The following is a 50976-nucleotide window of genomic DNA, read 5'->3' as shown; positions in this document are numbered from 1 at the left end:
TATACCCCAGACAGAGGAGGAGCTAGGGAGGATGCCAGTAGGGCTGTTCACTCCCTGGGCTCCCTATGTGTTCTCCACTACTGGGCCTCTCCCAGGGGTATAGCCCCTTCTCCATGCCCCTGTAGACCTTCCCTCTTATGATTGACACATCCTCCACAACCAGCCCCTCCTCTCCTGCTCTCAGTGACCTAGGCACCAACCTCCTTCCACCCTCCAGGGAGTCCCCAGTTCAGTTCACTTTATGAACGTTTACTGAACGTTTATGATACTCCAGGCTGGGGACTGTGTCATCTGGGCCCTCCAGGAAGCAGACACAGATGGAGATAGGAGTGCAAGAGGTTTATTGTGAGGAGGGTGGGGGAGGAAGCAGGACCAGGCCGGGAGAGCCTTAGACTGTGTTGCAGAGCTGACAAAGTCTTGGCCAACCCAGTGTGGACATCTGGGAAAAGAATGTTCATTCAGAGGTTGTCAGCTAACTGCCCTCCTTGCAGGAGAACAGCAAGCCCTTTCTTGAAGGGAGATAGGACCAGTTCACATCCATGGCTGCCACTGGAACTCTGAGATATGGAGGAAAGTAAACATCTCCTCTTGTTCTTAGGAGCTTAGGGTCCACTCTAGCCAACAAGACAAACACTCATGAAACTCTTATCCATGCACTCAGCTTCCGGAAGGTCTTGGAACTTTGGGAAGTTACACAGCTTGTGGGTAGCCTGGCTGGGAGTGGGAGAGAGGCCTGGGGGCTGTTCAGGGAGGGTACAGTGTAGGTTAAAGGACAAGGGAAGAAGGGAGCGGGAGAGGGGCGTGGTCAGGCAGGTACATAACCTGGCAGGGCTCTGCCACCAGCCCCTGAGTGACCTTGGGCAGGTGCCTCCCCTTTCTGTGTCTCCATATCACCATTTTCATCATGAAGTTATCGGACCAGATCTGAGCTGGTTAACCTTTTGAGAATCTGATGAAAGCTAGGAAACTTCTCCCCAGAAATGCACATTTGATTTTTTTTAATTGTGGTAAAATACATGTTACATAAAATTCACCATTTTAATGAACACAATTCAGTGTCACTTAGTACAGTCACGATGTCATGTAACCATCACCATTTTCTAATTCCAGAACTTTTTCCTCATCCCAAAAGAAACCCTGTATCCAGTCACTCCCCATTCCTCCCCACCCCTCAGCCCCTGGCAGCCACTTACTTACTTTTCTGTCTTTTTTGATTTGCCTGTTCTGGATATAGTTCCTATAAATGGAATGGTACAATATTTGGCCTTTTGTGTCTGACTACTTTTACTAGGTATAATGTAAAGGTTCATCAGTGTTGTGGCACATGTCAGTACTTCATTCCCTTTTATGGTTGGACAACATTTCATTGCACAGGTATACCGTACTTTGTTCATTCATTCATCTGCACGTTTGGTTTTGCATATGATTTTGCACTCAGTTCCAGGGATTCCTGAAGTTCACTCGCGTGGCCCTGGCGTGGGGTGGGCTGAGTTCAGGGTGCCTTAGAAAAAGAGTTGGGGCATCTGAAGGTGGGTTTCCAACTCTAATGTATGTGCTCATGGGCTAGGGATTAATCACAGTTTGGGAAAGGCAGGATGTAAGTGCTAGGCGAGCCTTCTTAGGGGAGTAGCATTTGAGGTGGGCCGCTGAAGACAAGAGTTCAACAGGCAGGTCGGGTGGCAGGCACTCCACATGAGGACACAGCAGGAGCCAATCCCAGAGGGGATAAAGCACAAGTTCAGGGGACAGTGTCATTTAGCCACTGCAGTCTCCTCCTAGCACGGCAGCTCTGAGCAACCTCCTCAAGCCCGGAGAGGAGGAGGTGGCTGGTTTGATAGAGGACATGACGTCAATTATTGCTTCCTGTCTCTGTTTATTTCCACGCAGCCAGGTGCCAGGCCTGTGGGCAGCTACTCTTTGCAGAGGCTAAACGGCCTCCCTAAATAGAAAGTGTGTTTCTTCCACAGGCTGCATCATCCCTTTCCAGGGACAGCCGCCCTCCCAAAGCCTGAGGCTGCAGCAGTCTGTCTGAAGACCCTTGCATCTCGCTCACCCCCTAGTGCCTCCTAGTCCATCCTAAAGCTTCTGTCTTACCTCCACACACACGCCTGTCCCTGTCCCCTATCATCTGCATCGCCTCCCTCCTTACATCTGGCCTTCCCCACACACAGCTGGTTCACTCTCCACATCCGTCTCATTCCCCTTAAAATCTGGCTGCCCCCTTGAACGACTCATCACACCACTCCCCTTCTTACTAGAAACTTGCTCAGCTAACATGCAGCAGGAATCTCACATACTTCTTGGCCCTGAAGCCAGGCCACAGCTGGACACTTCCCAGGATGAACCGACTTCAGCTTCAGGAATGATGCTCAGACTCCGGGCACCACCTCCAGGCTCAAATTGCTCTTCCTCCCTTCTGGAGAAGGACACGGGAAATGTTTTGGAGGCCACATAGAATAGGGGTTAGGAGCAAGGAGTCTTTTGAGTAAAACATGGGTTTGCATCTCAACATTGCCCCGTCCTAGGCCATCCGTCTCCTCTTCCGGGTGGGACAGTGCTGGTCTCACAGGGTTGCTGTCACCCTCTAATGTCTCATCCTGTTTTGCTATCCTTAGAATCTTTATCCCAATTTCTGTATGGTCTGTCTGTCTGCCCCCACTAAAGCGTAAGGTCCAAGGGAGCAGCAGCCTTGCCTGGCAGATTCAGGGATGTATCCCAGTTCCTGGAGTGGTGTCTGGTACATGCAGGCCATCAGTAGAGGATAGGGATGGGGGAAACCTAGAGAAACGTCAGTGGGTTCATGGTAGCTGCCTTCCAATACCTGAGGGACAGGAAGAGAGCCTAGCTCCTCCAGAGCAGCAGCGCTCAAAGGCAAAACCGTAAACCACAGTGACACATCCCTGGGAGGTTTGCAGCACGACTTGCCTAAGAATCAGAGCTCCCTCCTCGTGCGGGAGTCTCATCGCAGGCCCTGGGACCATCTGCTTGGGCTGCTGTTAAGGACGTGTCTGAGATGGATGGACATCGAGTTCTGGGGCTCTGGGCTGAGGCTCTCCGCCAAAAGGAAGGTTCTCTGCCCCAGCCCCCATCCTTTCTCCTTGTCTTGATCAGGAGAAGGCTGCTTGCTAGGGACGGGATCCGGGCCCAGGGAATGGCTCACCTTGGGGCCTTCATCCTCTAGATTGTGGGGGTAGCTGCAGAATTGCCCCATTCCACCAGTGAGGACACTGTCCTAGTGGCCCATGGCCTAGAACTGGGGCTGCTGGAGGACGAGGTAGGAGGAGGCTGAATTAAAAGCCCTGGGCCCGAGTTTCTTTCAAGCTGTGCAACCCAGGCCCTATGCCTCCCCCTCTGAGTCTCATCTACTCCCTTGCAGAAGGGGCTCAACAATGTCTTCATTGACTTCCCAGGATCAATGCGAGAAAAAAAAAAAAGTGTGTAAGTACTCTGAAAACTGTACAGATGAAAGGGATTCTAGTTAAGGCCCAGAACCCTCAAACCCACTAGATAATTTCTCTCTTCGACGTTGCAGTAAGCAGGATAATGGCTCCCCAAAGATGTCCCCACCCTTATTGCCAGAAGCTGTGGATTTGTCACCTTACAAGGCAAAAAGGACTTTGCAGATGTGATTAAGGATTTTGCGATGGGGAGATTATCGTGAATTATCCAGATAGTCCCAATGGAATCACAAGGGTCCTTCTACGAGGGAGGCAGGAGGGTCAGAGTCAGAGAAGGAGATGTGATGATGGAAGCAGAGGTCGAAGTGACACGGCCATGAGCCAGGAAAGGCCGCAGCCTTTAGGAGCTGGAAAAGACAAGGAACAGATTCTGTCCTAGAGACCCCAGAGGAACACAGCTCTGCTCACACCTGATTTTAGCCATTTCAGACTTCTGACCTCCAGAACTACAATAAATTTATGTTGTTTTAAGCCACTAGGTTTGTGGTAATTTGTTATGGCAACAATAGGAAATTAATATAGACAGAGTCATATAAACACTTTCAAATCTGATACTCCAACTCTTTTTCAATACTCCTTCTCAGTCAATGAAAGCTTCTGTGGTTACCAAGTTAGCTCAGGACTCCCATGTTTTCATTAAGTAGAGCACCGCTTACCCTGAGTTCCATTTTAGCAGAGCATGCCAAACTTGACACACCCAAGTTAGAACCCCTGCTCAATAATTTTCCAGCTGGGTGACCTTGGGCCAGGTCACCTAACTTCTGGAGTTGTGAGAATTAAAGATGATTCCACTCAAAAACTCTTTCCTTTCACAGAAGTTAAGGGTTGTATCTAGGGTTGCCAGATAAAATACAAAATGCCTGATTAAATTTGAATTTCAGATAAAACAAATAGTTTTTTAGTATAACTATGTTCCATGCAATATTTCGTTGTTATGAACTTATTCATTGTTTTCTCTGAAATTCAAATATAACTGGGTGTATTTTTATTTGCTAAATCTGTCAACCTTAGTCTTGTTCCAGGTCACATAGCTTGTAAGCAACAGAGCTAAGCCTCAGTCTCAGACCTTTCAAGCCCAAGGTCAGTAAGCGCCCTGCTCCATCACAGGCCTGGCTTTGAGCAGATTAGCTTAGCCACATAGTAGCCTGGATTTTCAACCCAACTGAGGCTTCAAAAACAAAAAAGAAGTTTGAGCTTTGAAAATTCATTTCATATCTTAAAAATATATAAAGTGATTATGAAATAAAAATTTAAAACAACAAATAAATGCTTATATTTATTATATATGTACATATGTATAAAGTGTGTAAAATCAACACTGAGTATGAAAAATGAAAGAAGAAACTGCATGCCAAAATGCTTTAACGTATATTAAGAATGTGAATATATCTCTAACATGCCTTTCAGGACTTTTTTCCTTTTGTCTATGTGGACCAACCCATAAGACCTGTGGAGTTTAAATGGCAACTAACCTTACTGGGGGTTTATCATGGACTGGGCAGCCTTCTAAGCACTTTATGCGTACTGACCTCTGTTTTTAAAAATTGAGATATAATTCACATAAAATTTTATATAACATAAAATTTACCCTTTAAAGTGTACACTTCAGTGGTTTTTACTATATTCACAAGGTTGTGCCACCACCACCACTGTCTAGTTCCAGAACATTTCCATCACCCCCAAAAGAAACCTGTATCTATCAAGAGTCACTCCCCACTCCCTTCTGCCTTCAGCCCCTGGCAAATACTACCCTATTTTCTGTCTCTATGGATTTGCCTGTCCTGGACACTTCACAAACAGGAAATCATACAATATGTGGCCTTCCGTGGCTGCTTTCTTTCACGTAGCATAATGTTTTCAAGGTTAAATCCACATAGCACATATCGGTACTTCATCCCTTTTTATTGCTGTATTGTAATATTTCACTGTATTAATATACCATGCTTTATTTATCCATTTATCAGTTGATGGGCATCTGAGTTGTTTCCACATTGTGACTATTGTGAATAATGCTGCTATGAACATTTATTTGGATATAAGCTTTTGTGTGGACATATGTTTCTTAACTCTCTTGGGTACATATCTAGGAGTAGGATTGTTGGGTCACATAGTAATTCTATATTTAACTCTTTGAGGAACTGCCAGACTGTTTTCCACAGCAGCTGTATCATTTTGTATTCCCACCAGCAGCGTGTGAGGGTTCCAATTTTTCCATGTACTTGCCAACACTTCTTTTCCTTTTTTAAAATTATAACTACCTTTGTGGGTGTGAAGTGGTATCACACTGCGGTTTTGACTTGCAGTTCCTTAAGGGCTAATAATGTCAAGCAGCTTTTCATGTGCTTTTTGTCCATTTGTATATCTCCTTCGGAGAAACGTCTATTCAAATCCTTTGCCCATTTTTTAATTGGGTTGTTTGTCTTTTGGTTGTTGAGTTGTAGGAGGTCTTTATATATTCTGGATAGTAGACCCTTTTCAGATACAAAATTTGCAAATATTTTCTCCCATTCTGCGGTTTTCTTTTCACTTTCTTGATAGTGTCCTTTGACACAAGATTTTTTAATTTTGATGAAATCTAATTTATATATTTTCTCTGGTTGTTTTAGCTATGTGTCCTAAGTTCTTGAAAGTTTACAACAACCATGTGAGGTAGAGCACTCCCATTTTACAGTTGAGGAAATTGGGGTGTAGAGAGGTGAAGCACCTTGTTCAAGATTAAGCGGCAGGGCTGAACACGAGCACTCACACCCCGGGACCCGGGCGGGAATCATTCACCGCTCCTGCGCTCAAACTCAATTTAAGGAGTAGGATCCTTAACTTGTCCCTGGACCTTCAGACCTTATTCAAGATTAGGACAGCCTGGGCTTCCCTGGTGGCGCAGTGGTTGAGAGTCCGCCTGCCGATGCAGGGGACACGGGTTCGTGCCCCGGTCCGGGAAGATCCCACATGCCGCGGAGCGGCTGGGCCCGTGAGCCATGGCCGCTGAGCCTGCGCGTCCGGAGCCTGTGCTCCGCAACGGGAGAGGCCCGCTTACCACAAAAAATTTAAAAATAAATAAATAAATAAAATAAAGATTAGGACAGCCTGCCTGACAGTTTTCATAGCTCACCTTTTATTGTTCATGAATTCATCTGAAGGGTCAATACAGGGCTGTGGGGGGGGGGACACTGAGGGCAGGGGGAACAATGGCAGCTTCCCCAGTGATGTAAAGCAGCCTCTGCGAGCCAAGGCCCTGCCCGCCTTGTCTCCCATCATGGCTGCCAAGGCCTCAGACAGGGGATCTGGCCTCTCACTTCGGTCCTAATCAAAATAAGAAAGGTCGGCCAAGAAAGTGAGGCCTGTGTAAGCTGGTAAGGTTCAAGGGCAAGGGCAAGCCCCAAGCTGTGTCAGGGATAGCAGGAATGGAGGTAAGGAGGCCCAAGGTCTTGGAGAGGATGAGGTGCAATGGGCACCAGGAGAGACCTAATCCAGAGGCAGGGGCAAAGGAAAGGCACACTCTGGTGGGAGTGTCTCCCGGGTGTCAGGGTCTTGGAGGCAGGTAGGGGCAGCCCCACCTGCATAGGTCAGCCACCTGAGGAATGGGGCCATTCCAGTCTGACCTGCTGGGGGAGGGCAAGGAGCACTGGTCTGAGGAGTCACCTAGTGAGGGACATTCCTCCTACTATGGGCGCCACTGCCTGGAGGCTGTCCTGTTGCCCACACCCACCTGCAAGGTAGCAAGTTCTACACTGGGCCAGGGGGGGAATTTTCCAGAAGCCCAGGGCTACCTACTGACAAGTTTCAGCATCACAAAGAAATGACAGGTCTCTTTTTGTCTTGTCAGGAACCAGGAATTCTTGCTTGGAACCTCCTTCCTTAGGGCTAGCATGCCCAGGAAACTGTAAATCACGATGAAAACACTAATAGTAGTAACTACCACTTTGTCAAATGTGCACTTTGTGCCAGGAACTGCACTAGTCTCTTTCCATCCATCCATCCATCCATCCATCATCTCCAGCCCTACAAAAACCCTGAGGAAGGCATGGTGCCTGCTTTCAGAGGTGAGGAAATGGAGACACACAGGGTGAGTGACTTAAATAAGGCTACCAGCTAGTAATGATACTGGCCCCTCATGGAGGCATTGCTGTAGCAGCCCCTCAGGCCACACCCCAGGAGCCTGACCGCCACCTAACCTCACCCTCCACCCCCGAGGAAGTAGGAAGAAGGGGCTACTGCTCAGGCTGGATGTGAAATGGGGGCTGTGACCCAAGAGGAAGAGGCAGGGCCAAGGGGTTTCGACAGACACAGTGGCCAAGGGCTGCTGCCTTCTCTCATTCACTACTCAGAGAGCCCAGCACAGGAAGCAACTCTGACACTGGCTGGTCCAGAGTTTCTGAAATATGTCTGAGCATCAGGCTCACTGGAGAGCATTTAAAAATACAGATCCCTGGATACAGAGATTTGGATTCTATAGATGTTAGGGGGGCCCAGGAATGCACATTTCATGGAACCACTGGTACTTCTGATGCAGAGCCAGGTTTGAGAACCTGGGGCTGGTCCAACTCCTTCACTAAGCAGTCGAGAAAACCCCATCTCAGTTCAGGGAAGTCCTACAGGTGCGAAGCAGCAGCGTAGAGATTTGGTCCCAGGTGGACACAGCCGTCAACATTAGACTGCCTCTCCTGGGAGGAGAAAGCCAACTTGAAAGTTGACCATATTTCTGGAGCCCGGAACTGACAGAAAAAGTCACAGGGCAAAAGATAGACTCAAAATATAAATATCTGAAATTTCTAGAAAACTCACTTCCAAAAAAATAAAAATCTATGAAAGATAAAAAGGACAGCATACTGGAAGCAATACTTGCAGTGAATAAGACAAAGAGTTAATATACTTGTAATTATTTATCTATGTAAACAATTCATTCAACTCGATCAGGAAATCATTAAGGCTAAATAAGCAATTGGCTAAGTGAAGATAAGCAAAGAGCTTACCTGTGCACAGAACACAATAGTAGTAAACAAATATTTAATGCAGAACATTTGATTTGGTTGGTAAACTTTAAAATGTAAATTGAAACAAGGTACTGTTAACACATTAGATTATTTTTTAAACTATATTTTAATACATGTACCTGTATGTGTAAATTCATAGGAATGGATTGGGGGGGACTTCCCTGGCGGTCCAGTGGTTACAACTCCACACTCCCAATGAAGGGGGCTTGGGTTTGATCCCTGGTCAGGGAACTAAGATCCCGAATGCTGCACAGCGTGGCCAAAAAACAAAAGAAAAAAAAAAAAAAGAAAAGGATTGGGAAGTTGTTTTCTGATTGCCTCAATATCTAGTCTCACCCTTTTTTTATTAACCAAGCCCTTCTATTATTAGGAATGGTAAGGAAGCAGCAAAATGCTTATTACCTGGAATGCAGACATGATGGCTGGAGCTCCAGGGACTATATTAGACCATGTGGAGATCTTAGGGATGGATGCTATGAAATGAAGATACAGAGCACAAAGCCTGTGTTCTTCATGACCAATGACCATGGGTCCACTATGCTAGCCCTGAAATGCTTTGTCTAGACTTCCTTTATGCGGAAGACAAATACATTTATTTGCTTAAGCTTATGTTACTCTGATTTTCTGTCATGTGCAGTTGAACCTGAACTTAACTGATACACACATCAAACCTATGTGGAAGTGTAAAAGGGACTATGCTATGGTATTGCTTACATTTATTATTACTTTTTACATTAAGAATATATTGATGTATTATTTATAGAAGCATCTGTTTTGGAGCCTCAGTGAATTCAGCTTGAGTATGAGCCCCATCACCTCCTATCTATGTGACCTGGGGCAGTCAATTTCTCTGTAAAGTGGGCATGATAATAACAGAACTTATTGAGTTGTTGTGGTGCTTAAATGAATTAATGCAGATAAAATGCTTGGCACCATGCCTGACTGACAGCTATTATCGTACTACCTTATGCTATCACACAGGCACTGGTGGTGGCAGAACCAATCAGAAAAACCCAGGACATGTTTTTGAGTTAAAAAAAAAAACAAAACAGGTTGCAAAACTGGCACATGAGTATGATCCCTTTTGTGAAAAACTATTTTATTTCTACATAGATATGTACATCTATGCATCAAGAGATGTCCGGAGGGATGGCTGACCAAATGTCATAGTGGTAATTCCTGGATACTAGAAGCTTTGCTTTCTTCTATATGGTTGAAAAAGAGCATTATTATTTTTTGAGCAGGAAAATTAAAAAAAAAAAAAAAAAAGGAAAAGTCCCTTGGAAAACAATATAACAAGTCTCACCACGAATCATTAAAGAATCCATACCCTTTGACCCAACCATCTCACTCTTGGGAATTGACCTGAGGAAATAATTCAAATGAAGGAAGAAGCTATATCCATAAAAACATGCACTACAGCATGATTTATAATAGAGAAAAACAGTGAACCACTTAAGTGCCTTACATTAGGGTAATACTTATTATTCACCCATTGGAACATTGTGCAACAATTAAAATGAGAAAGATGATGACCATGTAACAACATGGAAAAATGCTTATGACAGACTGAGAAGAAAAAGGAGCAGAATGAAAAATTAGATGTGTCAGGAGCACAACTGGGCAAAGGTCTTGCATGCATTTGGATGAGGACTGGAAGGGAGCACAAACAGTTGAATTTGTTGGGGTCACTAATTGTAGATTTTTTTTCCTTTTTCACTTAGAATTCTGCCTAATGTTTCTATAATGTTCTTTGTATAATTTTAAAAATTGGCTTTAAAAATCTCCTCAGGGAAAAGAAGAGAAAGCAGGAAGAGGAAAAGAGGAGGGAGAAGATGTGGATTCTCCCAGAAGCAGGGTCTGAATGAGAAGAGTTCAGAGGCAATCTGAACACATGGGCACAGTCCCACCTAGATCTTCTACCTGGGTGGCCCCAGAGGCTGCATCCCCTCTGTTCTCTGACTCAAGAGTAATCAGGTGGACCAAAATCGTTGCCTAAGTTAGGGAGACAGTACGTTAGCTGATAATAAAGTGAGGGTTAAAAGTGTTCTCCAGGGCTTCCCTGGTGGCGCAGTGGTTAAGAATCTGCCTGCCAATGCAGGGGACATGGGTTCGAGCCCTGGTCCAGGAAGATCCCACATGCCGCGGAGCAACTAAGCCCGTGTGCCACAACTACTTAGCCTGCGCTCTAGAGCCCACGAGCCACAACTACTGAGCCCACGCACCACAACTATTGAAGCCCGCGCGCCTAGAGCCCATGCTTTGTAACAAGAGAGGCCACCGCAATGAGAAGCCCGTGCATCGCAATGAAGAGCAGACCCTGCTCGCTGCAACTAGAGAAAGCCCGTGGGCAGCAACGAAGACCCAACGCAGCCAAAAATAAATAAATCTATTTAAAAAAAAGTGTTCTCCAGATTGGAAACATTTGGAAAAACTGATCACACTTGCTATTGACGACCAGCGGGCTGGCAAGGGCATGAACTGCCAGGCCTCCTGTATCCAAACGAGGGAGGCGCGTCTCCTCAGAGTCAGCAACCCCACGCCTTGGGATTTAGCCTAAGCCTAAGGAAATGATCAAGCCAGTGCATAAAAATATTTACATGAGATGTTCGTTACAGCCTCTATAAAAATAAAAAATTAAGCCCTCTGTTTCACCAAAAAGGAATTGGTAAACTAAATTTTGGGATCACCATGCAGTGGTACACTAGGAAGCTACACTAAAAAAATAGGATGTAGATACAAATTTGACATGAAAAAATGCCCACCACATCTGAGGTAGAAAAAAGGCTCCAAAGCAAGATGTGTATTTTCCCCTTTTTGTAAGAGTGTCTATCTAAAGATGTTCGCTTGCATGTAAGAATTCCTGCTAAGATACAGACCAAGGTCTAAAAGAAGCTAATCTTTGAATGGTGGGATTACAAACTGGATCAAGCAGTTTAGTCTCAATTATATTGTTGCAGTAACAAACAACCCCAAATCTACTGGTTTACAGCAGTGAGTGTTGCCGTCCCACTCCCGCTCCTGTCTCTAGTGGTCGGCCGCTCCTCTGCCCAACGACTTCTTCACTCTAGGACCCAGGTGGACAGAACAGCCTCTATTTGAACCCTGCAGGTCTCTGTGGTGGAGGAAGGAAATGGCAGACCACCCTCTGGCTCTTACAATCTGTGCTGGGCAAGTCTTACGGCCCTTCCCAGGTTCAACGGGGCAGGGATATATAATGGTAAACATTTTGAACAATAAAACAAGCTACCACAAAGTTATTTCATCCTTGTCTTAGTCCATTCAGGCTGCTATAACAAAAATACGATAGCCTGCGTAGCTTAAACAACAAACATTTATTTCTCACAGTTCTGAAGGCTGGGAAGTCCAAGATCAAGGTGCCAGGAAATTTGGTGTCTGGTGAGGGCCTGATTCCTGGTTCGTAGCTGTCTGTCTTCCCTCTGTGTCCTCACACAGGAGATGGGGCCAGGGAGCTCTCTGAGGTCTCTTTCATAAGTGCACTAATCCCATTCATGAGGGCTCCACCTTCATGACCTAATCACCTCCCAAAGGCCCCACATCTGAATACCATCCCCCTAGGGATGAAGTTTCCACATATGAATTCTGGGGGGAACACAAACATTCAGTTTATAGCAATCCTATTACTTAAAGTCCTTTCTTTGCAGAATGCAGTTCTTTCCCAGGAAGTGGATGGTCTCATGGAGATGGGACATGTGGGTGCTCCAGGAGAGAAAATACAGACACTGAGACCAAGCACCAGGCAGAGATGGCAGCTTCAAGCCTGAGGCAGAGGGGCCAGAGAGAGGTCAGGATTTTACTTAATTTTTTTTTTTTTTTGCGGTATGAGGGCCTCTCACTGTTGTGGCCTCTCCCGTTGCGGAGCACAGGCTCCGGACGCGCAGGCTCAGCGGCCGTGGCTCACGGGCCCAGCCGCTCCGCGGCACGTGGGATCTTCCCGAACCAGGGCACAAACCCGTATCCCCTGCATCGGCAGGCGGACTCTCAACCACTGCGCCACCAGGGAAGCCCAGGATTTTGCTTAATTTAAGAGACAGGTCAATCAACCTGACCCACAGTAAGAATAAAACAACAATGTGACAGAAAGTTCTAGATGTCCAGAAGTATTACGCCAGTTCTCTTACTTACTTATATGACTTGAGTCAAGTTAGAGGGCCTCTTTGAATGTCCGCATACATAAAAGGCAAATTAAAATAGCTGTCCTGCTTACTTTACTCTATTTGATTGGGCATGGGCGGGGGGCGCTCAGTCGTCAGCCCTAAAATTGTCAGCACTCTAGGTGGGGAAGGTTTGGGCCTTCAAGCTGTAACCACACACTCACATACATTACATTTCCCCAAATCCTCTCATCACCTCATCATCAGAGTAGCTTGTTCACCGCTCTTATTTGTGTCCGTATGCTTTTCAACAGGACAGGTGAAAAGATGACAACAGAAGTCTTCAGAGGGAGGAAGAGAACCCCTTTGACGGATGAGCCCAGGAAGGTCTGGACGCAGAGGGAAGGACCTCACTCCACTTGGTCAGGTCTGGAATTAGCCTTGTTCCCCTTTTTTCTCCTGATCCCAGCCTCTCAGGATGGAAGATGACAGGGCTTCTCAAACTGGCCTGATCACTAGAGCCACTCAGGAAACATTTAAAAACTAGATTCCTGGGCTCCACCTTCCAGAGACTCTGATTCACCTGGTGAGGGTGGGAGGCTGAGTCACAGAAGGTGACCTATGCCATCCCCACCTGGCTCCCGTCTAGCCCCTCTGCACAGGCCTCATGTGGTGCCCCAGCAGGGAGGGCCCAGGCATCTCAGGTGGCACGAGCCCTGACAGCTGGGAGAAACCTGAGTGGGCCCAGGTTATCTGATGGCGCACCTGCTCTGGCCCCGTGCTCACATCTTGAATATCAAGATCAGGGGAAGGCTCGAGAAGAGGCTCCCCAGGCAGCACAGGTCACCCCGCAAGCTGCGCAGGGGCCAAAGGAGGTAGTAAGAAAAAACCATTTCCCCTTTCCTCCTCCCAGCCCCTCAGAACCAAATGCACTGCAGGCTTCCACAGCCCATCTACACACCTTTACTGATAACCCTGGAGTTTATCTCTTCACACATCTATCAACATGGTGGCGAGTTCCTCGAGGGCTGGGACAGGTCTTATTCCTCTCTGCATGCCGCTCAGAGCCTGGCACACTATTAGTGCTTGCTGAATATTTCATAAATAAAGGAGAGGGAGTTAACACTTACCATGTTACCACAGGTCAAAGAAGGACTGATATTCACACCCACCAGGCACGTGGGAAATGCACGTGCTCACCTCTGAGGGGTGGGGGGAACCCTATCCTTAGTCACCCAGCTAGAGACTGAGCTTAGCAAGCCCTGATTTGCAAGGGTACTAAATTACCTTTGACATCAGGGCACCCTTTGATATGATGAGTTATGGAGCCTCTTCACAGGAAAATGCCTCCCTCCCCACCGCCCCCCAAACCCTGCATAGAATTTATAGGTATCAGCCCTTAAAAAAAAGGGGAAAGTTCTTTTCTTCTTTTTTTTTTTTTTTTTTTTTGCAGTAGGCAGGCCTCTCACTGCTGTGGCCTCTCCTGTTGCAGAGCACAGGCTCCGGACGCACAGGCTCAGCGGCCATGGTTCACAGGCCCAGCCGCTCCGCGGCATGTGGGATCCTCCCGGACCGGGGCACGAACCTGCGTCCCCTGCATCGGCAGGCGGACTCTTAACCACTGTGCCACCAGGGAAGCCCCGAAAGCTCTTTTTTTAATGGATGCACACCAGTTAATGAACATAGATCCAATGACAGAGTCAGAAGTTAACATTCTGCAACCCCCAATCTAATCACTGATTTAGGCAAGGATCATTGATGAATGCTGAGATCCCTGGGCACATGACTGTCAGGAAGGAATCTCAGCCCTAGACTAAGGCTCAAGCCCCCAGGTCAGGATCCCACACTCCAAGAAAAAGCCCAGGCAAAGGATAAGACCACAGTCAAGGCAGGCTCCACATGGGTTTATTAAGGCCGGGGAGAATTACCAGGCTCTGATCTTTCCTGAATTCTCCCCTCTCCTCTCCCTCTTAGCTCCCCCCACCCTCACTCTCTCAAGGGGAAAGGCTGCAGTGGGGAGGGGACTGGGGGGCACTCTGAAGTACTGTGAGGCTCCTGACGCCCAAACATATCCTGGCTACCGAAAGGGAAGCGGCAAGGCTTGCTCTGATCTTTCCCACTGTTCTCAGAGTCCGGCAGGCTGCTGTGCTGGACATCCACGACCTGTCCTGTACTGTAGGAGCAGGAAGCCTGAGAGCTCTATTTCTCAGCATCTCTTGCCAGCCAGGATTTGTTTAGAGTCAACTGATGAGAGGCACCTACAGAAACCATTCCTCCCTCTCTGGCAGTGGTGGGTACACTTGATGCCAGTTCCCAGACCAGAAATGTCCTCCCATCTGCCTCACTGCAGCCATTCCCCTGGGGAGGCCAGGGCTGGGCAGCGACCAGAGCCGGGACAGCACCTGCCAGTGGAGACGGCAGTGTCGCTGGGACACAGCAACATGTGACTATCCTCCTGGCACAGGGGAGGGAGTTCTCTGCTGCCAGGCCTCTTGGAGCCGAGATAGAAGGGTCGGCAACATGGAGTCCAGCACAGCCAGCCCCTCCCAGGAACACCGAAGACCCCTGGAAAAACAAAGAGGCCTGGCTGGGACTGTGCCCTCTTACCAGTTTCAATCATCACCCTCCACCAGTGCCAAGGCCCTGGCACCCACAGGCCCCTCCTTGTCCGTCCTTCTCACCTCCCCCCACCCAACACACCTGCGATCCAGCAGCAAGTGGCCCTGCTCCAGCAGCTCCTGCACCTCCTCGTTGGCTACAAACAGGTCCCACAAGGTCAGCTGGGGCTCAAACTGCTGCCAGTGCTGGGGAGACCAGAAGGGGCAGAGATGCAGGGACCACAAGGTGGGGAGCTGGCGGGGCTATTCCAGGCCACCTGTCTGGGGGTGCAGTGAGGGATGAGGGGTGGGTCCAATCCAACACAGCGATCTCAGAAACTGACTGTCATGCACACCAGGACCAGGCCACTGGACCAGCAGGGAGGTGGGCACCTTCAGTCCATTCCACGTTCAGGCCAAACCCAGGTCCCAGCCAAGCCAGGTCTCCCTTTGCTCCTCCCCTCCCCCTGTGCTGGCCAGAGTACGGTCAGCCCCAGCCAGAGTTCGATGGCTCTGACTTCATCCACAGCGGTTCCGAGCCTGCCTGATCTGTATCTACTGCACTTTCTATCTGAGCTTTCAGCGCTGCTTTAAGAATATTTGAAAACTCTTAATCTAGTCTATTCCCTTAGACGACTGAGAAAGTTGAAATTCAGAGGTGAAGGGATGTGTGCCTAAGGTAGCGGTAGACGGGGACTAGAGCCCGGCTCTCTCTGCAGCCCTAGTCTAGGGTTCTCACCATTGCCTTACGCTGCTCATCACTCCTGCCCATCAGGCCTCTGCTGGACCAAGGCCCTACCTCTAGCTGCCAGTCCCAGAGGAATGGGAGGGGTGTGTGTGTGTGTGTGTGTGTGTGTGTGTGTGTGTGTGTGTGTGTGCGCCTGCGTGCGTGCGTGCGTGTGTGTGGAAGAGAGAGTGAGACAGAGTGATTCTGCGAGGCCTAGGAGGAGAAAGCAGCGTGCCAGACCCCTGGACCTCTTACCTGGTGAGTGATCCCCACATCTGTGCGTAGTCCCATGGCCAAAACTTCCTCCAGACTGAAAGAAAAACCAATAAGGGGTCTTGGAGAGGAGACTTGCGCTTCTCCCATTCTTTACACCCTATGCTGGGATGTGCATAGGGGGGGTTTATGGGGAATCACGCAATATGGGGCGGGGAGGGGGCAGGGCAAGGTGGGAAACAAAGATGTGCAGGTAGGTGTTTCTTGGGGTAGAGCCCTCAGGTGCTCACAGCGCCAGCTCGCCCAGGGGGATGCGCCTCCGGGTGCCATGACCAAACAGCATCACCTCCTTCATCCAGTTGTCAGGCTCCAGGGTCTGGATCCGAGCCTCTCGGGTGTGGCCCCCAGCCCCCTGGGGTACAAATCGCCCATGGGCTCCTGACAACATCAACAACCGCCCCCACTTTAATAGCAGCGAACACTGTGTGCTTGCCAGATGTTAAATCAGTGGTTCTCACAGAGTGGCCCCTGGACCAACAGCATCTCAGATGCCAGAAATGTCCATTCTCAGGCCCTGTCCAATTCCAGAAATTCTAGAATTTGGTTGGGACCCAGCTGGGTTTTAACAAGCAGTCTAGATAATTCTAATGCACACTAAAGATCGAGAACCACAGTGCCAGGCACTATACCCAGTGCCTCAACATACATACTGAACAAGAACCACAGTGCCAGGCACTACGCCAAGTGCCTCAACATACATACTCAACAGCTCTACGAAGTCAACAGTGTTTTTTTGCCACACTTTACATACGAGGAAACAGAGGCCTGGAGAGCTTAATAAGTGGCCCAAGAGCACACAGCCGTGACACTGCTCTCCTGAGTCATCCCACCTGAGGTTCACAGGGGACTCACCAGGTCCAACGCCAAGGTACTGACCGCACTGCCAGTAAGTCCAGTTGTGGGTACTAAGCGCCCCCTGTGGGAAGGGAGGGAATAGTCAGTGCAGAGAGAAGCAGGTGGGCCTGTCTCTGCTCAGGGAAGGGCACCTGGTTAGAATGTCCCACCATCTCAGGCTTCGGAAGCACCCTTCTCCCCAAAGAGGGCCTCAGCCTGCCCAGGCCCCACCTTCAGCCACAGGACTTACATTCCGGGCGAAGTTGGAGACCTCATACTGGCGGAAGCCAGCCTCCCGAAGGACTGCCCGTCCCTCCTGGTACATCTCAGCGGCAAGTTCGGGGTCAGGGGCAGGAAGGGAGCCCTGCTGCACCTGGGTGAAGAGGGTGGTGCCCCGCTCCAGGGACAGCTGGTAGAGCGACACATGGTCATCACAGTGCCGCAGCAGTTTCCGCAGCTGCCCAAGCCACGGCCCCACGTGCTGTGCCGGCAGCCCCAGCATCAGGTCCACAGAAACACGCCCCGGGAAGTGGCGCCGGGCCTCCGCCAGCATCTGCAGGGCATCACTGGCTGAGTGTGTCCTCCCCAGCAGCTGGAGCTCAGTGTCATCTAGGGACTGGAGAGAGAGGGTCAGGTGTAAGCACGCAGGCTAGCTCAGAGGGAGACGGAAACACCTGACTGACCTTACTGCAGACACAGATACAGGGGAAAACACAGGACATGGCAGGGGGCTGGAAGGTGGAAGGTCAAGCCAGTAGCAGGGGTACCATTCACTGAAGAGTCACTATATGCAAAGCATTTCTACGCAGCGTCTAATTTATCCTTACAACCCTCCAACATTAGCTCCATTTTACAGACGACAAAACAAGTTCAGAGATGTTAAGCAGCTTGCCCAAAGTCACACAATGGCGAAGTCAGACCTGGAATTTAGGACTGACTCCAAAGCCAACCATCTTTTTTTGATTTTACTTTTTATTTTGAAATATTTTGAACCTATAGAAAAGTTGCGAGAAAAGCTCAACAAACACCTTCATCCAGATTCACCAATTAACATTTTGCCACATTTGCTTTGTCTCTCTCTCTAAATATACACATATATTATTATTATGTTGAATCATTTGAGGGTAAGTTATAGACCAGGGCTGTCTAAAAGAACCATCTGCGAGGATGGAAACGTTCTGTATCTGCATTGTCCAATACAGTAGACACTAATCTCATGTGGCTATTTAAATTTTAAGTTAATTAAATTTAAATAACCACATTCTAAGTGCTTCCTAGCATGTGGTCAGTGGCTACTATATTGGTCAGTGCAGATATAGAACATTTTAGTATAATATGGTAGCCACTGGCCACAGGCTAGTGAGCACTTGCAATGTGGTTATTTATTTAATTATTTTTAAATTTTATTTTATTTATTTATTTTTGGCTGCATTGGGTCTTTGTTGCTGTGCACGGGCTTTCTCTAGTTGCGGAGAGAGGGGGCTACTCTTCGTTGCCTTGTGTAGGCTTCTCACTGTGGTGGCTTCTCTTGTTGCTCTAGAGCACAGGCTCAGTAGTTGTGGCTCACGGGCTTAGTTGCTCTGCGGCATGTGGGATCTTCCCGGACCAGGGCTCGAACCCATGTCCCCTGCATTGGCAGACGGATTCTTAACCACTGCGCCACCAGGAAAGCCCCCGCAATGTGGTTATTTAAATGTAAAAAACTTAAATACTGTACTCCTGTACCCCTAAATAATTACATGTGTATTTCCTAAAAACAAGGACATTCTCTTACACAACCACAATCTAATTATAGAGTTCAGGAAATGTAACACTGATACAATCCTGTTGTCTAAGACACAGTCTTATTCAAAGTTGGCCAATTGTCCCTAAATATCTGCTGTAGTAATTTCCTCTTCCCACCCCAATCCAGGATCCAGTCGCGGGTCACACATTGCATTCAGCTATCATTGTCTCTTTAGTTTCCTTTAGTTGAGATCCTCATCCTGCCTTTGTCTTTTATGACACTGACATTTTTGAAGAGTACAGGCTAGTTGTTTTAATTTTCTATTTTATTATTATTTTTAAAATTATTTATTTATTTTGGCTGTGCCGGTTCTTAGTTGCGGCACATGGGATCTTTAGTTGTGGCATACGAACTCTTAGTTGCAGCATGCATGCGCGATCTAGTTCCCCAACCAGGGATTGAACCCGGGACCCCTGCACTGGGAGTGTGGAGTCTTACCCACTGGACTACCAGGGAAGTCCCCGGGCTAATTGTTTTCAAAAATGTCTCGTAGGGAAGGAAGCTGCATGGTGCGGCCTAAATAAATAAATTATTTAAAATGTCTCTTAATAAGTCCTAGAGCTCTCCTGTACATCACTCTGTTTATAGTTAGCAATACTGTACTGTACACTAAAAAACTGTTCAGATGGTACTTCGATCTCATGTTACCTGTTCTTACGATACACACACACAGTCTCTTAATTTAGGTGTTTCCTCACAATTAGATTCAAGATACGTAAGCATTTGGGGCCAGAGTATCTCAGAAATGGCGTGTCCCTCTCAATATGTCTCATCAGGACAAAGCCCTGACCCCAAACTCTATGGTAAATGGTACATGTATTTGAAGGAGGGAGACAATACTGGCTATGGAAATATCACGGGCCAACCTGCGAGGAACATGTTTCTCCCCGACTTAAAAACCTTCAGTGACTCCCTTGTCACCACTAAGCGAAACCCCAAACTTCCTAGTATGGTGCTGAAGACTCTGGGCCCTAGCTTGCAGCCTTGTCCCCAGCCTCTCCAGTCACAAGGAATGGCTCACAGGTCCCCCCAAACATGCAAGTTCTTCCAAATCCTGTGTCTTTTCCTCCCACACCCTCATCTCTGGTGGACTCCTCTTCCTCATTCAAACATCATGTCCTTCAGGAAGGTTTCTATGATCTTGTCAGACTGAGACGGCCTTCAGGCTGTACTCTGAGAGCATTTTGTAGAGACCCCCTTTATAAGCAGACTTTATCATGCTGCAGTGATCTGACCACCTGTTGGCCTCCTCCTGGGTCTCCAATCATGTAACAAATCTTTTTCAAGCATCTACTATGTGCCAAGCACACAGTGCTTGGAACACTGTGATGAACACAAAGGCATACACGATCCCTGCCTCACAGGGCTTCTGCTCTACCACAGAAACAGACAACTAAGTACTTACAAAAGCGTCACCATACACTTTTTAGTGCCTACAGGTTCCTGGCACCCAGAAAGAGCTCAATAAATGTTTGCCCGATGAATGAACGTGATCACCCAGGAGAGACATCCTGGGTGCCCTAGGATGAGGTGGGTGAGATGGGTTACCTGGAGGCCAATGGACAACCTGTTGACTCCTGCTGCCCGGAATGCTGCCAGTCTGGAGCCTGGGGCCGAAGAGGGGTTGGCCTCCAATGTGACTTCAGAGTCTGCAGGCAGGTGAGTTGCCTGGGCCACTGCCTCCAGGACAGCTGCCACAGTGTGGGGGCTGGCCAGACTGGGGGTACCCCCACCAAAGAACACAGACTCCACTCTAGGGAAGGAGGATGGAGAAGATGAGACGTGGGGGAGCCCTACGGGATGCCTGCACCTGTCCTATGCACCGGCCACATAATTCCCGAGACCCCGCCTACAGCCCCCAGTACCCACCGCTGCACCCCACTGAGTTGCAGCAGCGTCTGAGCCTCGGTCACCAGACAGCGTCTCATGGCAGCCTCGTCCACACCGCGGGGGATGTACTTGTTGAAGTTGCAGTAACTGCAGCGCTTCTCGCAGTAGGGCCACTGGGGGCAGGGGGCGTGTGAAAAGGACGAGAGATGACCCTGTGCTGCCCTGGCCACTTCCAGGGTTCAGTCGCACACATCCCCATCCCCATTCCTAGGTCAGTCAACAGTGGCTACTGCATCTAAGCCACGCAACTCCCCAAGGGGGTTAGTAAGCCCACTTCAATAGGAGGAAATTGAGGTTCAGAAGGGAAATCACTTGGTCAAGGTCAACGAGATGGTGAGCACCAGAGACTTCAGGTCTCCGGACCAAGACATTTCCCTGCCAGGGAAAGGGCCCCAGACCTCGTCTGGTAGCGGGGAAAGACGGCAGGTGGGCTCGCAGCGCGACAAGCGCCTCCTCGCCTCTGGCCCTCCGCGCCCGAGCCTCCGCCTCCCCTCCCCACTCACGTGGACGTAAAGCGCTGCGCGCTGGCTCCCGGGCGTAGGACCCCGGGGTCCTCCCGCGTCCTCCGCGAGGCGGCGCCTCTGGGCCATCTTGGCGGCCTTCACCCAGCCGCGGGCCCGAACACCGGGGAGCGCCGTGCCGCCCGCTGTGGCGGGGAGGCCCGGTGCGCGGGCCAGGACCCGAGATCGAGACAAACCCAGTGCAAAGCGTCCGGTGTGCGCTGACCCGGGCCGGGTGGGCCGCCCGGGCGGAAGGAAAGGGGCTGCGTGGCCGCGCCCTGTGTCGGAGCGCCGCCGAGAGGGTTCCGGGCCGCAGCGCCACCGGGACGGCTCCGGGGCCGCAGCGCCACCTGCTGGGCACCGGTGCGCTCACCGCAGCCGCCCGGCCGTCCTTTGGCGGCGGCAGGGGTGCGGGGAGCTCCGCAGCTTTTGGCACCCCGTCGAAGGCGAGTTCCTGGATCAATCCAGGAACTCTTAGTTCGTTCGATGGGTTCCTTCACATTTTATGTGTCTGGTTCAGAGCTGGGCGCTGGGGCTATCCAGATGCATAAGGCCAGGGCACAGTACAGGTGCATGAGACAGGACGTAAACCAACAAGAGACAACAGGCAACCGATTTTAATTCAGCACTTGCTGGATACCAGGCCGGTGTGCTCCGTGCCGCGAGGCGGGTCTGTTACAAGGGATGTGGAATCAGTGGGGTAGGACAGGGCACTTGGACTGAATGTTGCAAGAGCAGAAAATCCCGGGGGGAATGGGCTTGGCCAGGAGAGTAGGTTGTCAACTCCTGGGTCACGCCAACCCCAGGCACCTGCTGTGAGGAGTGTCAGAGATGCTGTATGTGGGACAGACAGGGTTCAGGTGAAGGGCTGGACAAGCAGGCACCTGAAGAACTGTCCCGGAAAGTGGAAGGATCATGGGCCTTGGAGTCAGTCACCTGGGTTCCCTAATTCCAGTTGTGTGACCTTGGGCAAGTCACTGAACTTCTTGAGTTTCAGTTTCATAGTTTGTGAAATGGGGCTAATGCCTACTTGACGGTGTCATTGGGAGAATTTCAACAGGAAATGTATACGGATGCACCTGTGTGTGTATAATGCCTGGCACTCAGAATACCCTAAACTTATGTTCATTTTCTAAAAAGTAAAGAGGACGCTGCTGCTGCTGGGGCCAGACACACTGGGAGGTAAGGCTTGCAAGCAGACGGAACTTTTCTTTCTGTCTCTGTGAACTGGAAATCGCTGTGCTCAGCTGTTTTTATTTCTTGGGTCAAGCTACAGCCTGCTTTATCTGCCCATCAAGGAGGAAGCCCCAGCTTCACTGAAAATTGGGTTGGTTGGGAGGGACGGGGGAGTAGGGGGATGTAGGATGATAGCTAAAGGGTATGGAGTTTCTTTTTAAAAGGTGATGAACATTTTTTAAATTGACTCTGGTGACGGGTGCACATATCTGTGAATATACTAAAAACCATTGATGTAACACTTTAAATGGGTGAATCGGGTGGTATGTGAATTATAACTCAATAAAGCTGTTTTTTTTTTAAAAAAAAGAATACTTCTTGCTGTACTAATCTGGCAACAATGTGAAAAAATATTGTGTTGGTATCTCAAAGGAATCGAGTGAGGATTAAATGAAGTAGATAATACACGCCGAAGTGCTTAGTACCATCGTTGACAAGGAATAGGAGGTCTGAAAGTGCTTTGGTCTCTTCCCTTCTCCATCCTGTAGCAACTGCCAAGAGAGCACGCCAGCAAGAGAACAGCCAAAGTAAACAGAGAAGCTCTTTATGCCAAATCGCAGAGCCCACGAGGGGAATGTGGGGGAAGGGCAGGGAGGAAGGATCCTCCCCACTCCTTTATTCACAGGTTTAGATGGTGTTCCATCTGCTCTCTTAGTTTGAATTTCTGGACCTAGAGGAAAGGGAAAGGAGTGAGAACCAGGCGTGGGCCTCTGCCAGCTAGGGTGACCAAGCCCAGCTGGTTTGCCTAAGACTGAGGAGTTTCTCAGGTTAAAGCCAGGAGGGTTTGGGGCAAACCAGGATGAGCTGACTAGTTGGTTACCCTACTGCCAGCCTCTCAACAGAATCTGGCCCACGACTCGGGGAGGTATAGGCAGGCCGCCTGACCTTCTGCACCTGGGCCCCGGGCTCCCCTACCCCTCCCTGGTCTCCTTACACACCTTTCCTGAGACGGTGAGGGGGTAGTTTGTGACAAACACGATGTATCGCGGAATCTTGAAGTGGGAGATCTGCAGACCAGAGGGAGATAAAGCATGAGGCTGGGCGGGGTCCCACAGTTGGGTGTAGGGGACAGTGGGCTGACAGGTTGGCAGGCAGAGGGTGTTGGAGAAGTGAGCAACGTCGTGATGCTTGGGGTGGGTTGAGGGTCCCACCTTCCCTTTGCAGAAAGCCTTGATCTCCTCCGCTGTGGTCTTCTCCCCTTTCTTGAGCTGAATGCAGGCACAGATCTCCTCCCCCATCCGCTCATCCTTCACTCCTACCACCTTCCAGAGTCAGAGATAGAGATCAGACATCCCCATCCCCATCCGTGTCCCCTGCTCTTGGGGTCTCACCTGGGCTCACCCGGGCTGGGCGCCTCACCTGCACTTCCTGCACCTGTGGGTGTGTGTGAAGGAAGTTCTCGAGCTCAGCGGGATAGATGTTCTCACCGCCGCGGATGATCATATCCTTGGAGCGGCCCAGAATCTTGCAGAAGCCCTGCTCGTCCATCATGGCAATGTCTCTGCAAGGAAAGCCCAGGAGCCGCCTCTCACCTCTGCCTCATCTGGCTGGCTCGCTCACTCATTCAGCAAAAATTTATCAAGCACCCACTATATGTCTTGCACTACTCTAGCCTCTGGGGCATATGGCATGAACAAGACATTACTTGGATCGTATAGTCTCATGTAGGAGGCAGATAAAACCAAGTAAACCCATACCTATGGCATATTTTTTCTCTCTCTAAACATATCTATACATATGATTTTCATGGCTGGCTTCTTCTTATCATTCAGGTTTCAGCTCAAACGTTTCCACCTTAGAGAAGCCTTCTCTGATCACCCAGTAAAGGGAAGCTCCCCTCCCCACCATAGCCACTCTCTCTCTTAGGACCCTATTTTATTTTCTTCGTGATGTTTATAAATGTCTGAAATGATCTTGTTTGTATCTGTCTCCCTCCACCAGACGTGTGGGAAGTGAGAGCAGGACCCTTCCCAGTGTGCCTTCCGTTGGGCCACCGGTGTTTAGAATCATGCTGGCACATGGCAGGTGCATAATTAGAATTTGTTGAATTAAATGAGTGACTGAATCTTGGCTCAGATTTTGCAGGCACTGTCCCAGGTGCTCTCATCTGTGCTGCATTTGGTCCTTCTGGGAGCCCTATTTGGAGACTATGGTCATCCCCATTTTATACATTTTGGAAACTAAGTCTCGGAGATGTGAAGGGACCATCTTGACACACATGTTCTCCCTGTTCTAGTTCAATGTTGCCAGCTCAGCCTCAGGACCCCCAGCCTCCCCTCGGCAGCCCAACTCTCCGCACTGCCCTGCCTTCTCACCCTGTCCGGTACCACTTGTCCTGTCCAGTTGCTTCCTCGGTCTTCCAGGGCTCACCCCAGTAGCCCAGCATGACGCAGTACCCTCGGATGCACAGCTCTCCAGGTGTGTTCAGCTCTGCCAGTGTCCCCGTCTCCACGTTCACGATCTGGGCCTGGGACCAGGCAGCTTCAGGCTGGGGCCTCCCACCCTCTCACTTCAGGATGGGGGGCCCTCAGGATGGGGGGAGCTTTGCCTTCCTTCCCCCTAGTAATGAATCCCCCTGGCTCTGCCCATCCCCAGGGAAGGGAGACAAAGGCTGGAGTAGGTCCATCACCAGTCCGACCCTGGAGCTGGGCATGAAAGAATAGTTGAGGCCCAGGCCAGGAGGTGCTGAGGAAACAGAGTGGAAAGGAGCTGCTCAGAGGAGGAAGCCTGCGGGGGAGCCAGGCCAGCTGAAGAATTATAAACAATGCACAAGAAAGGGGAGTCTCCTCTTACTTCCCATTAAGCACTAAACAAAGAAGCCAAAGAGGGTGGCACAGCAGGGCCATGTGAACAGAAGAGGTGGCAAACAGGCAGAATCTGAAAGCCTAGTTGAGAAACGAGCCACAGCCAATGTGCAAGGAAAGCTTAGCCTGTGTGCCTCGTGTCTGCATCTGTGAAATGGGGAGAACTACACTTGCCCTGTCTACCTCACAGGTGGGCATCCCAGGGAGTGGCAGTGAGGCTGTCAGACACATGGGAGGGGGCTGATGTCACTGCACACTCACTTCAGGGAGAAGGGCAGTTGGTCCCTGGGGAAGCACTCTGGCAGTGACCCCAGAGGGGCAAGGGCACAAGGGGGGGAGGGGAAACCAGGTACGGGCTGGCATAAAGCACCACTGTTACAGGCTGGGAATTTGAGAGCGAAAGGTGCTCTGGGTCAGCCTTCAAGGTGCAAGGGACCCCCAGAGGAAGAAGCTGCTTGGGAAACTGTTTATGCCAAGCGAAAAGAGGACCTCTGCCAAAGTGAGTGGGGGCGGCTGGGGAGGCAGGGCTATGGGAGAGAAAGAGCTGTGTAGGAAAAATCTCTGTGCCCTGGATCCTCTTTGAGGCTGTTCTGGCTGCCCCAAAACAGACAGTGGGCTTGGCAAAAGCACACCTCAGACAGGAAGGGAGGCTGCGGAGAAGGTCAGCTGCGGCTGACCACTGTTCCAGCTCTTCCCCACTCAGGCCTCAGCCCACAGAGAAAGCCCCAGGCCCGGCAAGACCTTGCTGCTGCAAGACCTTGCTGCTGCGGGCTCTCAGCATCTTGAGTGAGCTGTTTGGATCTCTAATTGAACGCAATAGACATCCCAGGGGGTGAACGCCAGGCGAGTGGTGGGAGGTGGGGTCTGGGGCCCACCTCTGTGTGAGGCATAATTCTGCCCACACTTTCCGTCTTCTGCTCCACAGTGTCCTCGGTGAAGTTCATGAAGGTCACGGGACTGTTCTCTGTGGCTCCATAAACCACCTAGAGGGTCCAGAAAGGGTGTTTGGAACAGAGCCCAGGACTGCAGCAGGGTGGCGAAGTTACCCTGAGGGAAGGAACCGGGTGGGGGGTGGGGCGGGGAATGGGGAGAGTGGAAAGGCAGTTGAATGGTGGGAAAAGAGGCATCTTCCGCAGAAGTCGGGAGGCAGAGGCACTGGATGTATTGCAGACTAGCTCAGCTAGCAGGGGGCCGGGCTCTCAGTCTTTGTTCTTTCCTGGAGCAGCGTTACCAATGTCCCAGCCTTCTCCACCTCCTCCCCCGGCTGTCTTAGCACCCCCTTCCTGATTTTGGGCCACAACATCCCCTGCCCCACCCTTCCAAGCTGAAGGACCTGTAAACTTGATGAGAAAGCCAGCCTGCCTTGACCCGCTGGGAGCTACGCAGACACAGCCCACCCGAAACCCGGGACAAGTGCCTAGCCTTGGGGTAGGTGCCCCCCAAGTTCTGGAGAGTTTCCTGTAAATTTATTTTCCTCAAAATAAAAATACAGCCAAAGCAAGGATTTAAAAAGCCAGTGGCACACCCCCCCACCCCCCCTTCCAGTGGTCAGAACATCCTAAGCAACAGAAAACCAGCAGCCAGCCCTGGAGGAACATCACCAGGCGGTGCTCTCGGCCAACTATGACCCCCATCTAGAGGCGACAGGTGACAGGGGCTTAGGAGAGGGCAGGCCTCCACACCTGAGTGCTGGGTGAAGGGAGAGGGGCCGGCTGCCCTCTGTTCCAGGTTCCTTCCAGCCAGCAAAGACACCAGACATTTTTTCATCCTTCAACCCCACCCTACCCCCCATTTCCTCTGTGTTAGTGGAAATGACTCAGGCATAGCTGGGGTTTGGAGAGACCTGGGGTCTGGCTCCTCCCCTCACCCCCAACACAGACAAGAACCCCTACCATCAGCCCAGAGCTCGCTTTGGGGCCAGAGCTGAGACTCTGCCTGCCCACTCTCCCCTTTCCACAAAAATGTGGACACCGTGGCAGTCACGTGGACACACAGAGACCTGGTCGGCTGGGGCAGGGCTGTCCACAGGATCTAGGGTCGAGAAGCCCAAGCTGTCCGGGGCTGGTCCCTTGTAGCCAGGACCCAGCCCCCTCACCCACCCTCACAGTCCTGGGGCCACTGCCCAGGTGTGGCTTCTGTCAAGTACACCTTGATGCCTCTCTGGCTGCCACTCTGGGAGAACCCCCCCACCAAGGGGTCCTGACCGCTGGGGGTGGGGATGAGGAGGTGGGGACATTTCAGGGAGATTAAGGACGGGGGAGATGGTGCGACTGTGCCTGTGGTCTTCAGGTGTTTGCCAAGCCCTGTGCATTCCCCTTGCCCCCAGTTCCCACTTTTCTGGTCACCTTCAGTCGTGGCAAAGGGGCATAGGCGGTGCAGGGGACAGAAACTCAAGCCCGGGGCTGGGAGAGAGGGGCCAGAGGCGGGGCCAGAGGCCAGTCCAGGGCAGGGAAGAGCTCCCACCTCCTGAGGACTGGCTGCGGGTGCAGCTGGAAGGGGAGCCCGACGCCAGAGAGCCCCATTAAAGCGCCGCCGGCCGGCGACTGCGGCGAGACTCGCTGTCCGGCCCCGCTTCCTCCCTCGCTGGGTCCAGGGCACAAGGCCGAGCGCAGAAGGGGGGAGGCGTGGAGGCTCAGACTTGAGCAAACAAATAAGTTCAGGGAAGCCTCCCTCTCTTTGGTGTAAACTCCGGGCCCGGGACACACCCATACCCACCCCGGCGGGGGGGGGTGGGGTGGGGGGGGAGGGGTGGGGGTGGGGAAGGGGGTGGGGGTGGGGAGGGAGCAGAATCCGAGGGCAGGGAGATAGGGGACCACACGGTCCCCATGGTGGGGGGGCCCCTCCCCTTCGAGGGCGGGGGCGCAGCTCCCGGCGGCCTCGCGGCTCCACGTAGGAGCTGGCTCCGGCTGCCGGCTGTGGTCAGGGCCATCGCATAAATAGGGCGGGAGACGGAGCACTGAGGACTTGCCGCTGCCCCCAGCCCCGGCCCCAGGCGTCCCGGCCATGGCCCGCCCGATCGTCTTGCTCAGCCTCGGCCTCCTGGCCGGCCTGCTGCCGGCGCTGGCCGCCTGCCCCCAGAACTGCCACTGCCACGGTGACCTGCAGCACGTCATCTGCGACAAGGTGGGGCTGCAGAAGATCCCCAAGGTGTCCGAGAAGACCAAGCTGCTCAACCTCCAGCGCAACAACTTCCCCGTGCTGGCTGCCAACTCGTTTCGGGCCATGCCGAACCTCGTGTCGCTGCACCTGCAGCACTGCCGCATCCGCGAGGTGGCCGCGGGTGCCTTCCGCGGCCTCAAGCAGCTCATCTACCTGTACCTGTCCCACAATGACATCCGCGTGCTGCGCACCGGCGCCTTCGACGACCTGACCGAGCTCACCTACCTCTACCTGGACCACAACAAGGTGACCGAGCTGCCCCGGGGGCTGCTCTCTCCGCTGGTCAACCTCTTCATCCTGCAGCTCAACAACAACAAGATTCGCGAGCTGCGCCCGGGCGCCTTCCACGGCGCCAAGGACCTGCGCTGGCTCTACCTGTCGGAAAACTCCCTCAGTTCCCTGCAGCCCGGCACTCTGGAGGACGTGGAGAACCTCGCCAAGTTCTACCTGGACAGGAACCAGCTGTCCAGCTACCCCTTGGCTGCTCTGAGCAAGCTGCGGGTGGTGGAGGATCTGAAGCTGTCCCACAATCCCCTGAAAAGCATTCCCGACAATGCCTTCCAGTCTTTCGGCAGATATCTGGAGACCCTCTGGCTGGACAACACCAACCTGGAGAAGGTGAGCTCCTGGCTGCAGGGCTCTGCCCCGGCTCCTTCTTCACTGCCAGGAGGCCCAGGGATCCAGGGCCACAGTTGGGCACCATCCCCTCTCCCCTAAATTTGCCTCTTCCTGTGGCTATCTCCAAGGTGAGGAGCTCTGCTACCTCTGTCCTCATCTTGTCATATTCTCACCCCAAATCCCGCCCTGCTGCCCCTGTCCCTGGTCTCGGCCACTGCCCTCCTAGGATTCCTACTTAGGAACAGAGCTGGGGCTGCCCTGGCCCCACCAATGGCCCCCAGGAGGCATGTGCAGGGCTCCCAAACCCCCTGCTGTGGGCAGCAGCCCGCTCTTCCTGTTGGGCCTTCCACCCCTCCTCCGCTGTTCCCCCCCCCCGCCCCCGTCTCCAGTAAAACTACCACCCCATAAAGGGAGGTTTGTTTACTGAGGAGCCTTCCAGAGGAGCTGGGCAAATCAGGCCCACAAAGACACCCTGTTCCTGGTGGGGAGTGTGCTCAGATGGGGTGGGGGGGCTGGGGAGTGAGGAGGAACACATACCTGAGGAAGACCTCCTCCATGCCTCCCAGAGGCCCTGATGGATCCCCCCATACCCACCCCCAGTCCACACACATACATTCCACTGCATTCTCAGGTCCATTTCAGCTGAGTGGGGACAGGGGGCCTGCCCCAGGTTGCAGACATGCACCCATGGTTTCTGTGAGGGGGCAAAGGCAGAACCACTCACCCCTGTTAACCTTTGGCTCAAGGACCCTAGGTATCTCCCCATAGGAAAGACTGGCCATGGCTCACCGTGTCCCAGACAACTCACTGCCCTTTGCCCACTCCGGTCACCAGATCCATCTCCTGGCTGCTCAGTCCTTCCTCCTCTGTGATGCCCAGCACCTGGCCAGGTGGGGCTGCCTTGGGTCGGAGTGGAATCCTTCCCTGGGACTAGAAAATCGCTCTGGTGTAGGGGCTCCGGCCAGGAGGTTTGGGCAGGGACCAGGGCAAGGTGGGGGAGATGGTCATCAGAGCAGTCTGATCACCAGGGAACTTCACACCCTTCTCTGGGCCACAGGCACAGAGATGAGGGCAGAATCATACCTGGACGGCAACCAGCCTTCATCTGGGTGGACAGAGTCTGCCCGAGCTTGCCCTTCTTCAGCCCCAGCCACTCCCCAGCAGAAGTCAGAGTCGCCCGTGGCCCACCATTGCCAGCGTGGCCTTTCAGTGGGAAGTAGAGCAGGGCAGCAGGGGCTCATTTGGGGCAGGGGAGGCCAGGCAGAAACTGTGACGTCTGGGACAAGATATGGGCACCAATAGAATGTTTCCTCTGGAGCCAGACAGCCTGGCCCAAGACTCCACCGAGGTGGCTCCACAAATAGTCTGGCAGGCAGTGAGGGAGCAGTGAGGACAGAGCTGGGGGACATCCCAGGACCCTGGGGGCTGTGGGGAACCTGGGCCCACTGCCCATCGCACCGAACACTGACCAGCTTCACTGTGTGCCAGCTTGGGCCACTGGGGCCAAACTCTGGCTGCCTCCCCAGCCCCAGTGTTTGTGCAGGAAGCATGGTGCCAGGGGAGGAGGAGCTGGATGTGGTCCTGCAGCTACTGTTGACTCCCTGGGCAAGGGACTTAACCCCTCCCCCGCCCCCCACCAATTTACATATTGGAAATAACACTACCTATCTCAAAAGGTGGTTGTATGGATTAGGTCATCTGAGACAACTTAGTCATACTGTGAAACTCCTCAAGGTGCCACTGCTTACGTCCCGGGAACGACCCTGCTCCTCTGGGGCCATAGAGATGGGAGAGGCCGGACACGGGCTGGGGTGCTCACTCGTGCCCACCTCCCTCCCTAGTTCTCTGATGGTGCCTTTCTGGGTGTGACCACGCTGAAACATGTCCATCTGGAGAACAATCGCCTGAACCAGCTGCCTTCCAGCTTCCCCTTTCACAGCCTGGAGACCCTCACCCTCACCAACAACCCCTGGAAATGTACCTGCCAGCTCCAGGGACTGCGGAGGTGAGAAGACCCCCGTGGTACCCCCAGAACACGCTCGTGTGATGGAGTAGAGACACACTGGCCCTGCACTAAGACATCCTGGGCATATGTCCTAGATCTCTACCTAATAGGTGTGGAACCCTGGGCATTTCCCGATTTGCATGAAGATGACAGTTCCAGACTACCTTAAAGCCAAGTCAACCTGGCCCCATGGCTCACTGGCCCTTCCTCCAGTACTCTTACTCTCTTCCCTACCCCAGCAACTCTCTGTCTCTCCAGGTGGCTGGAAGCCAAGACCTCCCGCCCTGATGCCACTTGCGCGTCGCCCGCCAAGTTCAGGGGCCAGCACATTCGTGACACGGACGCCTTCCGCGGCTGCAAGTTCCCCACTAAGAGGTCCAAGAAAGCCGGCCGCCATTAAACAGGTATGGCCCGGTGGGCAGGTCCCCCATTCCCTCTCTAGAGATTCTGGAAGTGAGGAGGGTGTCTCAGGATACTTCCCCACCATGAAAGGGCATGCAGACCCTCCATGTTTGCAGGGAGAGGAGGGGAGGACTGGGGCTCCCCCTCTAAGGGGGAAAATGATGCTGCCCAGGACCACCACCATTCTCTCCAAACACCGTCTAGGTTGTTGGAGTCCTGACACCAATCCTCGCCTCACCGCAGGTCCTGACCCAGCCGGTCCTGGTGACTGGTCTCTGCCTTCTGCCGGAGAAACTACTGATCCTCCCACCTCTGACCCCCACCTTCTCCCCACAGCCTTTGCTGATGCACAGAGCTGTCCACACCTAGACATGTCCTGGCAGGGGACTCGGGCACTGCAGCACAAACCCAGCTCCACCGGACGGTGAGAGCTTCATCACGCCTGGCCCCACGGCTACGGCTCCTCTCAGAGAAGCCGTTGCTGAGACCCCCCCAAGTCCTTTAGAACCGGAACACGGTGGCCATCAGGATGGCCACTCTTCCAGAATCCTCGTCTCTGCTCCCCTTTCCCTGCCATTTGGAAACAAACATCAGATCCTTGCCCCACCCCTTGCTTCTAGGAAGGGTCTCAAGCCCCTACCCCCAACTTTGCCAGCCCCCGCCTGCCAGGACACTCTAGCCGGACACTGGTGCTTTGCCACACATCCTCCCGTGCTGCATTTCTTCCCCAGATTTCTATAAATATAAATTTATGTATGTGTAATATTTACTCCCCTGTCACCTATCTCTGTGACTTGAGAGCTGCCGATTAGGTAAGACTGTTTTGTCTCACATCTGCTTTCTGGAATGACGGCCAGCCGGAGGGTCTTCCTTGGAGACCCAGGCTGGGCTCCTCCCCACTCCCAGCAACCTCTTCTTGCCCAGCCCCGTCCTCCACTCACCACCAGTTCCTTCATGTTCAGCTTGTTGATGATGGCTCGGATCAGCTCTGAGGATGCAGGGGACCCACCAATCACACCTGAATCAGAGAGAGGGCTGACACAGCTCCCACCTTCTCCAGGCCCAGTGGACCCTCCCTTCACCTACGGCCCTTTTTAGGAAATAACATTCCCTTCTCTCCCCAACCCCGGACCTATTCCTAGACCAGGCAGCTGGCCTTGGGCTGGAGTCTAGGGACACTGGGGATTTTCCTCCCTCCCACCCATGTTTCTACAGTGGCCTTCTTGCCCCTAAATGAAAGATTGGGCACGTATGTAGCTCACTGGGCCAATCCTGGCCTGCCACCCTCGGCCCCATCCCACCTCCACACATGGCTGAGATGTCATAACTTGAGAAGTCTGGCTGGTTCAGAATGTCCACGAACATTGTGGGAGTTCCGTACAGCAAGGAGCCTCTGTATGAGGGAGGTACATCTCAGAATCAGGCTTGGAAGTAGAAGGGAACTTCCTCTTCTCACCACCCCACCTGACCCTACAGTAAGGGCCAAGGCTGCAACTATGGGGAACAGGCAGGAGAAGCTCCTTGGAGGGAGGAACTGGTCCTCGCCTGGGGGTCTCCCACTACCCCGTCTCCATTTCTCCTGGTTGGAGGGAAGAGACATCTTGGAAAGGGATCAGGGCCCAGAAGTGAGGAATAGGAGGGTCTTATCAGCCCACAGATAGCTGTCCACTGATGCCCACCTCTCTCTGCTGATGGCCTCCAGCGCCTTCTTGCCATCAAAGACCGGAGAGGACAGGATGAGGGTGACCCCGTGCATCAAGCTCACCATTGTGCCTCCCACGGAACCCAGGCAGTGGTACAGGGGGCTGGGCAGGACCACCCGTGACTTGTCTGGTGGCTGGAGATGGAAGCAGGAGGCTGGGTCTATTGCAGGGCCCCCGGAAGCCAGTTCCTCTAGCCAGCGGGGGAGCCCAGCAAGCCCCCCACCGCCGGCACGGTGCCAGGGAAGCCCTTGCTGGGCCAGCACCCCCTCACCTTCTGGTGCAGTCTCAGGCGCTCTCCTATCATGTTGGAGTTGTTGACAATGTTGTAGTGGGAGAGCGTGGCCCCCTTGGGGCTGCCGGTTGTCCCCTGACAAGACAAGCAGGTGATGGCTTGGCCTCTTTCATCCCATCTCCTTCCCACCCTGGGCCAGTGCATGGAAGAGCACTGGACGGGGAGTCAGGAGACCGAGACGGCTGCCCCAGATCCATTCATTCACTCAGTACATATTCACAAAGATTTGCCACATGCCTACACGGTGCCAGGTGTTAGGATCCACAGAGGTGGCAAATAAGGTCTGTCCTTATGCCGCTCAGAGAACTCTGGGGCTCACCAGCACATGCCCTCTCTGGACCTCAGTCTCCCGATCTGCTAAATGAGGGGCTCTGACTGTGGTGGCTCAGTGCATCTGCCCCTGTGCTGGGGACAAGAGGGCCAGGGGAGGTGGGCGTGTGACGTGGACACCAGGTGCTGAAGTTTTCCCGGGCAGAGCAGACAGCTAGGGCCGGCCCCGCTAGAAGAGTGTTTGCTCTCCCCTGATCTCCTCTGCTGCCTCCTCCTTCTCGGGGGAGGGCCACATGACGGGCAAGCGTTAGTGTGCCAGCCTGGGCTCGGGACAGGAGACCTCTGCCCTACCGAGGTGAACTGGATGTTGATGGGGTCATGGCAGGACAGGAGCTGCTGGGTGTGCCGGAGCCGGGCCAGATTCTGCTCTTGACTGCCAGCTGCCACCACCTCATCCAGAAGCAGCGTCCCTGGCAGAGTGGCGTCCGCCGAGATGACTGTGGTCAGCTCTGGGAGCCTGGGGGTAAGGGAGCATGGTGAGAGTCGGGGGCTGAGGAAGGGCCCACAGAGATGGGGACGGGATGAGGGGGCCAGGAGGCTGCATGAGGCATGCCTCCCAATCTGGGACACCCCCACCTCTGACTCTTCAAGTGCCCCGGCTGGGCCTTCTCCACCTCTGGACAGATCTGCTTCAGGATGTTGTAGTAATGCTGGGTCTTGAATTGCCTGGGGAACACGAGGGCTTTGCAGCCCACCTGTAGGAGGGGAGCGCCCCACCACGGTCAGCAGGAAGACCCAGCCTGGGGATGTGGTGGCGTCCTAACAGTTGCTCTCCTGCCCACACACACCACCACCACGACACACACATGCACCACCCCCGACACACACACACCACCCCCAACACACACACTAGCCTGTCTGACCAACAGCCCACTCTTCCCACCCACCGTCTAAGGAAGGACAGACTCTGGGGGTCACTCCCTTGAGCATGGCCCCCCAGCCCAGTCAGCCCTCTATGACAACTGGAAGCCCCCTGTGCCACCAGCTGGCTCCCCCGCCCCCACCAAGGCTAGGAATGGGCCTACCTTCTTGAGGGCATACTCCACCTCCATAGCCTGGTAGGCTGGGTTCACAGACACCTGGTGGAGACAGAGAGGGTACATCATGTGTCCTGGGCAGACTCTGTCCCTCTCACTGCCCCTCCACTCTCAGAGGCAGCACCCTGTACCTTCAGGCTTCCTTGGTGGGCTTCAGGAGAAAGCACCAGCTGGTCTGAAACCAGCCAGGCACCGGTATGATTCTGGGGCCAAGGGTCAAGGGGGTTCCCCTGAATGATGCCCCCCCCCCACAGCCAGCTGTGCCAGGTAAGCCCCTCCTCACCAGAATGATGCCTGCCTGGGCCGTGGCCAGCTGCATGAGTACCCATGCGTAAGAGTTGGGTCCCCACATGCCCAGACGGTCACCCTTGCGGAGGCCAGTACTCAGGAGCCCAGAAGCAGCTTTGTCCACCTGGTATAAACAGGGCGCAAAAGGGTGAGATGCAGGTGAGCAGAAAGGGGCCCATGACTCGCCCCTTAACCTTTGGCCCAGGGGTTCACATCAGAACCACCTGGGAACAAGGGACAGGCAGATACCTAGGCCTCAGCAGATCTGGAGGCGGCTTGGGAACATGCGTAGTTAACCAGTGTCCCAAGAACGACTGATGCAGGAGGCACCTGGGCCACCTCTGCCTCAGTCCTGCCCTCCTCTCCTGACATCCCTTGGGGCTCTCAGGCAGCCCCAGCACCCTGCCCCACAGCTAGGCACCACCCTTGCTGCTCCACCCAGCCAGGGCAGCCTGGGGGCCAGCACCTGCCCGCTTTGAGGGTTCAAAGTCAGGACCCACCTCCTCCTTGAGCTGGGCAAAGGTCAACCTGATGTTTTCGTGGTGGACGACCAAGGCCTCTCGGTCCGGGACCCTCTGCGCTGTGGCATTCAGGCATTGCCCCACAGTCTTGTTAATGAGGTGCAACGTGCTGTGGCCCTGGACGTGGCTGAGGCCTCCAATGGGCAGGGTGGCGGTGCGATCCATCTCTCCAGAGCTGTGGGGAGAGGGGCTGTGGGCTCAACTGCACCAACCCAGGCGTCGGGCCACAGAGGCTGGCACACCCCGCTGGGAGGTAGGCTGCTTACAATGTGTGCGGGACACTCCAGAAGCTGTCTGATCCGCCCCATCCCCAGGGACCATCATCATTTAACTTAGGACCTGCTTCGCCCTTGGGAGATCAAACCTGGAGGCTGACGTCCTGTCGTTAATCAGAGAGAAGGTTCTTTTCCCCAACCTACTCCCCAGTTTCCACTCAGTGCCAGGGGCCTGGAGCCTTGGTGCCAAAACCCTGGAAAGGGAAACTGAAGTCAATCACGCTGATTTGACGAAGCAGGGAGGTGGGCTGTGTGGGCTAGGAATGGCCTCATCCTACACACCGCTTCCTCCTAGTGAAAAGGCCCCTGGGTATGTGTCAAAACCCACAGAATAGTCTAACACAAGGACTAAACCTTAATGGACTACGGACTATAGTCAATAATAACGTACCATACTAGTTCCGTAATTGTAACAAATGTACCACACTAATGCAGATGTTAATAGCAGGGAAACTGTGCCGGGGTGGGGTGGGGGGTGGGTATAAGGAACTCTATGTTCAATCTGCTCAGTTATTCTGTAACTCTAAAACTGTTTAGGGGGACTTCTCCGGTGGCGCAGTGTTTAAGACTCCGCGTCCCAATGCAGGGGGCCCAGGTCTGATCCCTGGTCAGGGAACTAGATCCCACATGCATGTCGCAACTAAGAGTTCACAGGCCACAACTAAGGAGCATGCCAGCTGCAACTAAGGAGCACACATGCCACAACTAAGGAGCTGGCGACCTGCAGCTAAGGAGCCCGTGAGCCGCAACTAAGGAGCACGCCTGCTGCAACTGAGACCTGGTGCAACCAAATAAATAAGTTAAATAAATGTACACTTAAAAAAATTAAAAAATAAAACTATTAATTACTAAAACTATCTAAAGTCTATTCATTAATTAAAAGCAAAAACGAAAAAAGGTCCCCAGCAATCCAAGTGTCACAGGCCCAGGGCTGCTCGTGCCCGCTTCGCTGCCCTGGGTGACAGCTGCTGGGCTCCCACCCAGGCCCAGGTGGGAGTGTGGTAGCTCTCAGACCCTGTGCTCATCAGAGAGGGCATGCTCCAGGACCCTTCCAGGATCCTTCCAGGCCTCCTCTGGGCCACCACTGGGTGGTCTGGGCCCCAGGGACCCTTCCTGACGATTCAGTCCTGCAGCTGCTGAGCTGAAAAGACCGAGCCTGGCTTTCACTGACTGACCACTTATGGCTTATGGGGAAGAATTTCTGGGAAGAACAAGGTAGGCAGGGCAGAGCGGAGCAAAACTGGTTTTCCCTGTAAAGGGGTGAGGAGACCTCATGTCGCAGGAGGGCGGGTCCCAGTGTGGGCTGATGGGGAGGCTGTCCTGACTTCAGCGAGGCGGAGCCACACATTGGGAAGCGAGCGAGCACTGGGCTGGAGTTGGGGGCTTGAGGTCTCATCCCAGGGGTACCACCCGCTGGGTGGGTGGCTGTCACAGACACCTTTGGTGTCCCTTGACATGTCTCCTCAGTGCATCTCTGGTTTCAGCTGCTGGGACAGTTCCTTGCGGTTCTGTCTGCTCAGGGACTCCCTCAAGTCTCCCCTTCTTAGCTGGACAGTTCTGGGAGGCATCGAGTCCCGGGGGGAAGACCCTGGTTGCCTGCACACACGCCATACTGACTTCTCTTCTTGTCTCCTCCACACTCCCTCACTCCTACTTCCTAGGATCGCAGATAAATCACCAGCACCCAAGTCCTTGCTCTCAAGAGAATCCAAGTTAAGATACCTGTGTCTTCATCCCTCTAGGCCTCAGCTTCCCCACCTATAAAGTCTGACGACTTGGATCAGTGGTTATCCTCAAGGGGATGCTATTTACCTACCTGGGCAATCTTCTCAAAGGGCTGTAGGGAGTCACCTAAGCCAGGTGTGCTGGAGCAGAAAACAGCCAGGTGTCACGGGCCTCTGAAGCCCTGCCAGCAGCCCACACTCAGGTTGACAAACCTAAAGAACTACTAAGGTAGTTCCCTGTGGTCACCATGACACCCCTCAAGAGAGACTGTGTACCCAAATCCTTCACTCACAGGCATACTGTGGAGGGCGTCCATTTTTGCCCCCTGGGAAACACATATGCTCTTTTCTTCGGGTTTGCCAAGGTGATAGGGGCAAGAGCAAGCATGTGGAGAAAACCTGCTTAAGAAGAAAGTCAACACAGAGGAAAGTAGGAGAGATGGAAAGAGACAGAGAGACAAAGAGAGACAGAAACAGAGACAGGAAGACCCAGTGACAGACTTAATCTTGCGATTGTCGAATACCTAGACCCAGTCACGTGTTAAGCCTACCTACCTCTGGACTTTTCACTTCAGTCAACAGTCAATAAATTCCCTCTTTCAATTTAAGCCAGTCTGGGGGTCGGGGAGGGGAAAGCTGAACTCCATTTGCAACAACATGGATGAACCTAAAGGACATTATGCTTAAGGGGAATAAGCCAGACACAGAAAGATTAATACTGCATGATCTCACTTATATATGTAATCTAAAATATGAACAAACAAACAAATTTAAGCCAGTCCGAGTTCGGTTTCCATTGCTTACAACTGGTGAATCCTAACTATATACATTTTTTGCGTTCAGTGGCTTACCACTGCCCTTGAAAGCCTGGCAGGCCGCTTCCCAACAGCCCAGCATCTGGATTAGAAGGCAGAGAAATACAGCCAGTATTAAACTGATCTCAGTATTAAACTGATCTCAGTATTAAACTGATCTCAGCCAGTTTAATGGTCACATTGTCAACAGATCATTAAAGGTGGGGAGCGGGGGCATCTGCCTGACAACACGGGCCCTCTTCTTCTCAAAATGACCCGGAGTCCTATTTTGTTTGGAATCTGGTTTTCTACACATTCACCATGGTTTTCAGTGGCTTCTTGGAGTGTCTAGTTGGCAAATCAACAGGTTGATTAATGTGCCCCCCCGCGAAATGCAGTTCAATTGCCCTGTGTATTATCTCCTTTATCTTCATGGTGGCTCTGATAGATGGTATGAGAGAGACCCCCAGTAGCCCCTTCTCCCTTAATAATACACCCTCAGATGTTCACCTGGCTATGGCCAGGTGGAATAGAGACCACATTTCCAAGCTTCCCCAGCAGGTGGTCTGGTCCAAGAATAAAGTTCTGGCCAAGCGGACGTAAGGAGAGGTCGTGAGTGCAGGTTCTGAGAAGAACCCTTAAAGAGAAGCACATCTTTTTTTCTTTCCCACTGGCTGTAATGCTGCCCATGACAGTTCTCTTGGACCACATGGTGAGCTTGGGCACCACAGAGCAACAGACAGAAGGGCCTGGAGTCTGACAGCAGGCTCTACCATGCCGGCCACAGACTGGCCATCTCCCAGAAGAAGAAACTCCCATCTCCTAAAACCACGGTGAGAGGGGATTTTTGTGATACACACGAAGCCAATTCTGAAAAATACAGGTGGGAATTATGAACTCTCATTGTACAGGTAAGGAAACTGAAGTGCAGAGAGGCAAAGTGGGCTGCCCTGCTGGTAAATAGCTGAGCCTGAAGTGGAGAGTTCAGTACCACTGCCCCAGCATTACAGCCTTGCCTGCCCAAGCCAGGGAGAAAGGATGGGATGGGTAATTCTCTTCTTTAGGCTCTGGATTTAGTCCCTAACTGATCAACAGAGATTGTCTAATCTCAATTCTATTTTTCCACAATTGTTTACTAATTGAACCCAAGAAACTGGGACTGCGTAGGGCAGGGTTGTGGTGGAAACAGGTTGCTCCTTCAGAGGATTGAAGGGTTCTAGAAACACATATCAATGCAATTTGCTCATAAACTTAAGAACCACGCATCGTTTGGAAAGACCGAGTGCAAACACCACTGATTCTACGTCCCTCCTTCCTCAGATACTCCCAAGCGCCTTGGTCAAGAAGGGTGGCCTCTTCTTTTTCTACTCTTAAACAAAGTGGCAGATACCCCCATTTAAACCTGAAAAAGACAATAAAGAGATTTGGTTTCAGGAAAAGTTGTTTGCTTGTTTGTGGAAAGTTTAAGGAGTTGGAGCAGGACCGCCAGGAGTCCCAGCTGCTACCAACTCAAACAACTAGAGTAAGCCTTTAGCTATGCGCGCTGGGTACTATAAAACGCCAGGTGGGAGTGAGTCAGCCAGGCGGGAGCTGGGAGGGAACTGGAGACAAGGTACAGCCCCACCTAAAGCTGTCCACAGAGAATGGGCCTGTGAAAATTCAGGCCCGGATCGGCTGCCAGATCTGATTTCATAAGAGAAGTCAGGAAACAAAGATTTAAAAAAAAAATAATTCCTTTGACCTTTCATCTTTGGCAACTAATGTGTTCACTGTTTTATCCTCAGTGCTTCACAGGGCCTGGAATGTAAGAAGTGCTCAAATGAATGACCAAAAGAATGAATTATAAATAATGCACATAACCCAATTAAAAATAAGCAAACAACTTGAATAGACTTTTTCCCGAAGAAGATATATGAATGGCCAACAAGCACATGAAATGCAAATTAAAACCACAATGAAATACCACTTCACGCCCACTAGGAAGGCTGTAAACAAAAAACCAAAATATCAAGTGTTGGTAAGCATGTGGAGGAACCGAAACTTTTTTTCCGTTGCGGAGCACAGGCTCCGGACGCGCAGGCTCAGCGGCCATGGCTCACGGGCCCAGCCGCTCCGCGGCACGTGGGATCTTCCCGGACCCGGGGCACCAACCCGTGTCCCCTGCATCGGCAGGCGGACTCTCAACCACTGCGCCACCAGGGAAGCCCAAGACTAACTTTTATGCAATAAGGCAGGGCTGCAGGCTGCCCATGAAGTTCATGTGCTGTCCTCTTGGGCAAGCCTCAGTCCTCAGTCAACACACTCACCCTTGTGTGAGACACAGCTCCAGCTAAATGTGCCAATGCATCTTCTAGCTCATGGCAGATGAGAGGCAGGCTCTCCTCTTCCATCTCCCTTGCACATCACCCCAAGATTCATTATTCAACCCAGCAGCCCAAGTACTGCTCACTGATCCACGCACCATGGGGCTGCATTCTTGCAGGGGTGGGGGGGGGCTCCTTTCCCTAATTTTCAGAAAGACACTAGGCTAGTGGTCAATCTGGGAGTAGAGATGGCAGATGGTTGGGCTGGAGGGGACAACTTTTAACCTGTAATAACTGTTTTATCCTGAAACAAAGTTATTTTTATGTACCCACAAAGATGAGTGACACATTTATACCAGCTACAACATACAACTAGTGTTCAAGAAAATGAAGGAGCTGTTGTGACAAATAAAACCCAAAGAGCACTAGTGAATGGTCATTTTCTTAACTGATGGCCATTTTAATGTGCAGTGGCCACCAAGAGCACGAGAATGACTATGATGTTGAAAGGTCCTCAGCAAAAAATAAGAATTTCGGGGGCTTCCCTGGTGGCTTAGTGGTTAAGAATCCACCTGCCAATGCAGGGGACATGGGTTCGTGCCCCGGTCCGGGAAGATCCCACATGCCACGGAGCAACTAAGCCCATGTGCCACAACTACTGAGCCTGTGCTCTAGAGCCCTTGAGCCACAACTACTGAGCCCACGTGCCGCAACTACGGAAGCCCACACGCCTACAGCCCGTGCTCCACAATGAGAGAAGCCACTGCAATGAGAAGCCCGCGCACTGCAATGAAGAGTAGCCCCCACTCTCCACAGCTAGAGAAAGCCCGCGCACAGCAACGAACACCCAACACAGGCAAAAATAAATAAATTTATGAAAAAAGAATTTCGACCTAAGTCTCTTAGGGTAAAAAAAAACACCACCTCAAAATAGATCACAGACTGCATGTAAAACATTAGAAACATTTAGAAAACAACATGGGAGAAAACCTTTAGGATCTAAGGCTAGGCAAAGTTTTTAAACTTGACACTACAAGCACGATCTATAAAATTAATAAACTGACCTCATCAAAATTAAAACTTTTCGCTCTGCGAAAGACCCGATTAAGAGGACAAAAAGATGAGATACAGAGTGGGAGAAAATATTTGCAAACCACATATCTGACAAAGGACTAGTATCCAGATTGCATAAAGAACTCTGAAAACTCAACAGTTAAAAAAAAAAAAATTCAACTGGAAAATGAGCAAAAGACATAAAGAGATACGTCACCAAAAAGGATATACAGGTGGCAGATAAGCACATGAAAAGTTATTCAAGGGACTTCCCTGGTGGCGCAGTGATTAGGAATCTGCCTGCCAATGCAGGGGACACGGGTTCGAGCCCTGGTCCGGGAAGATCCCACATGCCACGGAGCAACTAAGCCCGTGCGCCACAACTGCTTAGCCTGTGCTCTAGAGCCTGTGAGCCACAACTACTGAAGCCCGCGAGCCACAACTACTGAAGCCCACGCGCCTACAGCCCATGTTCTGCAGCAAGAGAAGCCACCGCAATGAGAAGCCCGCACACCGCAACGAAGAGTAGTCCCCGCTCGCCACAACTAGAGAAAGCCCGCATGCAGCAACAAAGACCCAACGCAGCCAAAAATAAATAAAATAAATCTATTAAAAAAAAAAAAAACAACAGTTCTTTGATGATATAATATTGGGGACCACAAGGTGTAACTGGGCTGCCCAGTTCAGTGGGCCTAGAAGCCACACCATCTCCATCACTCTCTGCTGGGATAGCCCCTTGACACATTTGTTAGACCTATTCTGAGGCCCCCACTTCTCAGCTTGCCTTTATGCTGCCACACCCAAGAGGTGAAATATTGAGCATAGGAGATCATGTCCTTTTCCCCGTGGTTATCAAGGAAAGCTAAACTGTTTAATGTATAACACACACTTTCATGAATTTTTTGTCAAGATTAATAGGTCACTCCTCCCAAAAGCAACCCTTGATTTTTGAGCAAAAGAAGATAGACACAAGAGTATATACTCTGAGAGTCAAGAATAGACAAAATTAATCTATGGAGATTAGAAATCAGAACAGTGATAGTCTCTGGTTGGGGAAGGGAACTGACTGGAAAGGGGCACTAGAGAAATTTCTAGAACTGTGCTGTCTATATGGTAGCCTAGTCACATGTGGCTCTGGAACACTTGAAGCATGGCTAGTCTGAACTGAAGTGTTCTGTAAGTGTTAAATACACACCAGATTTGGAAGACTTTATGAAATAAAGAATATAAAATACCTCCTTAGCAATTTTGAAAAGATTGATTACCTGCTGAAATGATATTTTGGCTATACTAAGTTAAAGAAAATATATCATTAAACTTATTGCCTATTTCTTATTACTTTAATATGGCTACTAGAAAACATAAAATTCCACATGTGGCTCACAGTATATTTCTACTGAACAGCACTGTTTTAGAGCGATAGACAAGTTCTGTATCTTGGGGTGTTGAGTAATGGGTGAATACATTTGTTAATATTCATCAAACTGCACAACCAAGATTTGTGCATTTTACTGTCTGTAATTATACCATAAAGTCCCATGATCTTTCCACCACCCAACATAACCTTCCTGAAGGAGTCCACAGCTTACAAAGAACGCAGACTACAAAGAACCCCCAAGGTAAGAGCTACAATGAAGATTTTGAGCAAGGCACTCTGTATTGGTGGAAGCTTCCTTTTTTTTTTTTTTTTTTTTTTTGCGGTACGCGGGCCTCTCACCGTTGTGGCCTTTCCCGTTGCGGAGCACAGGCTCCGGATGCGCAGGCTCAGCGGCCATGGCTCACGGGCCCAGCTGCTCCGCGGCATGTGGGATCCTCCCGGACCGGGGCACGAACCCATGTCCCCTGCATCGGCAGGCGGACTCTCAACCACTGCGCCACCAGGGAAGCCTGAAGCTTCCATTTTTAGCTCGAATAAAACTGATGGTGTATATGTGTTTTTGCAGAGAAAGTAAACAGGAAATTATTATTTGAGTCCAGTAAACTCAAGAAGACAGAGGACCTGAAATACTTGGGGTTAGGAGGCATCCATGCTGCAGATTTTCCCTTGGGCCACTGTTCGGGGCTCATGGGGAAAGTACACAGGAGCCAGGGGTGGAGGCTGATTCAGAACACCTGCCCTTGATGGCATCACTAAGGTGCATACAAGGTTTAGCTCTTAGCTTTCTAGGGTCAAAACCCTCAATGTTTTCTGTTCACTCATAGAGGACTAGAGAAAACCAGAGAGTCCAGAGGTTAGGAAGAGTTCATAAGGGTTTAAGCATAAGTAAGATTTCATACAAGTATGAAGGCTTCCTACTTCGACCACAGCCCTCTTGGATTCAGGGATCCAAGTCTCAAAGCCCAGCCTCCTTAGGAATCACAGAATGTCCACAGAAATACTGCAGAGTGCTTCTTATCCAAGTGGCCTATTTTACAAAGAAACCAAGGTCCGGAGAGGTTGAGAGACTTGCCTAAAGCCATACTGGTCGGGCTGGGCTTGCTTTCCTGTCATTCAGCTCCCAAACCGAGAAATACATGCATGCCAATGAGATTCACAGAACATCGTTCCTAAGGTAGAAAAACAGCTTGTTTATTTCTGAAGGGAGAGGCCCCTGGCAGAATTATTGGTTCCTGTCATTTATCAGGACACTCCTCTAGCAAGGCCCCTTTAAGAGATGCAATTACATCCTGTACTTTGGTTTGATCAGGGGGGAAAAAAAGCAGTCCTTTATCCCAACACTCAGCGTAATCACGGATGGGTCTGTCAACACAACCAGAGCAGCCCCAGCTTGGTTTAAGCAGTTACCTCTGCCAGAACGTCTTCCTCCTGCTCTCCAGACAAGGCTCTAAACGGTGGGTCTTGGGGGTCATTGCAGGAATGCGCAAAGCCATTGTTACATAAGTACTTTCTGTCTCATAACTCATTAGCACCAGGCTGCGGGTAAGAATTTTCTTACGCGACCTCATTTAACTCTCACTCTCACGACAACACTATTTACACATAACAAAAGTCTCAAGTTTAACTTAGTCCCAAAGCTACCAGCTAGAAAGTGGTTCTTTTGAACTTAGATCTGTCTGGCTCCAAAGTCTTTGTCTGTAGATGGAATAAATAAATAATGTGGGAGATGTTAGGAGGGCTTCCTACGCAGGGTTCAAAAGAGTTCAAGCACAAGCAAGAGTTTATATCAATACAAGTATACAGCCTTCATCCTTCAAACCACAGACCTATCATTGGAGGGATCAGGCTCAAATTCCAGCTTCTTTAGGAAGTCTTACCTAATCCCATTCCCACCTATCAGATTCTTCCCTGCTTTGATTGACACTCTCCTGGTAGAGCATCCTTACTGCCTTGAATCAGTGGGTCTATGATCCTTCCCTGCAGATCCCTTTCTGGCAAAGAAGCCACTGGAAACAAGTTCATTCATCCTTGTATCCTCCACTGCACCCTCTACAGCAGATTGCATACCTACTGTGTGCAAGGCAGGAGAGGTAACTAAAACCGATGTGTACCAGTCACTGATTACAACGTCCAAATTTATAGTTTATTTTCTATTATTACATTTAGACCGGAGTAGTGAGTAAGGATATCATTACCAAATCCCTTGTTAATCATCTTTGGTAGATTATGGGAAGGGTCTATTTTTCTATTGTGATTTCTACCCAAAACACTTCCTAGCTTAATATAATCCCCTCATATAGGGACAACATTTTATAGTTTCCAGTACTGGTCCCACCTGATTATAGGCATCCCCCTGGAGGGTGGTCCATGAAGCCCACCCATGCCCTTGCACCAACCATCAGCACTGAGTCACTGGAGCCCCCGCTCTGAGGGTGACACCTGATTCTGAGAAGCTTGAGCCACGGCTCTCTCTGTCTTTCCCAGCTCTGAATGTTCCCGACACCCTGGGCGCAGCTGCCTCACTGGCAGCCCCAGGCCAGCGTTAGAGGTCTGAAGGAAGCGCGCTTATTGGAGCTTCATCAGGAATCGCATTGGATTCTGCCCTCCTAGGCTCCCTGAAGCTCCAGACTAGACCATCTGCCTTCCCTGGGGATGGGGTTGTGTGGACAAGGGGAAGGGGGTCTGTAGAGCAATGGGCAGCTTCTGCTTTCCTTCTGGGGAAAAAGGCTGTGGACAACCCTGACTTTGATGGATAGGGGAATGTCCAGAAGATCCAGGGGCTCCATTTAGGGCTGGGCAGAGGCTGACATCTTGGTAACTGGCCAGAAGAGAACCAGGTGCAATGAAGAGGCCACTGAGGAGGGAATCCTCTCCTACCTTCAAATCACTTGAAATTCCTACCCAGACCCCATTTGGAGGTTCTCAGGTACCAACTCTGCCCCAAAGCAAAGGCTGAGAAGAGCAAGCCTTTGTCAATCCAGCATGTAGGTAGCATTAGTGACAAACTCCACGGTTAGGTAACATACTCAAGGTCACGCAGCTATAACCCAAAGCAGTCTGGCTTCAAGGTTCTTGCTTTTTCTTAACAGACAGAACTGGGGATCTGATAGGTAACAGGCATGGGGTGTTTGTCAGCAAGAAAGCAGGCTGTATGTGACCAGGTCAGAAAGAGCAGAGGACAGAAGCCCTGGAGCTTTCCACACCATGGCACCTAGAACACTGACTAGTGATCATCTTGACTTATCTTCTCCCTCACTAGACTACAAGTTCCCCGAGGACTGCGTTCTCTGGCTTTCATAACCACAATACCCGCCCTGTGCTTGACGTGACGTACGTTCTCCGGAACATCTGCTGAATGCTCGAGACTCTTGAGGGCTTCTTAAGGACAAAGTAGGTGCAAAATCAGGTCAAACCATCATAGTCAGTAGGTAAGGCCTCAAGCACAAGGGAGTGGCAGGAATGGGAGGGAATTAGGCCAAATGCTCAGGAAATCTTTCTCTGGACACATGGATCTCCTCCTGACAGAGTCAGAATTTCAGTGAGGCCTGGTGCCCCTACTCTGCAATTGTAGGCCTGCAGCATGTAAGAGACCTGCTTTGTTAACACATAAAAAGTCAAAGGTCAGGGGACTTCCCTGGTGGGGAAATGGTGAGAACCGTTTTCTTCAACAGAATCCCATCTGCTGACCTGCCCTGAGCCACTGGGTTTTCCCAGAAAATTAAGCCTAGTGATCTGAAAGCACTGCATGCTTTCTATCTTCAGAAACCAGCAAGTTCAAAATGTTGTGATCTTGGAGTTTTAGCCAAAGAGGAGGAAATTGCATCTCCCTCCAACTTCATTCCTTTTTTTTTTTTTTTTTTTTAACCAAGCAGTTCTCTCAGAGAACTTTCGGCTTCTCGTCACTTTTCCATGCCCAGACCTACACTCCACCTGGCATCCAAAACTGTGTCCTGACCTAGCTGGCTGGCAGGGCAGGCTCAGTGGTGCCCAGGCCTCCCCTTGCTGGGCGCTGAAGATAAAAGCCACCACTGATAACATCAGCGGGAGCCCAGCTCTGCTTAATCAACACACTTTCACATCTGTTATCTTACAGGGAGGTAACATTACTTACTGTGTTGCTGTAGAGGCAGCAAAACTACTTGGAAACACATCCTCCACCTGCCAGCCCCCATCCCACCCTCTGCATTGAGGACAGAAGAAAACAGGCCCGGTAGGTAGCAAGGAGCCAAGCGGTGTTTTAGGAGAGGGGAGACTGCTGAGCTTAGTGGCCTAGGGTGGACAACACCGGGTGGAAGATCCCCAAGTTTATCCCTGCAAGGGGTCCAGCTCAGAGGCAGTGTCCTGGGGACAGAGTACAGGCCTTGCCCCTGCCCCTCCCCCTCGGGACAGACCGCTAACGGCTCCCACTTCTGGCCATCAGTGTGCCCGCGAATGGACGAACCTAAAGTCCCAGACCAGAGCCCAGAGTCAGTGCACGGTCCCTGCCAGCCACCAGCCGCAGCCCCAGTCTGCGTGGGCCAGGCCAGCATTTCCTGTTGCCTAGGTGCCAGGTGCGGGGTACCTACTCTCCCGCGTGTGCCGCCCGGAGGTGAGGCAGCCGCGGGCCTCCCAGCCCGAGCGCGATCGGCCCCCAGCGAGGTTCCGCAGGACCCCCAAGATCCCCTCCGGGAGACGGAGCCCGTCCCTCTCCTCCCAGGCCGCGTACCTGAGGGGACGGACGCCCCACAACCCCACTTCCTGCCAAACCCGGGAGAGGCCGACCCGGGCCCCCAGCACCCACGGGCTCCGGGCGCACAGCCTCCCGACGCGCAGCATCCCGACGTAGACAGCCACGGCTCGCCACTCCCGCGTCCGGGCCCGAGTAAACTTTTAAGTGCGCTGAGGCGGGGCGAGCGCGGAGCGCGCGGGGAGGCGGGAGGGTCGCCTCTGCCTATGGGTTGCGGAGGACTAGGTGCCGGCCGGGCGGGGCGGGGCGAGGCGAGGCCTGCGAGGCTTGGAACGTGCGGGGCACCTTCCCCTTGACCCGCCGCCCTCCGCCTCCCACCCTGTTAAAACGGCCCTGGTTTCCTTCTGGATCCGACGTCCCCGGCCCGCAGCCCAAGGCAGGTCTCCCTTCCCAACCACCAGGGGCTTGGGTTTGGGGGCGCAAGAGCGTATTGATTTCCTAGAGGGGGAGCCAGCGGCGCGGCGCGGCGACGCCAGACGCGGCCGTCCCCCGAGCCGTGTTGGCGCGCGGGTCACGTGCTGCCCCCGTCCCCCCGCGGGTTGCCGGCCAGAGGCCAGGGAAGCCCGCGCGAAGCGCCCCCAGCCATGCCGGCTGGAGCAGAGAGCCCGCGGGGGAGGGGAGGCAGCTGGGACAAAGCGTGGCGCGGCTGAGACCGCTGCGGCCCGAGTGCTGGCTGAGGACAGACGTCAGCTTCAGAAGGGACTCCATTAACAAATGGAGGGGACCCCCACGTCCCAAACGTCAGCCTCCCATCCCTCCCCAGACTTCTGCCTTGACCTGCAGTGCACCCTAAGGTGGCCTCAGGCGTTGGAACCTGTCCACCAGCCCCACCTCCGCGCCCCAGGCACAATTCCTGAGGCCGAGGAGTGAATGAAAAGTAAACCTCTCTCTCTCCAGACCCTCCCTGTGGTCCTCTGAGGCCCAAGTGTGGTTGCAGGATGGAGGGAAGGTGACTGCCCATCTCTGGACCTAGCTAGGAAAAGACGCACTGGACAGCAGTGTGGCACGTGTGCCAGGTCCGTAGTGTCTCGCTGTAGCCGTGGCCCTTCTTCCAGAGGAGAAGGGGGAGAGCAATACGGGAAGGACCCTGGCAGGGTGGCCTCCCCTCTCCTGACCCAGAGGCAGTGATACACACTGGGCCAGGAAGAAGGGGTGGCTGAGAGCGGGGCTTGGCCTGAGAAGATCTCCGCCTTTATCTGGGAATTTTGGCTCAACCGAGGTTGTGAGAAGGAGACAACGCTGCTCCTCTTCATGAGCCTGAGAGTGACCTCGATCCCTCTGAAACCCTGGCTCCTGGGGAGGGTCCCCACACTTCAGTTGTGTGGGGATGGGCTTGCAAGGGCCTGCCTTCCTCATAGACTAGCTCACAGACTCTGATAGCCCAGCCCAGGGAATGTGGGGCGCTAGGGAGTATCCCAGGTCTGGGTACCAAGCCCTGCTTGGCAGACTCTGCTGCTAGCTTGCTGGGTGACCCTGGGTAAGTCATTTCTCCGCTCTGGGCCTGTGAAGTGAGGAGTGGATACTGAGCTTGCAGGCCCTTGCACTTTCTTTGCTAGTTTGAGGATCCTGGAGGGGGAAGGGTGGGATGAGTCCCTCCCTGAACTTTGCTCCAGACTCAGCTTTCCACACACTGGGCTTTCCTGACTTCCCAGACATAGATGTCGTGGAATCACAGCCACCAGTTTCAAGATATCTCCCCCATGCCAGGCTCTTCATGCCAGGCTCTTCAACGATGTTATCTCTGCCCTCACAATCAACCTGCAAGGAACAGGCATGCCTTGGAATGTGTCTTTGTTTTTATGGATAAAGAAATTGAGACCCAAAGCGGTTCAGCTACTTGTCCAAGGTCAAGGTGGGCTCAGTAAACACAAGCCAAGGCTCTGTCTATACTCAGTTTGTGGCTTTGGGCAAGTCACGGGGCCTTTCCAGCCTCAGTCATCTTTAAAATGGGACTAATACTAGCCTCACACAGAGGGCTGGGGTAATCACTGAGTACAGTAGCACAGAACTGGTACTCGACCAGTTTTCAGTGATGGGTAGTTTCTTTTTCCATCCTCTTCTTCCTCCTGTGTCTACACTCTGAGACCTTCCTCTGCGTTAGGTATTGCAAACCTTTTTTTTTTTTTAGGAGGAAGAATTACTTTTCATCTCTGCAAAGCCTTGAGAGCTGTGGTAGGCACTGGTTTCAAGGAAGGTGGGGAGGGCTGGGGGGAAAGAAAAATGGAAATGCCTGATGTGAGAGTTCCTGAGTCCAGGTAGCAGATCATGGTGACCAGAATTCTTGGGTCACTTTGAGGGAGTAGGTAGCTGGGCACATTGGCCGTCCATGCCCTCCAACTTTCCTCCCTCATCCGTCAACCAACTCAGTTCCTCATAGCTCCCCAAGGGGCTTCCTGCCTGATCCGAGCATATCTGCTTGTGCTGCACATGACTTGCATGACTTGCCGGGCTGGGGTTGGAAAGGATTCCCTTTGGACTTGAAGAGACATTTCTCCAAAGAAGATGTATGAATGGCCCACAGACACATGAAAAGGTGCTCAACATCACTGGTCATTAGGGAAATACAAATCAAAACCACAATAAGTTACTACCTCACATGCTTTAGGATGGCTACTATCAAAAAAACAGAGAACAGTAAGTGTTGGCGAAGATGTGGGGAAATTGGAACACTTGTGCATTGCTGGGGGGAATGTAAACTGGTGCAGCGGCTGTGGAAAACAGTATGGCAGTTCTTAAAAAAATTAAGAACAATTACCACATGATCCAACAATTCCACTTCTGGGTATGCGCCCAAAAGAATTGAAAGTAGGGACTTGAGTAGACATTTGTACATCAATGTTCATTGAAGCATTATTCACAATAGCCAAAGGCAGAAACAACCCAAATGTCCGTGGATGGATGGATGGATGAACAAGATGTGGTGTATACAACAGAATATTATTCAGCCTTATAAAGGAAGGAAATTCTGACTTATGCTACAAGGCTCAACCTTGTAGCAATATTTAAGGTATGCTAAGTATGAGAAGGACAAATACTATATGATTTCACTTATATGAGGAGTCTACAGTAGTCAAATTCATAGAGACAGGAAGTAGAATGATGGTTGCCAGGAGCTGCAGGGAGAGGGAATAGGGACTTCTTGTTGTAGGGTCCAGGA

The 50976-nt window shown here is 51.8% G+C and overlaps 3 protein-coding genes across 8 annotated transcripts; 1 reads left to right on the top strand and 2 right to left on the bottom strand.

The window, feature by feature from the left end:
• Window positions 1-14453: 14453 nt before the first annotated feature.
• RSAD1 (radical S-adenosyl methionine domain containing 1) lies at window positions 14454-22214 on the bottom strand. Its single transcript, XM_030839841.2, has 10 exons — window positions 22202-22214; window positions 21175-21521; window positions 20651-20784; window positions 20330-20534; window positions 17246-17611; window positions 17014-17077; window positions 16392-16539; window positions 16144-16198; window positions 15265-15368; window positions 14454-15129 (listed from the first exon to the last, which is right to left on the bottom strand). The coding sequence occupies exons 1-10, from the start codon at window positions 22212-22214 to the stop codon at window positions 15012-15014; spliced, it is 1554 nt and encodes a 517-aa protein (XP_030695701.2). The 3' UTR covers window positions 14454-15011.
• Window positions 21774-48275, bottom strand: ACSF2 (acyl-CoA synthetase family member 2). Of its 5 annotated transcripts, XM_060290732.2 has the most exons (18): window positions 47799-47922; window positions 44166-44262; window positions 35931-36035; window positions 35546-35741; window positions 35041-35169; window positions 34746-34799; window positions 34297-34415; window positions 34012-34177; window positions 33370-33465; window positions 33075-33232; window positions 32697-32788; window positions 32337-32413; window positions 26087-26194; window positions 24723-24874; window positions 23767-23908; window positions 23559-23669; window positions 23346-23414; window positions 21774-23077 (listed from the first exon to the last, which is right to left on the bottom strand). In XM_060290732.2, the coding sequence occupies exons 2-18, from the start codon at window positions 44204-44206 to the stop codon at window positions 23027-23029; spliced, it is 1866 nt and encodes a 621-aa protein (XP_060146715.1). In that variant the 5' UTR covers window positions 44207-44262; window positions 47799-47922; the 3' UTR covers window positions 21774-23026. The 5 variants fall into 5 exon arrangements, with proteins under 5 accessions (XP_060146715.1, XP_030695689.1, XP_060146716.1 ...); XM_030839829.3 differs by lacking the exon at window positions 44166-44262 and having other exon boundaries at window positions 47799-48275; XM_060290733.2 differs by lacking the exon at window positions 44166-44262 and having other exon boundaries at window positions 47874-48272.
• CHAD (chondroadherin) lies at window positions 28136-32466 on the top strand. Of its 2 annotated transcripts, none has more exons than XM_060290737.1 (4): window positions 28136-28988; window positions 30830-30993; window positions 31252-31397; window positions 31639-32466. In XM_060290737.1, the coding sequence occupies exons 1-3, from the start codon at window positions 28215-28217 to the stop codon at window positions 31391-31393; spliced, it is 1080 nt and encodes a 359-aa protein (XP_060146720.1). In that variant the 5' UTR covers window positions 28136-28214; the 3' UTR covers window positions 31394-31397; window positions 31639-32466. The 2 variants fall into 2 exon arrangements, with proteins under 2 accessions (XP_060146720.1, XP_030695692.2); XM_030839832.2 differs by having other exon boundaries at window positions 31600-32466.
• Window positions 48276-50976: the final 2701 nt, after the last annotated feature.

This window comes from Globicephala melas, chromosome 20 (genome assembly GCF_963455315.2).
Source record: "Globicephala melas chromosome 20, mGloMel1.2, whole genome shotgun sequence".
In the NCBI taxonomy this organism is placed as follows: domain Eukaryota; kingdom Metazoa; phylum Chordata; class Mammalia; order Artiodactyla; family Delphinidae; genus Globicephala; species Globicephala melas.
Note: the sequence above shows the minus strand (reverse complement) of the source record. Positions and strands in the feature narration are given on the sequence as shown.

What these genes read in the sequence shown, in the direction of transcription:
- RSAD1 (XM_030839841.2), bottom strand. An exon ending in GCGCAGCGCTTTACGTCCAC is followed by an intron (nt 20,785 to 21,174) that starts GTGAGTGGGGAG and finishes CCCTGCCCCCAG; the next exon opens with TGGCCCTACTGCGAGAAGCG. An exon ending in TCTCCAACTTCGCCCGGAAT is followed by an intron (nt 17,078 to 17,245) that starts GTAAGTCCTGTG and finishes CCCTTCCCACAG; the next exon opens with GGGGCGCTTAGTACCCACAA.
- CHAD (XM_060290737.1), top strand. Translation starts at nt 28,215, where the DNA reads ATGGCCCGCCCGATCGTCTTGCTCAGCCTCGGCCTCCTGGCCGGCCTG. An exon ending in ACAACACCAACCTGGAGAAG is followed by an intron (nt 28,989 to 30,829) that starts GTGAGCTCCTGG and finishes CTCCCTCCCTAG; the next exon opens with TTCTCTGATGGTGCCTTTCT. An exon ending in CAGCTCCAGGGACTGCGGAG is followed by an intron (nt 30,994 to 31,251) that starts GTGAGAAGACCC and finishes CTGTCTCTCCAG; the next exon opens with GTGGCTGGAAGCCAAGACCT.
- ACSF2 (XM_030839829.3), bottom strand. Translation starts at nt 47,908, where the DNA reads ATGCTGCGCGTCGGGAGGCTGTGCGCCCGGAGCCCGTGGGTGCTGGGG. An exon ending in TGGGGCGTCCGTCCCCTCAG is followed by an intron (nt 36,036 to 47,798) that starts GTACGCGGCCTG and finishes TTCCCTTTCCAG; the next exon opens with GGTTTTGGCACCAAGGCTCC. An exon ending in GACAGGACGTCAGCCTCCAG is followed by an intron (nt 35,742 to 35,930) that starts GTTTGATCTCCC and finishes CTCTCCCCACAG; the next exon opens with CTCTGGAGAGATGGATCGCA.